The following is a 60,948-nucleotide window of genomic DNA, read 5'->3' as shown; positions in this document are numbered from 1 at the left end:
CTATACACTCATAAAGTATTCTGCAATGTTAAAACAGACTCACAAAGCGAAAGTAGTAGTCAATCCTCGCAGTTTTGGCATTCCCAAAAGCCTCCAGCAGAGGGTTGCCTTGTATGATTTGATCCTCCAGAGATCCCTTTTAGAATAAATCTCTTAGTTGTGTATGTCCACTTTACAGTTTACACAGTACAGTAGTTTTGTAACAGTAAAGGCAATACAGTGGACTTTATACTGTACATCTTATGTTGATGTAACATGATTATGGATGGAAGCTGCATATTTCTTTGTATTTGCAGTCTTCCCTACACCAGATTCAGTGCTGGGAAAAAAATCAAGATTGAACACACAATTCAGATGAATTGATGTACATTTTCAAATTAAGAGGCAGACAACTATTAAAAGAAATTGTACATCCCTGATAAGTATGGACTGGTTTTCACGATCTGTTGAAAGACCTGTTATGTATTCTGAGAAAACTGACCGCCACAATATGATACATCATAAAATGAAGATAATACCGGTTAGCATAAACCGACAGCCATTGTCAGCTTTTTATTTAGTATCCAAAAAGGATCAACAATGAATTGCAACAAATATCCAATACTACGTTTCTGTAAATCCTGCTTTAGGAAAGTACACAGTTACAGAGCTATATGGGCACATTCATTTATTTTTCCATCCTCCCTCTCCACAGTGACCTTGGAACTGTCCAGTCTTTGGATTTTGCCTTTCACATAATCCAGCTTTGGATCTGCCACAAAACAGGCAGTTTTTCTTGCATCTAATGGCTTGACCTGTGTTGTTTTCCTCTCCCACTCAGGCTTGTGAAGATACAGGGCAGCCACCCCAAATACTTCCATGTCAGCATCACTCATTTTCGAATGCTGTGCTGCATGAGACATAATTTATATGCTTAATTTATCTGTTGGTTGTAGATAACACAATAAAACCAAACCTCTGCAGAAATAAGCTATAGTCCTTGATAATGTCCAATAAACAATCAATGACATTAAAATGATTAGGTCCATTCTTACCTGAGTGTATTAAGTTTAGGGAAAATGTATAGTATGATTACAGCAGTCTTCCTAGAACGTACGTATGTATGCTGTCTAATTACTGTCTCAACAGTGTGCCAGATAGATCCAATACTCCCAATAACCAGCTGCCATCACATATTCACTTTCACAGCTTTCATCAGAGATGTGTTTGTTTTTATATTTGCTTGACAGCTTCTCTATTTTTGAATCTAGATCAGATCTGGGTGCAGCTTGACAACTGCTGATGTAAAAAAAGGGCTTTATAGAATACATTTGATTGACTGATTGGATCAAACACCAACTGACAAGCGGACTACCCACACACAGTGGAGGACGGGATCTGGTTAAGGGGTGATGACGCTGTGTCGGGGGGGTCTGCGACACCCTAAGCATAACAGGGTAATTGTAGCTGTTAACAAAAGCAGCAACACGGGTCAACGCAACCAGGTGCACTCAACAACAGAACACCAACGCCAGCATACCCCGTTTAACATTCCTTTACATTAACCAACTCAGCTGACAATCAATGACAATCCATGATCCTGTTCCAAGGCATAAAGACAGAACATGCATCTGTAAAACCTCCAATGAGTGTGCTAAAGTCGTGAGTACAGCTGTCCTTTGTGTCTGTCATCCCTTCACATAGACTGTCACTGCCACACACCCAACCTAATTGGTGTTGATTTAATATCCCACAAATTAATTGGGATGGCTGGCAACAGCTGTGGGTATAATTGGTCATTCGGCAAGCAACAGACACTCTTCCCCGGGCTAGATCAGGCAAGGGCAGGGGCCGCTTCAGACACGTTTTAGTTTATTATGTACGCACACTGCATCGAAGACGGTCAAGGACAAAGCAGGACAGGCTGTGGGAATTTTTTTTCCGAGTACAAAGGAGAAAAGTAAGGAGACAATCCAGGTCAGCTGGTTCAGAGGCAGAGATGCCTGCCTATTGTTGGAATAGGTTCTGGGTGCATCTGCTGGGATTAGAGGGTCGATGAAAAGGCAAAAGGCTAGGCCCAGTGCACCTACAGAGACAGACAGTGGGTGTATCATCAATTCTACAGGGCAACATTATAAATATAAATATATATATAACCATTATTTCAGTAAGCCTAAGGTTTTGGCTATGTTTCTGATTTAATTCTGGACAATTTTTTTCCAGAACTTCTGGTTCCCAGGGGGACAATGTAGTGTTTTGATTTCTAAATGGTCTACTATTCAACCATTTAGATTCTCAATTGAAATGTTCCCTGAAAAAAATGTCTTATATTTTTGCATGTTTTTGAATTTGACATACCTCTGCAGTCTACTTTGCAGTTAAAAAAAAAATCTGAGAAAACCCACAAGACATCATTATCAGAAAATGAATGACCAAACTCACACACACAGTTCCAAAATTGTCATATAATGTGTTAAGTTTCACTTTACAAGCCAACAATGTCTAGAAAGGGGTGCTGTTTTTTCCGTTTTGCATTGGTGAGTTGCTGGGAGGCTGCAGTGTCTGACACTTGAGATTTGTTACGTTTGCAGTAAAACGCATTAAACAATAATTAATAAAAGAAAACCGTAGATCGCAATCAACCTATTGAAGAACCATATTTGAAGGGGATCTAAAAACCATACGGAAAATATGAATGGAAAGAACCGAAAGAGACGCTTGTTCCAGTTGTGCCGCAAGGTTTTATGGGGGATTATGAATCGTACTATATCAGTCAATTACAGCTGGAGAGAAAACAGGGATGGGTCACCCTGGTGTAAACAAAAGTAAAGCAGAGATGTTATTACAAAACAACGCACAAGGCAAAAATAGGAAACCTTTTGGTTAACGGCCCTATAGCCTGATCACTTAGGCATCTTGCCTACGCTCGTTTACACAAACACAACACTTAAAAATCGTACTAGTCAAATATGATAGTGTCAGCGAAAAGGGAATGTTAAATCATAGAACTCTGAATTAAATGCACGCTGAATTCCAAATAAATATTCAAAGTCAGTGATATAACATGGCAGCATTCAGTCCGGCCAGACGCTGCTGACAGTCTTTGAAGAATATGACGAAGGCACACAATAGGTGCTCACAGGCAGTACACATGATCAGTTCTCCTTCATCCATTAGTTGGCCTTCTTGTACTTCCTCATAAGCGAGGCAATAGAAGAGGAGATCTCAGCACTCTTCTTGTTCTGCCCAAAATACTCCTTAAATTGTCCGTCCGGACCTACCAGGTACATGATGATTGTGTGATCAACCTGCAGTCAAGAACAATAGGTTTGATTTAGATTTCTCATTTTAGCTGGGAATTCCTACTTCACCGACAACAGCTGAGTTCTGAGGAAGAACAGGGTCACATGATGGACTCACAATGTAGTCGTTGTCTTCATCCTTGGGTCCCTGGCTGAAGTACACTCTGTAGGCTCGAGAGACCTGGTCAATTTGGGACGTTGTCCCCGTCAGACCAATGAGCTTAGGGGAGAACTCTGGGATTAGATGGTAAAGGTGGTTAGTCACATTGTTGGATCCTTAATTCAACCTTTACTTTAATGCAAAGCTACAGTTCTAAATGGCTTATTGTCTTTCACCTTTCACATATGCCCCCATGGCTTCTGGCGTATCCCTGTCAGGATCAATGGTGATGAGGATAGGGGTCAGGTTTGGAAGAGACTTTATGCTGTCTGGGGAACACGGCAAGAAGCCATTAATCATAGCATATCTTCAGTACAATCCGATTCTAGCTATACAATTGTGACATTTATAATACAAATAACATATTACACAACAAGAGTTTTTTCAAATAAAACAATTCACCTATTTCATTCACCACCTCAATCATTTTCTCGATTTCATCAGGACAGATGTCAGGGCAGTGCGTAAAACCAAAGTAGATCAGGACCCACTGGCCCAAGAAATCCTCACTTTTGCAGGGTTTATTGTTCTGATCTACAAGACAGAACGGACCTCCAAGGGCTGCTTTCCCTATTGACTTAGTCCTCTCTCTTTCAATCACTGTGCACATGTAAATGAAGACAACATAATGTCAAACAGATTTTTACCAACATCTGATGATAGTTTTAACTACGTGTCTAAGCGGAATTCAATACATTCATGGATCATGGATCTTACTGCATTATGATAATTGCACAGGGTGGTGGATGGCCTTACATTCTTCTTTTTCCTTCTTGAAATATTTCATTCCCGCGAGGAACACACCCCCAAACGCAAATGTTATTGCTAATGATTTCCAGGTCACTGGCTGCAGAAGATAAGCAGATGAAGATAGCAAATAAACAAATAATATTTTTATTTTTGATCAACGCGTGCCCAACCCCAGTTGTATTTATGAAATACCATCTATCAGAAACAAACGGAGACAAACCCCTTTCTTTTTATCACCAGAAGGGGGAGGTAAAGACGAGAATGATCTTGAGTCGTGTAAAGACAGCAACCGTGACGTCTTGCACGTAGAAGTCCATCGTAGTTTTGCCTGTGATGAGCATACATAACACAGAAAAACAAGGGTAAAAGGCACAATAATACCTGCCAAGTTGAGACAATATACGTAATCAATTTGAGTCTTGATAGCCATGGGTGACCTACCAGTCGGTGGTCTGTCCGTGGTTCGAGACCGGTGTGTAAAGACGCAGTTCTCACTGGTAAAGCGCGTCTAAAGCTGCATAGTGTGCTAGTGCTCACATGTTGTTTCGAAATCATACAATTTAACAATCGACATTTTAAAGTCTGGTATAATATTAGACTTAAAGACATGATGGTAAGCTAGTTGGTCAAAATATATATGCGGAAGTGTTTGCCCTGAACATATACACAACGTAAACCGTAAGTCGATAAACGCATACAAATGCCTGTTCTTGGATCAGTATTTACACGACGATGCACCTTGACTGAGTGGACAAAAAATAGTAAACTGCCCCTAGTCCTGCCCAATGAGGTTAAGCTCTACCGGGTCCTGCACCACTAACAGGGTTGCTATTGCTGTTATAACCGGAAATGACGCGCCTCGTGTCCATTCTTGTTTTTGGGAGATACTGCCACCTAGCGACTATAAAAGTAATGTAAATTGACTTCTCTCAGCGATAACCAACTCAGCGGTACTAACAGGGTATACTGAGCAGTGAGACCCAGTGTTTAATGGAACGTTTGTGAGAATGTTGGATGCACAGAAATTTCCCCCAAATCCCCAGTTTCTCTTTTCATCCAGTTCAGGTTAATGAGGTCCATAAGGAACCCCGACATTTAGATCCTAACAAATCTGCTGGGCTGGATGACCTGGACCCAGTCTTTTAAAATCTGCCTCTCTTTGCTCTCCCCACTTGTCTATTCAGCCTCTCAATATAATTCCTCTAGAGAGCATATTCACAACTGACAATAACTGTTGTAGGGTGGATTTCTACCCTGCCCTGGCTGGCTAAAGTTTTCAAAAGTCTTGTAAACAAACAGATAACTCACCATTTTTAGTCCCACCATATTTTCTTTGCGGTGCAGTCTGGCTTTAAAGCTAGCCATTGGTGTATCTCAGCCTTTCTGTCTTGTCAATTATCTCAACATAGTCAACAGATTCAGCGACCTCGGAGAGCTACTTAGTCCGGTTTGAAAATGACTTCTCAAACAGTGTATAATGTGTAAAATCTGAGGGCCCGCTGTCAAACCCACTGGCTGTTACTATGGGCTTGATTCTTGGCAGACCTGATTCTCTGTACACATCAATAATGTTAGCTGCTGGAGATTCCCTCATCCTCTTCTATGCAGACAACAGTCTTGTATACATATGACCACTCTGCAGTATAGTTTCATTACAATCTCCAACTAATCTTCAACTCCAGGAAACAAAGTTAGACCACCATAAACCATATAAAGCCATTTCTTTCAATGTAATGTTCTATTGCAAAAAATTTAACAAATAAACAAAATGTCTTATTAAATATTTCTTATTAAATTGCTTTAATTTACTATGATTTCACAAGTGCAATGGGTACAACAGATTTTCAGAAAGATAAAGGTATTATTCCAGTAAAAAAAGAAAATATATCAATTACACATTTCACATTTCAATAGTAATGATTGTTAGAAATACACTATATGGCAAAAAGTATGTGGAAACCCCTAATAATTATTTAGTTCAGGTGTTTCAGCCACACCCACTGTTCACAAATGCATAAACTCCAGCACACAGCCATGAAATCTCCATAGACAAACACTGGCATTACAATGGGTGGTACTGAAAAGTTCAGTGACGTACAAATCCTGATTTACTATCTGGCATGAATTGCTGATTGCTGAATCTGGGTGTGGCTGTGACAGAAGAACATCACTTACTAGAATGCATAGTGCCTACTGTAAAGTTTGGTGGAGGAATGAAAAGGGATGTCCAACAAGCTCATATAGGTGTGATGGTCGGTTGTCAACATACTTTTGGGCAAATAGTGTATCAAAAATACACTGTTGCTTAATCCTACATGTTACTTTTTTTTTTAAAGACATTTGATTTACTGATAGGTGGCAGTTTTATTTACAAAATTAAATTTTATTTACAAATTAAGACTTGGCCTTAACAAACACCAGCAGAAATTCACAGTGGAAAGACTCTTCACTCTAGCAGAGATTTAGCTCCTACATCCTTGGACCATCTTAATGAATGGACATCTATAGTGCAGTTTTACAATGTGTGGGCCAGGTGGTACTCAGTTCCTTGTTAATGTAAAAGTACAGCCAGGTCAAAAAGGGGAAGACTGTGATGGCAACAGCAGCAAACAGTCTGAGAGCGCCAATAGAATCCCTAAAGTTGAAAAGACAGCAGCAGACGTACAGATATGAAGAAGTTCCAATACCATTTTTATGAGGCATTCATCTTGGGGTACGGCCCCAATCTAAGTTAAAAGTCCCTACCGTCCAGACTGGTGACACAGGAGAAGCCAAACGAGAGCCAACATCATACCAGAGAATTCCCTGGGGATTGAGAGAACAAAAGTGTGACAATGGCATATGCAACATCTGAAACAAGACAGTGCTTCAGAAAGTGTTGCATCTAATCGTTTGATGGCATGAACCCCCTCAAAATCCAAGCCAAACATGGTTTGTCATGCTTCAGAGTTGCATGACAAACCTATGAAGGTCTATATGAATATGAATATATGCTATTAAAGTCCATTACGTTGTGGCATACCATGGTGGTAAACTTTTGTGAACATATGCAAGATTTTTGTTCTGGATTAACAAAGATTTACAATGTGGGTAAATTAATTACAACTGCACTGAGACAATATGTGCTGAGAAAATACCTGCCCTCCTCTTGCTGGAAGATATTTGTAATGCGCTCTTTGTACAGAGTCCATCCCAATATGGAAACAACAGCCATTGAAGTAAGCATATGTAGTTTAGAAATTCTCCTCCAAAGCAGTGTTTCTGAAAAACATTTGATTGGGCTCCATTTAAGGATCCATTCAAACATTACTTTTTTTTGTTGCTTTATCCACAAGACGACAGTACATGTATACTAGAAACATTGGTATTTTACACTAATTGTATAGGATAGTCAAAGTAATTAAAGGACCTACCGGTTACATATGGTTTAATCCCAATTAAGACACACAAACATGCTGGAATAGCATAGTAAACCTGGGAAAAAAAGTGGATATGTGATTTATTAATAAAAAACAATGAACATGATTAGAATTGATGAGGGTTAGATGACATCATGTTCGGTCAAAATCATGTTCAGTTCAAATCTAGTTCAGGCGAGGATCATAAAATGTATAACTGATTACATTATAAATATTCCTCAGTGTTTTAGAAATAGTTGCTTGATATATTTCAATATGTGCTTGATGGGGTCCCTCATTTCTGATTCTCTGTACATAGTGTGGTTTCAATCAAACTATGCATAGCTTATACGTTGGATCTCAAAAGTATTTACCCCCATTTTATTGTGTTACAACATGAAATCTAAATGGATTTCATCAGCGGTTTCTGCCAATGATCATTTACAAACATTTAATATGTAGTCTTCTAAATGTTACAGGCAGGATTCTACACAGAGTCCTTTTAATACAATAAGATGTAGCCCCACCTGTTTGACAGACAAAAATATAATACGAAATATATACAAAATATAATACAATATAATTTTTCTTTTAGTCTCCATTTACTATATTTCCATAGTGAATGTTTTGTTGATATCAGGGCTTGAACAGGGTAATATGAGGTAAGACATCGTCATCCCTAGTCCATGGTCATTTTCTCAGTCCATCTACAGTGCTGGGAAAAAGTATTTATCCCCTGTCTGATTTCTGCGTTATTGCACATTTTTACATTGGATTAGGTCAGACATAAGTTGTAGTAATACATGACATGGACAAAAGAATCTGGACAACGATTTGATGAACTCGTTCCAAAATCATGGGCATCAATATGGTCCCGCTTTGCTGCTATAACAACGATTTTACTTCTGGAAAGGCTTCATAGCAGATATTGGAAGAAAGCATTACAGAGGTTGGACCCTGATGTTCCAAATGGTGTTTGATTGGATTGACTAGAATGTCATTATGTATGCTGTAAAGTTAAGCTTTCCCTTCACTAAGGGACACTTACCCGGCCCGTTGGGTTAGCCCGCGCGGCCTACTACTATTTTGCGGTTGATGCTCCTTGGCTTTACACTTCACAATAACAGTACTTTACAATGCAGTCATTTGATGAACTGACTTGGCATTTTCACACAGGGGCATTACATACGTTTTCAAAGCACTGTATTTTGATTTGAAAGATACGACTTACTTCAGATATCCCTCAAAAAACCAATGTAAAACAAACATTTAGTATGATCCTACCATCCATAGTCCGGCATCCGGATCGTTAATCTATGGCAATAAAAGAAAACAATGGATAATCCATGGAATTATTTAAAGTGGCCAATCATTCAGACAGTCATACACATATCCACTCTCACTGCTAAATCAACGAGTAATCAACAAAGCAGAGTATGATTTAACAAAAAAAGAAAAAAAAATGAAATACTTGCCTGCACATAACTGGCTAATGCGAAGAATAATGACATAGATACATTGCAAATTCTCCAAATGATCAGAGAAAAGTTCGTTTTTGTGTACTCAACTTCAGTAAATTTGCCCATGGTCACTGTCACTATACATTCAATTTCGCATCATCAGCAATTCGACGAAAACTTTCTTCTGGACTTTAAACAATGGGGACGTTCGAGTTGAATACTATCAAGACATTAACCAACATTGGTCATTGCTTCCAACGTATGTTGCATCTTGGGTATAACAATTGTCCCATATGTAACTTTATTTTGACTTCGATTACAACACTACACGTTCATAAACGTTGGATGTCGCCATCAATAATTGTTTGGATTTATAATCTAAGTGTAGATGTATCGTTACTTCCTTTATCCCTACTGGGACTAATGTAATATGATCTCGGATTTCCTCGAACCTGATCCACACACATTCAGACCGATTCAGACACACAAATACTAGAGTCGCAGCAGTAACTAGGGGTGTTAACAATTGCGAGTGACAGCTGGTTTACGTTCCCCTGCTCAGGCGTTACATTCATCCACCAACGGTTGCGTGCGTCATTTACTTTTTAATCGAGACTGCTACCCATCCAGACGTCGTCAAATATGCCCAGGCGTCAGCAAACGTCTAAACCGAGGAACGCAGCCTTGGTCAGCTGACTGATTGCTGGTCCCTGGTTGAATGAAATCCACCGAGCTGGCAGTGGGTGGAATGTTGAAGTCTTGACTTTCGCTAGCAAGTAATGGAAACATGGTTACTGGACTGTCAAACACTGTCCAATTTCTTACTCTCTTTTGGTAGTTTGATACAAACCCTGCAGCCCTGTCTCGTGTTCGGTACTGTGTTCTAGGGCGCTCCACATCAACGCGATTTTGAGTTGCTCGAAAAAGTCTGGCCTGCTTGATTATTCTGTCTGGAGAGGGTGAAGTTGCTCTCGGTTTCTGCATTGCAGCCTAGTGCTGCTGATGGAATCCAAACACATAACAATGGCGACTCCCAGCCCCAACAACAGCAACTCAACATCTACCAGCCACAACAGCAATAACGCAGGATCTACAGGTTCACATCACCATCAATCCCAGTCGCAACACATAACAACAATGAGCAGCATGCAGGGTAAGTTAGATACCGTCATATAGCTGTATCTTTTCAGTGAGTGTTGTTTCTGTAACGTACAAAATCAACGTGGCTATGCTAACTAGCTAACATTTATTGGTTAGCAGACGTGCCTTAGTTATGTAAGCTATACATAACTAGTGGCTACTATGCGTTAACGTTATATTGTTAGCCTTCGTTGATGACAAAATCAGGAAACGTCTCAGTTCTGGTAATGTAACTAGCTAACTACCCGAGAGGTCCAGTCTGGAGCGGCTAACCCTGTTCTGTAGCGACTGTAGTTAGTTAACGTCAGTTTCCTACACAACAAAAACGTTGATTTGTAACTAAATATGTAAAGGTTGATATTATTGTTAGAAATAACACATCCCTAACTAGTTAACCAAATACAGCTATAGGTAGGCATAGTGATAGTTGTTAAAAACAGCTACGATACAAAGTGGCATTTCGAGCTAGCCACAGAGAACTTTATTGTTGCTAGTACAGTACTACTGTACTACTATAACTGAAAACAAGGCCTGTCAGTTTTTATTTGTTTTGCATGTAATGTGTTCAGATATTGCTTGTTAGTATTTTAATATTATTAACACCAGGTTGACTCCACCTCATCTTTCGTTAATTTGCAGTTCAGATTGTCACTATAGTTAAGTTTTTTTTTTCGTTTCCATGCTGAAGAAAATAGCTAGTTATACAGCTAGCCAGGCCAGACCTTTAGTATTATCTAACGTTCTAGCACGAAATGCAGATTAGCCAAGTTTTCTTTTTTACATTTAGGATCTCTACGGCAAGGCATCATTCATAATCGTTTAGTTGGGCCGGTGTTGTCAGATGTGGGGTAGAGTTCTCACTCAGTGTGAATCCAACTGGAGTTTTGTTCTGGGGGGTGTTTGGAAGAATTTATTGGGGGCGGTTTGGGACATGCTGTGACAAGTAAAAGTAAAAAAAAATGTATCGCTTGCCAATGCAGCGTGTGTGACTGGCGCACCTTGTTTTGCTCTTGTCCTATAGCTGCAGTAACAGGACTGTACCGCAGTGTTTATTGTACTGCCCGGGGTGCTGAAATTGCTATCTAGTTACCAGCTAATTCATTTACAGTGAAGACAAACAACAACAATTGTGTTACAGAAATCCCTGATTTGTTTAGAATAGGAAAGCATTGGCTTAATATGCGTTACCTGCCATAGTCCTTTCATGTGAGACAGAATATGTTAAAAAAAAACAAGATAACCAGACTTACACTCATAGAGTGTATTAGGTACACCTTTTCTTATCGCAAATAGCCAAACAGCTCATCATGTGTCTCAACTCTATAAACCATGCAGACATGGCCAAAAGCTTTAGTTGTTGTTTAATCAAACATTACAATAGGTAAGATGTTTGATCTAAGTGCCTTTTACTGTCATGTGATGTGATTGTTGGCGCCAGATGTGGTGGTTCCAGCATCCTGGAAACAGCTGACCTTATGGGACAGAAAACATCCAGGGCGCGGCAGTTCTGTGTCCGAAAACGCCTTATTAAGAGAGTTTTTAGAGGAGAATAGACAGAGTTTTTCAAGCTGACAGAAAGGCCACAAATACTCAAACACAATTGGTGTGCTGAAGGGCATCACTGAACACACATGGTGTTGAACCTTGAATTGGATAATGGCAAAGGGGGGTCTTGCCCAATACTAGATAGGTATATGATGGTGTCCAGTGAGTGTATATCATCTCAGCACTAGCCAACATTGGATTACCTAGCCACTCTGTTAATAGTGACAGGAATAGATGCCTGGAAATTGATTCAAGTATATTTAAAAGAGCATTGTATATGCAACATTAGAATGTCAGTCTAATCGTAGCATTACTGTATATAGAATGCCAATTCATTTAGTATGATCTCCTATAACCTGGTAGGCCTAATAAAGGTTAATTTTATATATTATCTTCTAGTGTTACAAACACTACCAGTGATACTTTTTTTGGCCAATTGTCAAACAAGTAGTTCAAAAAGCGTTCATGCTGGCCAACCCCACATGTTTTGCCCTGTCTATTTGTACATATAAACAGTATATTGTGCATCTGTAATTTAAATAATTCATGTATTATTGCTTTATCCAACATTTGATCTTGCATGTTAAGGCTTCCTGTGTCAATTTGAGTACACATAATCAAACACTCCACATGTAAGCACTGTTATAGTACTACAGTACAAATGTTCTTGCAAACATTGCAGTGCACAATTATTTGGACAGTGACACAAGTTTTGTTGTTTTGGCTCTGTACTGTGGGGTTAATGTAATGACTGTCTGCCTTGATTTGAGGGTATCTTCATCCTTATTGGATTAATCATTTAGAAATAACAGCACATTTTATACACAGTTGACCCATTCAAGGGTGGCAAAAGTATTTGGACAATACTTTGTCCAAAGTTTAACAGCTGTCCCTTTTTTTGGCAGGTGTGCTGTTTTGCATCATTAGTGAATGCACAAGAGAACTGTCAATGTCTAGTCTTGAGTTTAAGCTTTGTATTTGGAGTCAGTTGCTGTGGTCTGACATCATGCAGGCCAATGACATGTCAATTTCAGACAGACATAGCCAAAACATTAGGCATGCCCCAATCAACTGTTTGGTACATTAACAAGAAGAAGGAATACACTGGTTAGCTCAGCATTGGCAAACAACCTACTAGATCAAAGAAAACCTCTGCAGTAGATGACTAAAGAATGCTCATCATTATGTAGAAACAAGAAACCAGGCAAGCCTAGTTCAGCCGGCCCGTGATTAGAAGGAATTAATGTTGTTGCTCTGGCTGGATTCGATATGCAGTGTCCTATGTGACAGACTGTGTCTTTAGCCACTACACTATTTAAACAGCAGGTGTTGTTGCACAAATGCATGTTATATGTGTGTAGAGATGTGGTGTCTGTTTACTTCCTGCATTGTCAAACCAATTTGTTGAAACTCCCTACATTACCTATTAACATCCAAACCAACAACAAGTATAAGAGGATTGCAACACTACATTCAATGCATTAAATTAGAAAATTACTGTAGATGGCTAGCTAATAGATTTACATTTAATGAAAATAATGACTCCCGTCACTCCATAGCTGGTTCAAATCCCAATGTCTACATTGTTTGGTTCGTGGCGAGGATCGAATCCCGGTCGACTATGTGGCAGTCTGCGTCGCTAACCCCTACGCTATTTAACAATCTCACTGGCTCGCTCACTCACTCACTCGTTCAGAGACAGGCTCCGCTTACGCGGTCCGGCAAAAACCTACAACAACCCATAAATCAGGATCTCTCTGTAGGAGGTAGGTGTGGATGTTAGCTATTACCATTTGCTGAACAACTGTTTTGCAAACAGTTCTTAGCTAGCCTCAAAAACAAGATGGCCTAAAAAATAACCAAAAAGTGCCCGCGGAGACAGATGAAACAAATATTATGGCAAGAGGCAAGTGTGGAGCAAAAATGAACTGACATACCAACTTAAACAGTGGAGGGGTGTTTTTTTGGTATGTATGTAATTTCTGAGAGCAGCAGTAGGAATTAATATGACATTTACAGAAACATGTTGGCTGCTCAGATACATTTCATCAAAATGTGGCATTTTTATTTAAGATTATGTTAATTTCTAAGTTTTGCTTTTTGTCCTCTAAAATGGTGGGACCACAAAAAGGTCTGTACTTTCTATACAGTTCTTGCTTTATGGATGTAAATACCCTAAAATTAAAGCTAACGGTCTGCATTTGAATCTTTTTATTGTATGTTTTTATTATTTAAATATCCAGTGTTCTGGAGTACATAGCCAAAACAACATAACCTTTATCACTGTCAAAATACTTATATACTGCACTGTATGTTGAGTCAGTGTTTGCTGCCTCTGTACTAACCTTTGTTACATTTCAATATCCTTCACTAAATTTACTGCATTAATGTTCCCAACCATGCCAATGTAAACTGTTGATGGCCTGTGTTGTTTTACACTTCTGTTTATATATGTTACAGATTAAATGTCTTATGGGATGTGACAGTGCCAATTTATTTTTAATTGTTTGTTATAGTGCCATCAGTGTACTATATATGCTCTTATGCAGCATTCAGACAAGTCTTATCAAAATCAGTGGAGGGATATCGTATCTACACTCACCTAAAGGATTATTAGGAACACCTGTTCAATTTCTCATTAATGCAATCATCTAATCAGCCAATCACATGGCAGTTGCTTCAATGAATTTAGGGGTGTGGTCCTGGTCAAGACAATCTCCTGAACTCCAAACTGAATGTCAGAATGGGAAAGAAAGGTGATTTAAGCAATTTTGAGCGTGGCATGGTTGTTGGTGCCAGACGGGCCGGTCTGAGTATTTCACAATCTGCTCAGTTACTGGGATTTTCACGCACAACCATTTCTAGGGTTTACAAAGAATGGTGTGAAAAGGGAAAAACATCCAGTATGCGGCAGTCCTGTGGGCAAAAATGCCTTGTTGATGCTAGAGGTCAGAGGAGAATGGGCTGATTGATTTAAGCTGATAGAAGAGCAACTTTGACTGAAATAACCACTTGTTACAACCGAGGTATGCAGCAAAGCATTTGTAAAGCCACAACACGCACAACCTTGAGGCGGATGGGCTACAACAGCAGAAGACCCCACCGGGTACCACTCATCTCCACTACAAATAGGAAAAAGAGGCTACAATTTGCACGAGCTCACCAAAATTGGACAGTTGAAGACTGGAAGAATGTTGCCTGGTCTGATGAGTCTCAATTTCTGATGAGACATTCAGATGGTAGAGTCAGAATTTGGCGTAAACAGAATGAGAACATGGATCCATCATGCCTTGTTACCACTGTGCAGGCTGGTGGTGGTGGTGTAATGGTGTGGGGGATGTTTTCTTGGCACACTTTAGGGCCAATTGGGCATCGTTTAAATGCCACGGTCTACCTGAGCATTGTTTCTGACCATGTCCATCCCTTTATGACCACCATGTACCCATCCTCTGATGTCTTCTTCCAGCAGGATAATGCACCATGTCACAAAGCTCGAATCATTTCAAATTGGTTTCTTGAACATGACAATGAGTTCACTGTACTGAAATGGCCCACACAGTCACCAGATCTCAACCCAATAGAGCATCTTTGGGATGTGGAGGAACGGGAGCTTTGTGCCCTGGATGTGCATCCCACAAATCTCCATCAACTGCAAGATGCTATCCTATCAATATGGGCCAACATTTCTAAAGAATGCTTTCAGCACCTTGTTGAATCAATGCCATGTAGAATTAAGGCAGTTCTGAAGGCGAAAGGGGGTCAAACGTAGTATTAGTATGGTGTTCCTAATAATCCTTTAGGTGAGTGTAAAGGACAGCGACTGATACATTCCCCTCCCTGATTCCATTGTTGTGGACCAGGAGGAGCACAGTGAAACTTGTTTGAGCATCTTTTACATAGTGAATAAATAATTCGCCACATCCTCCAGAAGAAAGATTTTCCATTTCCATATTATTTTTAATGTTTTTACAAACAGTATGTTTCATTTTAACTTACAGAAGCCAACACTTGCTGGAGATGTCAGAGTGAAACAGGTAGCTACCGTATTACACATTTTATAGAGATGACATTACAGTTACATACATTGTTGATGTAACGTTAGCTTTACCAAAAATGTCATAGCTAGCTACTTAATACCTTTTGTATTTGGTTCTATATATTTTGCATGCCACTTGAAAATGATATTTTACAGTTCATATTTGTTAGTTTTTATGAAAATTCTGTTTGTTTTAGGATTAGTGTAACTACATTATTGTGTTGTTCTTCTTCCCTTTCTATAATGCTACTAACTTCCCATAACCCTTCTGACTTGATGCTGATCGACGGTGAGCTGTCCAAAGAATAGATTCTTCAATTGTTACTGTCTCTCCCCGCCAGCATCATTTTGTGTGTTTCATTGCCTCCTACATATTTAATTTATTTTTCATTTTTAGGTTGCTATTGTTTTATAAGTCTACACCATTATAGTTCCACTGAATCTGCCTAATCTTGGCCATACCAAAGTTCCTGCTGTGTGTGTTTGCATGTTTACGCATTACCCCCAACCCTCATTTTTTTTCTTTGTAGTGGAATGCGCAGCGTACGCATTTACTGGTTCACTGATGCAAGATGAAGTTGTATAATGTTAGTAGTTCACGCAACCATAGTAACTGGTGCCATAATAATCCAAACTAGTCTTGATATGTTTAAACTGACCCAACATAGAATGCCTATGATTAGATTTTGGATGCATGTTAACTTTTTGAATTCTAAGTGTTAACATTGGTTTAAATTAGATTCTCAATTCTAGGCTTTTGTTTTAAACCAGGGGTATGTAATTATTTTCCTGGACTTGTGCAGTTACTGCAGGATTTCATCCCAACTAGGCAGCACACTGAGCTACTTATTCAATTGATTAATTCAGTGATTTTGAAAAATACAGTGGTGGTCCATGTTGGTAAAATAAGTGTCTGTGGCACTCTAGGACCCGTTTTGCTAACCACTTGTTTTAACGACCAACTACAAACCAAAATGATTGCTCAATGGATTTGTGTAATTTCTGAACAATAAATGTTTTTGGTTGCTATTCAAAATGGTAAATCTTTTTGGTAAATTAAGTTATAAGACCAACTTTTAAACTTCAGTTTATCCTAACCTCAAAAATATTAAAATATATATGAACTATACAAATTTTACCAATTTGCATGAATATGAATAAAGTTTGTAACTACCTCTGTACCAACACCGCTAACGTGTTCTGGCTGTTTATCTAGACCAAACCAATTTTCACATGTTCAGGTTGTCCCGAGTTCTATTTGTTTGATTAACTATAACTAAAGTTGCAAAAAAATGCAATAAATACCTCACCACCAGTTACCTCTAACTAAAGACATCTCACCAACATTTAATGTTCAAGCTATCCAGATTATTCATATTTTCATCTACCTATTTGTTTAATAATGATTACTGTAGTTACGATAACACTAAACGTATTCAAATTAGAAAGGCTATATAACTAGCAAGCACACAACATAATCCTTTCCTTCTATAACTATCTTTATGTAGTTAAAGATTTGTAACCCTAAAGTGTGAGACACTATATAACAAGGCTGCTGTGGTTAAGATTTGATAAGAATTCTCATTCTTTAATGAAGTTTGCGTATAGTTTAGGCTTTCTTTAGGCAGAAATTCCAGCCATAATTTCTTGGTCAGTTGGGGATGTTGGAAAAAGTATAGATGTGTTATCAAACAGTAATTAATGGTCCCTTTCTCATTAACAGAAGTCCAGTTGATTTCAGAAGTATTTATAAGTTGTCATTGTGGTGGTGGTTTTGGGAAACCATGCTTTGTGCCCTGCTGTAAACACTTGAGCTGAGAAGCTGCAGTGTAGCAGCATAATTTTAATATTTACAGGTTTCCTTATATATTGGGTTGTTTTTTGTTTAAATCCAATTGAATATTCAACTAACCATGTTAGTAATGAACTCAGAAAGAATTAGCAGAAATAAAGGTGAAATATGAAAAAGAAATGTTCTCTTCTCACCTCTAGGGTTTCAGATAAACCTTTCTGGAGCTCCCCCAAGTAAGCCAAACCTCTTTTGCTACAGTGTCAACAGTTCTCAACCCTTTGTTTCCGCCTGACAGTCTGGTATGGGGGAGTCTGTCCTCTGTTGTTTTCAACTAATCCAAGTGAAAAGTGTTTTGGGCTCTAGTAGGCTTGTGCCGGTATTGCTAGGCTAGTTTGAGGCTAAGCAACATTGATTATCCTGAGTTAGAGGGAAGCTTAAGTTGGCCTTCATTTTAAGATCCCTGGTCATTATAGTTAATAAAAAAAAGAGTCTGTCTTGTTGATTTCACTTTTTGCATTTCTGTAGTTGCCAAAAAACTAATAACTATCCTGTATGTTTCAATTTCACTATTACTCATTACCAAACATATATATATTTTATACAAAATGTTACATAATGTTTATTTTCCAACATGTCCTATCCATTTTCCCATCATCTGTCATCGGCACAAGCCTAGGCCTAAGAGCTTCCATTAGCATTGGTGTAGATTCACACTTTGGGTTTCAACTGGTCCTCACCACTGTTTGGTTTGGCCTAAACCAATGACCACCTAGACACTCCTTATTTTGATGGAAAAATGTTTAGTCCTTCTGCCTGTGTTAATTAATTTAGTGTGTTTTTAATGAACATTGTAATGGAAGCTCTACCTCTAGTTTTAGCACTTTTAGTCAGCTTGCTACTAACAAGTAAAACCAGCTTTTAATGCTTGGGGTTATTTTTCACATTATTTTTAAAACCAATTTGCATTTTGTTTTTCAACACACTTTCTTTTTTTTTTTGGCATGAGCGGCAGTTGCCTGTTGAGACATGGAGAACATTTGAGTGTAATTTTCAACGCTGTGTGCCCTTCTATTGGAATTTGAGTATACAGACGTGTGGTATTTTGGGTGGAGAGAGAACTGAATGCATTCTTCATTTCAAGGTGAACTCAAGAGTTTTTAGCCTCCTCCTTCCCTATGGTAGCCTAGTTTAATTATTACCTACTCCCTTATGAGCAAAACCTACTGAAATGCTATACGTGAATTGTAGATAGGCCTCCATCATAAATGGCCATGGTTTAGGATCTGAGTTACTAGGCCATGGGTTAGAGCAAGTGTCTATTAAGAAGTGATAAACGTATACCATTTCCAAAAATTCACTGTGCAACTTGAATATGCCTTTTAACAAGACCTCCGGGGGATTTATTTTCCTGGGCACTAAGGCTATAGCGTAAACATGGTTTGATGAATAACCTTTGAATATACTTACTCTTGTGGTTTATTTGAAATTGATCCAGACCCCATTTTTTTTGTTGACTACCCCATATAGTTCAGTAGAGGTTCATTTTCAGAAAAGTATCAGCCAAACCTCGGACATCTCTAGAAGAAATCTCTATCTCACAGAAATTGAAGAGGGATTTCTTTGAAAAAGCATGTTTGTACTAATATGCAGGGCTGAGGTCATTCTTCTTACAGGCATTGTCTATAGGTGTGGATTGCATGACAACTGTAAATGCACTTAAATGCTCATGTTTCAGTTGTGTCCCCCCAATGCTTTACTTGTATCTCATTCTGTGGTATGGTATCTGTTGTCATTTTTCATTTGAGTTTGTTTGTGTTATTTGCTGCTCCTTGGCTGTCTCTACTCTTAACATAGATGCCTTGCGCCTACACTGACAGACTCTGCATCCTCCCTATCAGGTAAACGCAAAGCACTGAAGTTAAATTTTGCCAATCCTCCGATCAAACCAACCACCAGATTTACTCTGAATACAGCAGGACCCCCATTTCAGAACCCTCAGATGTAAGTATACCTCCAGAATTTGCCATAAGTGTTATTTTGTGGAGCAAAATATTGAAGTGGAGTTTGCAATTGCCACAATGCAAACTTCTGCATAAAGAAATGTTATCAGAGTTCCTTCAGGTTTAGAGTCTAAGACTGTCACAAGAAGTAACTGTTTGTCCTGTGTCTTTGCTCTTAATTAGGTGATGAGTACAACAATCCTGCTTAAGATATGCTGAATCAAACAGATGCCAACTAATCAGTATAAGTATACATTTATGAAGATGTTGCTCTACTAACAAGGATTGTTTCCCATCTGTGTTCTACCTATTTATGTGGTCAGAGAGAGGCTGCGGACACATAGTATCGAATCGTCAGGGAAGTTGAAGATATCCGCAGGGGGGGATTGTGACTTCACGGCTGAGGACCTCAAGGACCTGGGGGAGATTGGGCGGGGTGCTTATGGCTCCGTCAACAAGATGGTGCACAAGCCCAGCAACCAGATAATGGCTGTCAAGGTGACTTTCCCGCATTGACCACATTGGGAAGGTTTCATACTCCTTACATCCTCTCTCCTCTCTTCTAGAGTCCATCTTAAAACCCTATGCCGCTTGTCCTCTGACCTTTCCCGATCTGTTTAGAAAAAGGGATTGTGAGAGGTCATAAGGAGTTGGCAAATTAGAGCCTTTCATTAACTAAACTACAGGAATTGTGCTAATAAAGTGAAAACGTTGATTATCCTCTGTCCAGTGAATTTGTTAGTTATTGCTATTGTTACTGAGTGATCACCATATTTTCCAAAGTGTAAACCAACCCCCTGGGGACCCAGCATATGCAAATGTGTGTTTCTCATGGTAAACTCCCCAATTATTATTATTATTTTTTTTGCACTATTTAACCATGTAAATATGACTGATTACACATTCTTATTGTCAGCAATACTCTAAGAGAAGTTGGGGTTAACTGCCTTACTCAGAGATTTTCCACCTTGTTGAATGAGGGATTTGAAGTACCAACCTTTCTGTCACTGGTCAGAAGCTTTAACCAATAGGATTGACGTTTGTGTTTCATGTGTCCCACAGAGGATTAGGTCAACAGTTGATGAGAAGGAACAGAAGCAGCTTCTTATGGACCTGGATGTAGTCATGAGGAGTAGTGACTGTCTCTACATAGTCCAGTTTTACGGGGCTCTTTTCAGAGAGGTGCACACATTTTTCTGTCCTTTTTTGTTTTATTGATTGAATTACAGTGCAGTCCATAAGTATTTGGGTAGTGACATATGCTATTTTGGTTTTGGCTACAGTGGATATAAAAAGTCTACACACCCCTGTTAAAATGCCAGGTTCTTGTGATGTAAAAGAATGAGACAAACATTAATCATGTCAGAACTTTTTCCACCTTTAATTTGACCCATAACGTGAACAATCCAATTGAAAAACTAACTGACATTTTTGTGGGGGAAAAAATAAAAATAAAAAACAATAACCTGGTTGCATAAGTGTGCACACCCTTAAACTAATACTTTGTTGAAGCACCTTTTGATTTTTTTACAGCACTCAGTCTTTTTGAGTGCTACAAGTCTATTAGCATGGAACATCTTGACATGGCAATATTTGCCCACTCTTCTTTGCAAAAGAGCTCCAAATTGCGAGGACATCTCCTGTGCACAGCCATCTTCAGATCACCCCACAGATGTTCAATTGGATTCAGGTCTGGGCTCTGACTGGGCCATTCTAAAATTTTAATCTTCTGGTGAAGCCATGCTTTTGTGGATTTTGATGTGTGCTTTGGGTCGTTGTCGTGCTGAAAGGTGAACTTCCTCTTCATCTTCAGCTTTCTAATGGAGGCCTGAAGGTTTTGTGCCAATATTGCCTGGTATTTGGTCAGAATTCCAGCTAAAGAAAAACAGCCCCAAAGCAAGATGCTGCCACCACCATGTTTCACTGTGGGTATGGTGTTCTTTGGGTGATGTGCAGGGTTGTTTTTGTGCCAAACATACTTTTTGGAATTATGGCCAAAAGGTTCAATCTTAGTTTCATAAGACCATAACATATTTTCCCATTTGTTTTTGGGGGACTTGAAGTTTGTTTTTGCAAACTTCAGCTGGGTTTGAATGTTTTTCTTTGTAAGAAAAGGCTTCCGTCTTGCCACCCTACCCCTTAGCCCATTCATATGAAGAATGCGGGAGATTGTCACATGTAGCACACAGCCAGTACTTGCCAGAAATTCCTGCAGTTCCTTTGATGTTGCTGTAGGCCTCTTGAAAGCCTCCCTGACCAGTTTTCTTGTCTTTTCATCAGTTTTAGAGGGACGTCCGGTTCTTGGTAATGTCTCTGTTGTGCAATATTTTCTCCACTTGATGTTGGCTGTCTTCACTGTGTTCCATGGTGTATCTAATGCTTCTCCTGACTGATTTTGTTCAACAATGAGATCCCTCTGATGCTTTGGAAGCTCTCTGCGGACCATGGCTTTTGCTCTGAGATGCAACTAAGAAAATGTCAGGAAAATCCTACTAGAACAGCTGAACTTTATTTGTGATTAATCAGAGTCACTTTAAATGATGGCAGGTGTGTAATGACTTCTATTTAACATGAGTTTGAATGTGATTGGTAAATTGTGAACACAGCCATATCCCCAGTTATAAGAGGGTGTGCACACTTATGCAACCAGGTTATTGTACGTTTTTTTGTTTTGTTTTTTTTCCTCTAAGGTTTCAGTTTGTTTTTCAAATGAATTGTTCACATTATTGGTCACTTTAAAAGTGGAGAAAGATCTGACATGATTTATCTTTGTCTCATTCTTTTACATCACAAGAACCTGCCATTTTAACAGGGGTGTGTAGACTAAGAATTTTGAGTGCAGCTTGTGTTTTAGAGCTTTACATATTTACATCAATAAACTGTTTACCTTATAGGATCTATATTCCTTTTTATAAATGGCTCCAATTTTAGGGGAACAAAAGTAATGGGACAAATTAACATGGTCTTTAAGTCATCATAGTTGTTACTTGTTTGCAAATTCTTTATATAATCGCTGACAGCCTGAAGTCTGCCACCCATTAATATCACCAGATGTTGGGTATCTTCCTCTGATTTGTTTCTGGGAATATTTTGTGTTCAGTCTTGTCGTTAGCAAGAGAAACACATTCTTAAGAAAACCCTGTCAAGAACATTCCGCTTTTGGGCCCTGAAAAACACAATTTTTGATTTTGCAGTATATTTAGGGTCATTGTCCTGTTGTAAGATGAAGTGCCCACCAATTAATTTTTATGTATTTGGTTGAATCTGAGCATACAAGATGTTTCTGAACACTTCAGCATTTGTTGTACTGCTGCTGTCAGCAGTTACATCATCAATGAATGCAAGTGGCAAGTGAGCCAATTCCAGTGGCAGACATACATGCCCAAAACATAACACTTCCTGCACATTATTTCACAGATATGTTTGTATTGCAATTTCTTTTTTTCCACCACACTTTCCTCTTGCCATCACTCTGGTTCATGTAAATGTTTGTTTAATCTGTCCACACTACCTTTTTCAGCAGGCTCTTTCTGGTGTTTTTAAGCCATCCAGTTTTTGGAGCTAGTGTTTTTATTTTACCTTGCAGCCCATTCTATGTAATTTGGCTGGTGAAAATAAGGGCTGACATCCACACCTACCTCCTTGACATCTCCTGATCTGTCGGGCTGCTCTTTTATTGTTTCAGTGATTTGTTTCAGTGATTTGTTCTTAATGTATCTGTTGATTTTGGCACACAGAATAATTTTTTTTGTATGTCTCTGATCAATTTATTCTGTTTTATCTGCATCATGTTGGCCAGCTTGACTTTCATTGACACTTTTCCATGCGTTGTCAGCCACACCCAATTGACTACAAAAGCAAAGCCTCAAGACTAGACATTGACTAATGATGCAAACAAACTCACCAGCCTAATAAGAGACTGTGGTGAAGCCATTTGTCCAAATACTTTTGATATCGTTAAATGTACAAAACATTTATTTCTAAATGGTTCATCAGATATGGATGAAAAATACCCTCAGTGATGGATTACAGAGCTAAAACATGCATCACTGTAAGAATGCATATGGACTGCAATGTATATATCCATTTAATTAATGTTATGTTTCTGTGTTGTTGACAGTAAACATGTGAATATTTCTTTTTTTTTCTCAGGGGGACTGTTGGATATGTATGGAACTTATGTCTACCTCATTTGACAAATTTTACAAGTATGTGTATTGTGCATTAGATGAGGTGATTCCAGAGGAAATCTTAGGCAAAGTAACATTAGCTGTAAGTTTTAAAGCGTTTTCCCCTTTGCACTATTACTTCATTTGATTTGAAGTTAATATTTCTATGTAATAGTTGTTATACTATGTGTCTTTTATTACAGACTGTGAAAGCACTTAACCACTTAAAAGAATACTTGAAAATAATTCACAGAGGTAGGTCTTCAGGATGAAGTCTTGTTCTTTATTACATCCGTTCAGACGTGTACAGTTCAACCTAACAAAAGGTAGCACTTCCTTTTATACAGGACTAGCCCAGCTACTGACAGTCAACTGTATTTTTTTTTCACCACTCAGACATCAAGCCATCCAACATCCTCCTGGACAGGAATGGCAACATTAAGCTTTGTGATTTTGGCATCAGCGGCCAGCTGGTGGACTCTATTGCCAAAACCAGAGATGCTGGATGCAGACCCTACATGGCAGTAAGTGTGTTATAGGGATTTTGGTGCAGTGTTTCATAATGGGGAATCCCCAAACGATGAATAACTAAATGACTGCTAGGGTACATTTGACACCATTCAATACATATATGGCGTTCAGTTGTTTTGGTATTTTGAGTGACCATCTATTGGCACAGATGGTCAGTTATAAGGCGATATTACTGTGTTTATTATTGTTGTAAGCGGTTCACTGCTTATTTTGTTGTTCCTATTCTGGGCTAGCTGCAGAGTAACCTCATACTGTGTGTGTGACATGCACTGTAGTTGAAGTAGTCCAAACTGTTGGCAGTACCGTGGAATGAGCTCACTGTGTCATCATCACTGGGTTTATTTTCTGCGCGGAAGCAGGGGTCTCGTTGAAATGAGAAGCCCCTCTAGTTTCCAGTCTAAATTTGGTATTTCCTTATCAGGAAGCAGGACACACCTCTACCACCCGGCCACCGGAAGGCCAAGGATGAGCTGTGTGGTTTCATAAATGTCAGAATAAAGCAGTGTAACACAGGGCTGGTATCCAAGTTACATTACTTCATACTTCAGTTTCCATTACAAAAATGTCAGCTATTACAGATTTGATTAAGCAGTATTTCTGTCTGTGCCTGGTCCAGTCATTAAAGAGTAAATGTGATTCACTTCAAAAGAAAATGTTGGTCTACTCTACAATTAAGTGAAGCTACATTTCAAGGTCAGGTGCTGAAAATGAAGCTTCAAGGTCCTTGTGCATAAGATTGATTTAAAGGTTTTACTGATGAGCTTCCCCAATGAGTGCCCAAGCAGGAATTAGTATTCACTGTTTTGCTCAAGGACCAAACTCTAGATATTCTCCTTTGTCGGGTCTGGGATTCAATCTACCTACAGTAGTTATTGGTATGTGCTGACATATGCTCATTCAACAGTACCTTTTTACCGTAGGCCCAGTGTTTATCTTAAGTAAATATTTCTGATATTCTAATTAGGAAGTACTTTGGCGAACTGAAAGCAAACACACATCAAAATTATATTTGTAATTGATTGGAAAAATGTAGGTCAGTAAATCTGCGCTAATGTTGTTGTCATTTTAGCCGATAATGAGTAATAAATCCAGACCTCTTAACAGTCTTGGCAGTTCTGATTTAGTTCCATAGCCACTGTTCTTTAAAATGCTGCAATCACAGCAGTCTGTCCCCCTTGTGTGGGTGCCTGATATCTTATTCAGATGCATAAATGAACTAATGGCTGGTAGTAGTTCCTTTGGAGTCACTGCATTGTCATGTCTTATTTATGACTAAAGTAAAGACATAAAAGATGAAACGCTGGGTTATGATAGGTCAATAGAACCCATCCTAGGTTTATGTTCTAAACTGGTTTTTACTAGATATAACAATAAATGTAGTTAATAAAGCTCTCATAAAATTTGAACTGTGAAGCATTCATTCAATCACATTTATTTACAATTTGGTACGAACTAAAATATAAATACTCAAAATAAACTGCAAATGCCTGTATAGTAACAATCTGTATGCAGTTTTTGTGTGACTATCATGTGGCATCAGATACTAACATTTAGAAACTTCAATGTTGTAATATATATCGGGACTGGACTGTTTATACTGTACACGCTTGTGTGTTACATGTTTCAGTTTTCATTAATGACGCGTTTTCTGTTCTACAAATGTTAGCACTTAACTGCCCTTTCATGATACCATCACTATAATGTATTGTAATATGTTTTCCGTCTCTCCTCCACAGCCTGAGAGAATAGACCCTGGTGCCTCCAGACAGGGATATGATGTCCGTTCAGACGTATGGAGTTTGGGGATCACACTGGTGGGTCCACAACCCCCTTTTCCTTGTGGTCTTTAAATGTAAACCGTAACTGTCTAGGGCTGATGTGTTTTATGCTCAGGCAATGCATCATAGCTCTATGAATTCTAGTGTAGATATATTTCTCCATGCCCGTGTTTTCAAAACAATTTTAAAAAGACACTTGGGGCTTTGTTATTGGTATAATTACAGATCTAATATTCAGAAAGCTATTAGAAGATGCACTGAATGTTAAAACTACAACACATTGTCCCGTAAGTGTTTTTGTAACAATCTCTTTTTGTGTTTTTGAAATCCATTTGTAACTGTGGACTCGGCATGATGTCTTTGTGTTTGCAGTACGAGTTGGCGACCGGACGGTTTCCCTACCCCAAGTGGAACAGTGTGTTTGACCAGCTGACACAGGTGGTGAAGGGAGACCCCCCACAGCTATCCAGCTCAGAAGACAGGCAGTTCTCCCCCAAATTCATCAACTTTGTCAATCTGTGGTAAAGAAAATACATGCTTCTCTTGACCTGTGTTGATGGTATTTCTAAAATGGAGTTCAAAGCTGATGTTGAAGTATTGAACATCATGTCTGAGAAATGGTTTTAATGTAAATTATGGCATTCTTTTAAATAGTTCAAGAATTATAAATGTTCATGAATTAATAAAAAATGCAATGATGGTCTAATGAAGTGGCCGTTATTCACATCACCAAGCAGTGCCCAAGAAATGACCACTAATTGTTTGATGCCATTATGCTGTCCAAATCCAAACCAACACGGATGTCTGTAGTGGCTCTGATTTGTTCTTTTAAATCCCCCTTGTCGACATATCATGTGTCTCGAAGAAAAGTTTGTTCAGTGTTTTAGTGATTTTTATTGTCTTTCCTCTCTTTAGCCTTACAAAGGATGAGTCAAAAAGGCCAAAGTACAAAGAGCTTCTGGTAAGTATTAAATGTAGACCTGTACTTATCACCTAGAACTGCCAATGTTATTTAATACCATTCCATTTCTGTCTCTTCAATGCAGAAACATCCTTTCATATTGATGTATGAGGAGCGCTTGGTGGAGGTGGCTAGTTACGTCTGCAGAATCCTGGATCAGATGCCTACCTCTCCTAGCTCCCCTATGTATGTTGACTGACTCGAAGGAAGAACGGCAGCCTGGAACAAAAACACAAAACAAGCGTGTAAAGAGTTGCTTTATCACATGCGGCAGTGTTAAAATCAAGAAAAATAAATGTACACACAAATTGCCACGTAATAGGACTGGTGTTCATTTCTGTCACGTCTGTACATTATCAACATTCACTCACGTCTATCGGTCTCTCTTATACACAAATATGCTTACAGTACATGTAAGTATACTAGCAAGTTAATGAATATACCATGGTCTTGGTTCACCTTGATGTGAGACCTCATCTTTAATGTGGATACAGTAAAGTGATTTAAAATTCTGGAAATGTATTTATAGTGTTAAATCACTTGTGTAATATATGATTTTGCAGATACTTTAATCAACATACTGGAATCATGCTCTTTGTGAATCGTCCCACCTCTTTCATGTATGTGACTTTAAGAATTGTGTTTGGTATCTTAAGGAACCGTGCTTCTTAGGGTGTAAAGCAATGTAAAAGGTATCTGCATTGATGGACCGGATGATGTGGCCTCCATCCAATGTTGTGTGGCTGCTCCCTTAACTGTGCAATGGACTGTGCTGATATACAAAATAAAACATAGAGAGAAATAATTTTGCTTCAAAAGAGATTTAGTTATTCTGCATGTATGTGAGCTCAGGTAAATCAGTTCTGGTGTAGAAAGGCAAGCGTCCACAAAAACGCACACTTGCTCTCTCAGCCATGACATATATGCAACTATAGACATTTATATCAGTGCAACGCTTCTTAAAATGTCAGTATGTATGGTGCTGTTGACCTGTAATTAGTGAAAGCCATTTTGAATCCCTGTATATAGCCACGCATTTGTCTGTAATGAAATGGCCTACTGTACCAACTTCTCTGCTCACAGCGGGATGTCGCCACCGTTCTGATGCATCTCTTGATGATTTCAACGGATATGCCAGTATTTGTAATGCATGGCACTTGAACTGCGTTCATACCAATTGACAATATGCACAGAATGTAGTGGTAGTTCACGTGGTCTCTACGATCACGAGGTGTCTTCCATTAAAAAATACTGGCACAGTATAAACCATTTATTTATTAAATCGGCTGGATATAACATTAGATGTTAGTAGTTTTACAGTGGGGTATTACAGAGTATGTTGCGGGCAGAATGTGTAAAGTATTTAATGATTACTATGATATTAAAATGATCTTATGAAATATAAGGGTGAGGATTTTATTTTAATGATGCATTAATCATTTTTGTATTGTATCTTCTTAGTGAAAATATGAGTGTACATTTTGAACTCATGCTGTGTCACAAAAATATAAAACATGTTCAGGGATTTTCTTTATTGATCTACATGAAGAGTAACGCAGGTACGTGACAATAGAGCGTTTTGAAAGACGAGAACACGGGTCCTTGTTTTCTCTTGTTGAAATCCATGAATGTCTATTCCTCAAGGTCAGAATACTGAATGCACATCAGGGAAGGGGATGGTTTGTCTCAATAGCACAATAAATGGGAAGGTGAATATCTCAAGGTTTTCATAGCAAATAGTGCATTCAGTAATTATTAGGACCCATTGTGAAGATCAGAAAAGGCTGCGAAAAAAAATGCATTGATCAGTTTTAAATTCAACATATGAAATACATTATACTTTATGGGAAATAGTTAAAATAAACTATAAGATTATTGAAACCCCATGCCAAAACAACACAGAATTTTCTTTCATCTTTGATGAAGTGAGAAAGCAGCAATAGAATTAAACTTTGCATCTCTCCATATTTTTGGAGTCCTTGGTCCTGGCTTATGGACTCATCTTCAGCTCACCCTGCAAATATTCAACAGGGTTTAGGTCAGGGTACTGTGATTTTGTAGTCATTAAGAAATGTTTGTGTGGATCTGGTGGTCTGGATCTGTATCAGTGTTCTGCAGGGAGGTCCAACAACAACACAGTTTTAGCCTCCAACTGGGTTCCCAGGGCCTTTGGAAGCCAAAGAGCCCCACAACATCACATGTCCACCACTTCACAATGGGCAAATGTAATTATTCATTTTCCAGGCAGATTCATCCCAGCTCTAGTTGATTTAAACGTATAATTATTGCCCTAATAGTAAAGATTGGTATTTTATTCAGATGTGTTCTGATTCTGATCTTTTGCTCAATTATTTGCAAACTAGTTAATCTGATGGTCAAAAGGCCAGTGTGCATCCAGACTTAATGAAAACAGTCTTACTTGGTGTTATTAGAGTCGACTTTTTATGTCCAGAAGTAAAGTAACACACGATAAAACGTGTCAACCTCTCGTTTGACATATTGACAAAAGTGATACCATTCAAACGCCCCTATTAATTTCCCAATTGTGAACCGCCAGGTTTTCACTATCTGTAGATTCTCTGGTCAGCGTTTTAGTTGCCCTCCACAATTGATCTGGTTGGTTTACGAAATCACTGAATACACCAATGACGGGGAGTGTTAAGAATACGTCATCATTCGACGCCGGACGAAACAGTTCACTGTCAAGCATTGCGCTGTTTAGTGAATGGTTTACTGTATGTTTATATTTCAATGACATGTGCTGATAGGTAAAATTATGCTTTCATAACTTTTGATGATGATTGTGGAAAGGTGAGCTGTATTTTACGACGCACAGAAGTAGCTGGCCTTGAATGTTAAGATAGTATGAATAAAGTGTATCTACCCTGTAAATCCACTGCATGGGTAGTTGTGAGACACAATTGTACTGGTCTCTTACGAAACTTCTCATGCATTGAGCATCTTTTTACCCGGACTATTTTCCAGTTTCCGCGAAAAATGTCTACGAACCCAACAGGTAGACAAATTCCTGGATCAAAGAAATCTAGAGCACCTAAAGAAACACTACGGCACGTGAAGTCTAGAGAACAGAGGAAACGTGCAGTGGATGTGCATGGACCAGCAATTGTCTATGCGCAGGTCGTAGGGGCCGGGACCCGAGATAATGGACCGTCTCTTTATGTCTTTTCTGAGTTCAATAGGTAAATCTCCCAGAGAACATTCATGTCTGAAAGTTTCATGCAACGTTGATAAATATATTTGTATATTGAATATGTAGGTAGGCAATTGTCTGCAGAATGTTGGTTTACTAATTTTCTTCTCTGGCAGGTACCTATTCAACTGTGGTGAGGGTACACAGAGACTTATGCAAGAGCACAAGTAAGTTAAGTTGTTTCCAGGTAATGTTACTCTAAAATCTTCTTTCCCTCACAGCTTAGTAAATGTCAACAATGTTCCTCTTTGCAGGTTGAAAGCTGCTCGGTTGGACAATATTTTCATCACTAGAATGAGCTGGGATAATGTTGGTGGTCTATCAGGTAAGTTCTTTGTTATTGTGTCTTGTGTGTTATCAAGTTGGTAATATGTCAACCTGGAAACAGATGTGCGTGGATATAGGATGACCCATAACATCATAGATCCACCACCATTATTAAAAGTAGATAATGCTAACCTGCTTCTGGGGTACATCGAGGAAGAGGTCTATTTCCATTTCATCTGGCCTTTCATCTGGTTCCAGTCCAAGAAATTACCAAATTTCTATACCCAAGTGAAAAAGTGGAGGGCCACAACACAGTTCCTTTAGACTTTATGTATTAAAACCAAAAAATTATATATATATAATGCAGATTGAATTTCAGGGTTTTAATGGTTTTGATGACTTTCTTTTGAGATTTCTTTAACTTATTGAAAGTTAAATATTTTATTATTGTGTGTTTCTAAATGTTTCTACAGTGAAATATAGTTCATGACCTCATTACCTTTTTTTTTCCTTTTGATCAAGGATGTTGCTCATTTTGGAGTTTGTTGTTGACCATATTTTACTTAACAATGTGCAGTATTCCAGTATTTTTGGCCACTTGTAAATGAAGCAATGTCATGCCAAAACACTGCTGCCCCCTGGCTTATAGCAGAAGTAAAACAGGAATATCACCTTACAACAAAACAAAGATCCCAAGCACATAGACAAGTCAATCAGGAAATTGATTGCTAAAACAGTGATCCATGTCCTGAAATGGCCCTGAGCCGGGACCTAAATCTTTTGGAAAATCTGTGAACTGACTTAAGGGGATGTACTCGGGAGATCCCCTCAATTTGACTGAGCTTGAACTGTCCTGCAAAGAAGGGAATAATGCAATTGCTAAATCCTGTTGGGCTTGATTGATAGAGAGCTTTACAAACAGACTTACTGCTGTAATGCAAGCAAAAAGTGGTTCCACAAAGTATCCGTTGTGAGGTGGAGCACTTTTGCAACCAAGACATTAACAGTCTTTTTATTATAATTTTTCACAGACACTATCCATTTGCTTTTCACTTAAATATTTTTGGGCCACAATATCTTATTAAATGTGAATAAGGTCTGGCATGATTTCTATTGATTTTAGCCTTTAGATAAACAAAAGATGCATTTTCAACATGTTCAGTGTGTCAAGTTTTGATATCCACTGTATCACAAGTAATTTTTTCAAAAGCATCTTAAAATGTGATAGTGTGTTATCGCTCCTACACTAGCCAGTTTTGGCTATGATGCGTTACAACACAATTTACAGATTTCACAGGCGGGCCACTTAGAAGATAAATCATGGTGAGTTTCCTGGCTTGTGCAGTTTGGCATTAGTCACATAAGACGTGTTGTGCTTACTTAAAAGTAACAGCCCACCACATTACCCCAGATATGGGATGGGAGATGGGATGGGGATGTAGCCTGCTGTGCTAATGACACATTTCCTGTATAGGGACTGAAGGAGCCAGTATCATGGTGCGTTGGTAACCAAATTGGCTGTGTGAATTAACCACATACGATTGGGAAAAATCCACTTGAACTGCCGTCTCTTAATTACTTTTGGGAAACTTGTCAGTCATCCTGATAACTGCATTATGATCTCAGATGTCACCTACTGAGCTAATGACCCGAATTACATCATTATTTGGGAGTTAAATGCAACAACAATAATTACTTTTAACATGCTGTCTATTGTTTTTTTTTTACTCTATAATTAGTTGGCAAGTGTGATAGCTGCACTTTTAATTAATGGTGAATGCAGCATGTTGGCCATTAGTCAACAAGAATTTCTCAGCAAATTCAAAGTACTTGGTACGTGCAAGTTCACAACTGTTACATTCACAGCTCTTCATCGCGGTTCCTACTGTTACAGTCTCCCGCATGGTAATCAATGCAAGTGGACACTGAGGTATAACATTTCTGTCAGCAGACCGCGCAAGGAACAAATCATCCAAACCTGACTGTGATTCATAAAGGGTAATAGGTATTGAATTGTGGGTTTGATGAATTGTTACACTCCTACGTTTGGATGATGTATCTGCATGTGGGGGTGGTAAACAGCCTAGTGGTAAACGCTTTGAGGCAGTCACGTGGACAGATGAGGTGGATCTCTGCTGTGGTGCCCTCAAATGTGAATGCAGCTCTGAAAAAAAATTCTGAGGACACTGCACCTTTTTCTTTCCTTTCCAAAAAAGTTGGAAAGGAAGTTTTTGAGTGAGCAACAGAAGGGTTAAAATGAAGAGACCATTGCGAATTGAACACTTCTGTTCCTCACTCAAAACTTTCCTTTTCATCTTTTTTGGAAAGGAAAGAAAAAGGTGCAGTGGTATCCTAATTCTTTCCAGAGCTGTGTATCATCAGATGTGATACTGTGTTCTCTTTCTTGTTTAGGCATGATATTGACACTGAAAGACACCGGAGTCCCTGAGGTTGTTCTCTCTGGGCCACCACAACTAGTGAGTGGACTTTGGGATATTGTATGTAATGTCAGCTGTGTTTGTGGTTTCATGTTCAAACCTGGCTTTTTTGGTGACGCTTTTTCTTGGAATAGGAGAAATATGTCAATGCCATCAGGGTATTCTCTGGACCACTGGAAGAAATCAAGCTAGCTGTTCGACCATGCACTACTCAGACACAATACACAGATGACACAATGACCGTTACTCAAATACCAATACGTGGTAAGAACTAAACCTATTGCAAACGTCTTAAAACCTGAAATATATTATTCTATGATGGATATATTAATTAATAATTGTGTTCTAACCCCCGATTGTCCCACTCTAGCTGATCTCAAAGGAGAGACACCCAAGAGCTCCCCTAACTCCGGAAAGAGCAGCCCCTCCAGAAGTCCTCAGAACAAAGAGCTGCGGATGTCTGCGGACACTGAGGACACCAGCACAGACAGCAGGAGGGGGAGAGAAACCAGCCCAGGTAAGACTAGGTAGAAGTTGGCTCTGGATGTCCTTAAAGAGGGTACGGTATAGTCTAGTTGGAAAATACTGTCACTTATAAAAACCTGTCACGTATTGTGCATGGGGAGAGCTGAGAACCAGGTTGGAGAAAATATTTCTTACTGACAACCAGCTAGATAGTGTTAGATACAAATCATTAATGCTGCATAGGCTGCAAAAATGGTCTGCAGTGGTAAGGGCCGGGCGACGCCTGGATTTAAACATGGCCGGAAACGGCCTGTCAAAACATTGTCGATAGGCAATGTTATCATGTTTGTGTTTTAATCCGTGGAATTGTATATGTCAGAGGGCTGGCTGTCTGTCTGTCTGAGGGCTGTCTGTCTGTCTGAGGGCTGTCTGTCTGTCTGAGGGCTGTCTGTCTGTCTGAGGGCTGTCTGTCTGTCTGAGGGCTGTCTGTCTGTCTGAGGGCTGTCTGTCTGTCTGAGGGCTGTCTGTCTGTCTGAGGGGTGTATTTGCAGGAATAACACCATGTATTAGCACACATTCATTAACCTTAAAAAAGCCAGAAATAGTAGAAATGCCTTCAATAAAATGATATACCCTGCTTCTTTAATACAACATCTGAGACTATTTAAACAGGAATAGAGCTTCTTCTGTCAAGTCTTGCACTATGGAATTATTCAGATCGCTTAGACAGGCTATTGTATTCTTCTGTAGTCTGTACATAAATTATATAAGCTTACCTTATGAAAACAACGAGGACCTAAGAATAGTAGCCTTACAACTTATTTTGGTAATTCATATGTGAACTATTTGGGACATCTCCCTTTAGTCTACTTTCCGACTGTTTGACTCAGTGTCATAAAATGCTGTGCACTAAATCATAAATGAGATGGAGAGGAAAATAAAACATGTTTTTTTAAACAATGGTATGCAACGGAAAAATGCTTCCATTGCCTGTTTGGCAGTTTGTTCAGTTTCAGGTCGAGTGTGAAGGTGAGCCAGTAGACCTGGACAAAGTCACTTGCAGGATTTGTTTTCTAGATGTAAACTACTTAATTAGAGCGTCATCCTTTTGTCTCAAGTTACTTTGATGGCCAAACCACCAACATTTCATTTAGGATGCACTATTTGGGTATTCAATCAATATAGAGAATGCATAAATAGCATCTTTTTTTGTATGATATATTGGTAACACTCATTATAAAAATCTTGTTAGCTCTTGCAAATAAAGTTGTTTGTGAGACCACCCTGGTGCAGGGGAACGTATGCGCCTAACCGGTATTCAAGGACATTAATCAAACCTTCAACTATCTAACAAATAGTGTATTCAAGTTGAACTTCTCGTGGTAACGTTTACTGCAACTGTAATGTGTTTTGTTTTAGGTTTCATTAAGCGAGCACTGATTTCTGACAGCACTTTAAACATTCCAGTGCCCAAATTCTGCCTTGCAATTATTCAGCAACTCTTTCTCTCATTATTATACTTAGCTAAAACTAATTTCGACATGCTGGTAAACATGTCCTTCATAGTAAGGGAATAGGCCATATTGTATGTTAGCATGCTTGTCGCTTACAATGCCTATGCTATATACTATGTGAGCTTCAACTCGTGGTCTGGGGATTGGGCGGAGGAGCAGGTGACATGGGAGAACTTGGGAACACCAGACTGGCCACGACGTTCTAATTAAGTCACAGAATCTGCTCCTTCTTTTCAAGGTTGAGCTTGAGGTGGTGGGGTGGCCTCCAAACAGAGACTAACTCTAGCCATCTTTAAGGCAGGGGTTGACTCCTATGCAGCAGATTGGGGAGAGAAGAGGGTAGACGAGTATTAGGGGAGGGAGAAGGAAAATGACCGCCTTCCCCAGGCGGGACATGACCGTCTGGGTAGGGGTTGAGTTGTTTGGGTCGGAGGAGAGAGAAAACAAGGCTAGTAGGGATCAGATACCTGGATTGGGGGGTGCAGTGTGATTAGTCTGCCATCAGCATCTAGTCAAGACATGGTCAATATGACCAACCGCATGTTGGACAATACATATGACAAGAATGTCAAGATTAAACGAGCAAGTGATATTGACCGTGTGGAATTCAAACGAGGTCATAGACTGGTGATCAAAAGGGAAAAGATTGAACCTGCTCTGAAGAAATGTATAGCTCCATGCCATCACCACCTCGACCAAGTGCTTCGGAATTATGGGGAAAACAACATGGATGAAGAGAGAGCAGCTGGATTGGAAGTATAAACACGAGTCAATGGAACACGAGTACAAGATGAGATCTGAAGACAATAATAAGACAACAGTAATAATAACAACGTTAAACCCAAGAGAGATACACAGATGAGAGAGCGGTGTGGAGCTTTCCCTATTTACTTCCTTCAATCAACTCTGCAGAACTGACTTTATTTCAGCAACAGTATTGCTTCCCACAGAATAAGACTTTTGCTTATCGCTGCCAGTAAAGGAAGAACTGAGGAGGTTTTAGAACAAATGGTGACTGACTAGATGATGTGAAACCAATCTCCTTCTGATACAGGCATTGTTTGCCAGGACATAAATATATTGACTTGCCCCTGAAACCTAGTTAATCTTTTAAGAATCAGCAAGTAGCAAGTTATTCTCAGTGAGCTGTTCTAAGGTCCATTGCAATAGACAATTGGGAAGATATACCTCACTTTAGGCAGATGGGCCTAACTAGCAAAAGACAGTACTTTAGAACAATAAATCAAGACAAAAATATACTCTTAACTACTTGGTATAGCAGGAGTCCTCTATTTAGAGGTAAAAGCTCATAGAACTGATTTGCTGTCTTGTGATGGTCAGTCAGGAGGGGAGAAATCCTCAACTTCAAAACATCCACGGCGAAGAAGCTACCCTTACTGTCACTACTCATTACTGCTTGTTGGTACTGAAATGCAAAGGCTCAATAAGAAACCCCAGCACCACTAATTCATTTCTTCTAAATATTCAGATTTCATAGAAAATGCGTATGTAGCAAAGGGATCAGTGAGCATTTATCCATGCAGATTGTCTACAGAGCCTTTTGAGTGATTGGTCCTTATTTGTTGTCTCTTCTTTTCAGGTCACCCCACAGGATTTCTATTGGGCTTAGGTCAGGGGACTGGAAGGGCCATTGCTAAAGATTGATTCATAGTCTTTGTTTGGTGTTTTTTTTTTTTTTTTTTTACCACGGGTGCCAGGAATTCTGGGGGGCACTATAAATTAAGGTTGAATGGGTCACCACTTAGGTTTTTGTACCTGTTTGGTGGAGGAACTGTAACCAACAATATTGTTGAAAGGTATATGCTGCAAAATAAGTGGGTGTTTCATTTCCTGAACCGTATATGTGGAAACAGTCATTACCATGTTGAAGGATGCTGAGCTCCAAAGAGCAGTGTTTCTCACACTGCATTTTCATCTTAGGTGGAAAAAGGGAAGTAACAAGAGATCCGGCTTTGATTGTGGCATTTGTTTGTAAGGTAAGAAACACAATCTCAGTGTCTCAGTAAATATTCTTCCATCCACAGTTCAAGGACAGTCGCGCCTTATTCAAAAAAGTCTGGATAGCTGTGATGATAAAAGGAAGTGTCTTTGTTGTGGTGTCCTCCCACTAGGACTTTTTAAGTAACGAGCCAAAAGACAAAAACATGCTTTACTGTCCCAGTTATTACTGACGTCACTGTAGGTCATGTTTAATTGAAATCTGAAAGATGGGAAGTTTTTTAAGGCAGATATTTATCTTGAATATGCACTATGTAATCAGTCAATTATTTTAATTCGGAACAAGCCTGCTCAATGGAAACACCACTGGTGGAAACCTTTAAATATTTTCTTTGCAGGAAAATATATAAGCAATTAGATGGAAACCTTAAAAGTGACAAACTTTGGAAGAATTTTAGTTTCAGGTGTTTGTTTTTTTTATGTCACATGTAATCTTTGACTTGCAGCTTCATCCAAAGAAGGGAAATTTCTTGGTTGCTCAAGCAAAAGAACTTGGATTACCAGTGTGAGTTGATTTTTCATTTTAAATGCAATTGTGCCTGTTCAACAAACCTAAGGCGATAATGATCCTTTTTATCATGTACTTGCTCAACAGTGGGACTGCAGCAATAGGTCGACTCATTGCTGCTCTAAAGGATGGGAAAAGTGTGACTTACGAAGGAAGAGAGGTACTTCAAATACATATACATAATACTGTACATATATGTTATCCCTAGTTTTAACCCCTAGTTATGTTTACAGTACCAGTCAAACGTTTGGACACCTACTCTTTATTTCTTTATTTTCATAATTTTATATAATGGTGAAGACATAAAAACTATGGAGTAACACATGGAATCATGTAGTAACCAAAAATGTGTTAGAACAAATCTAAATACATTTTTATTTTAGATTCTTTAAAGTAGCTACCCTTGACCTTGATGACAGCTTTGAACTCTCTTGGCATTCTCTCAAGTGGATTCATGTTACTGGTAACTCTCTTGGCATTCTCTCAAGCAGATTCCTGAGGTAGTCAATTGGAGTGCTTTTCCAACAGTCTTGGAGTTCCTATATATGCTGAGAACTTGTTGGCGGCTTTTCCTTCACTCTGCGGTCCAACTCATCTCAAACCATCTCAGTTGAGTTGAGATATGTGATTCTGGAGGCCAGGTCATCTGATGTAGCTCCATCACTCTCGTTCTTGGTGAAATAGACCTTACACAACCCGGTGTGTTTTGTGTCACTGTCCTGTTGAAAAACAAATAAAGGTCCCAATAAGCACAAACCAGATGGGATGGCGTATTGTGCAGAATGCTGTGGTAGCCATGTTGTTGAGTATGCCTTCAATTCTAAATAAATCACAGACAGTGTCTCCACACCTCACCCCTCCACCATGCTTTACCATGGGAAGCAACATTCAAAGATCATTCACCCGCTTTGCATCTCACAAAGACAAATCTCAAATTCAGACAAACCAAAGCACAGATTTCCCACCGGGTTAATTTTGGTCCTTATTGGTGTTCCTTAGTAGTGTTTTCTTTGTAGCAATTTTACCATGAATGCCTGATTCACGCAGTTTCCTCTGATCATTGAACTCTGTGTAGCATTCATTTGTACTGCATTCTGAAGAACAGTTGGATTTCTGAGGCTGGTGAATCTAATGAACTTTTGCAGCAGAGGTAACTCTGGGTCTTCTTTTTCTTTGTTTATTTATTTGAATGACTGACCTTCATGTCTGAATGATGGACTGGTTGTTTTTCTTGGCTTATTTCACCTTTTCTTGACATAATATTGACTGGCAACAGGGCAGACATCATGATGGTCTTCCAACCCTATACCTTGTCACAACACAACGACCTTGTCAAACCCATTAAGAAGGAAAGATATTTCCACAAATTAACTTTGAACAAGGCACACCTGTTAATTGAAATGCATTCCAGGTGACTACCTCGTGAAGCTGTTTGAGAGACTGCAAATGAGAGTGCAAAGCTGTTATCAAGACAAAGGGTGGCTTGCTTTGAAAAATCTACAATATGAAATGCATTTTGAATCTGTTTAACACTTTTGGTTGCTACGTGATTCTATAACCTGTTATTTCATCGTTTTTGTCTGTTTTCACTGTTTATTCTACAAGGTGGAAAATGGTAAAACTAAAGCAATACACTTGAATGAGTATGTGTTTCCAAAGTTTTGGCTTGTACTGTTAATGTTTAATTCCTTTTCAGTGAACACTCTGTATGACATAATGGTGGAATTACATCTTCATGCACTCTAAATGTACACCAAAGTAGATGAAAATTGTGTAGACAATTGACTGTTAAAGTCTGTTTATTTAACTTGCGTGTTAGTCGTCACAGCACCGGCACTCTGGTTATTTCAGAAAGGCTCCGTAGAAACCCTTTGTGGTCCCTTACTGAATTACGCTAACTGAGACATTAAACCAATGATATTCAGCTTCTATTTCAAACGTTAACTTCCACTTCGCACGAGTGTGTCAATGATCTTTCTTTGTCTTTTTGGCAAACTTTTCATTCTGTTGTCTGACGACGTTAATATGGTTTACCGACAGATCCGTCCTGAGGAGGTGTGCACGCCCACTGATCCAGGACCAGCCTTTATTGTGGTCGAGTGTCCCTCGGAGGAGTTTGTCCAACCAGTCTGCAACAATCAGCAGCTCAGCAGGTAATGGCCTGAGCTGTTGTCCAACTGTGTCATAGGCTGCTTTTGCTTCATGTGTCATTATTCCCCAGTCTTTCTTATTAATTGTAGTCGTTTGCTTAAGCAACGTATTAATACATTTGAGTCCTGTGTCTCATCTGCAGATACCAGGCTGGAGGAACAGAAGACCCTGCTGCCTTAGTTGTCCACATGACCCCAGAAAGGGTTCTGAAAAACGACGAATACAAGCAATGGATGGAAAGGTGTTATGTTGGGCCCAACAGACCTTGCTGTTGTGTAAAACGACCAGATTCTGCTGGTGTCTTATTGTTTCTTTTTGATGTGATCTCGCTAATGTTAACAAGTGTCTTTTTTTGGTTTTAGATTTCCGTCAACCACTGAGCACCTGATCCTGAATGAACAAGTGTGTACCGTTCACAACGTCAGGAGCCACAAGATTCAGACTCAGCTCAGTTTGATTCATCCAGAGATATTTCCGGAGCTGAAGCACTACAAAACAAAGGTAATTTGTGAGTGTTGGGAGTTAGGTTCCTGTTGTACGCTGCCGCTGCTGCCCAGAGATAAGTTTTAAAGGGAAGCCTTGCTTTGTATTGTGCTTATTTCTACTCTTGGTTTTTGTAAAGCTGATGACTGTCTTTGATCTTCTCTAGGAAACCCAGGCTACCATGCATATCCCAAATGTCAGGGCTGAGTGTCTGTTGAAGTTCCAACTAAGACCCAAGATTGAATGGCAAGGTGAGTCTGTTTGCAGAGTGCAATGTCATCTTTTTGTTTTGTGGTCCTTCATGTCCCCATTTATCAGAAAACACTTGTAGTCTGCTTTGTCAAAAAAAAACCAAAAACATTTCACATGGCTTTTTTTCCCTTCATTTTTTCTTGCCTTGTAGATGCCGAAACAATCAAAAACTAAAATGAGAGAGTAGTCCTTTCCCTTTCAGTAGTATTTGATTAGTTGTGTTTGCTGTTCTGTTTCCTATTCATCAGGGATGCCATCCCCTCATGTGACATTGAGGAGTTTGTGAAAGAGGCTGCCGAAGCCCCTAACTTTCTTCAGGAAGTGGAGAAGTGCAAGCATTTCTGTGCGACTGATGCTGCAGTGCTATCAGGTGAGCCCTCTTCTGATACATGTCACGCTAGCAGGTCAGAAGGAAATGCTGGACTGCTCCTTTCAACAAGGCACAATCAATTCATTTTTAGTCTGAATTGAATGAGCCCCAAGGTTTCGCACACATTAAATTGACCAAACACATACGAGCTGGAAAAATAACAGAATTTAGCACCATATCGTTCTTTTTCTAATAGAGAATCATTGATTTACATCTTACATTTTCGTGCCGTGGGAACGGTATGTGGTTTACAATAAGTTTATTTTTCTTGCAGGACGGGCAGAAAAATACCCAGAGGTGGTTTTCTTAGGGACTGGATCTGCTCTTCCTATGAAGATCAGGAACGTCAGTGGTACCTTGGTCAATATCAGGTAATAACCCCAAGTATATGTTTGCCCCAATGCGCGAGAGGGTGGGTATAAATGTCGGTTTGTTTCAATATCCTATCTCCTTCAGTTCCACTCAGTCAGTGCTGCTGGACTGTGGAGAGGGCACCTTTGGCCAGCTTTGCAGACATTATGGGGACGGTGTAGATGAGACTCTTGCAAAGATCTCAACTGTCTTCATCTCTCACATGCATGCGGACCATCACACAGTAAGGATTATTTTCCGTTGCTATATGTTTTTTTAACGGGAATTTTGGCATAAATGATGAATATGTTTGTGAATGTTTTTCAGGGATTGTTGAGTTTGCTGTTTCAGAGGGAGCGAGCCATGGTCAGTGAAGTGTTTCCCTTTTTAAGATTTAAAGATGCCTGTTTAATTTATTCAAAATGGAACGCTTGAATTAAGATGTTTGTCTCTTTGACTTTCAGACAGCGCTTGGGAAAGCTTTCAGCCCGACTTATCTGGTGGCCCCTGTCCAGATAATGACTTGGCTCAACCAGTACCACGACCACTGCGAGGAGATTCTCAGCCATGTCAAGTATGTTAGAAAATGATTGCCCTTTAATATTTTAAAGAGATTTCTTTCATTGACATTTTATCAACTATAGCAAGAGAAATGTGAATACGTTTGTTTCAAATAAGAAATTACCAAGTTAATCTAGCTAACTGTTACAGCTAGAAACACGATCAATCCCCATGTTCTGATAATGCTAACAATCAGTATGGTTAAGAAAATAGTTTAAAAACCTTTAAATACTATTTTAAAACCTTCAGCTATTTAAATCTGCATGCATTTACATACACCAAATGGGATTCAAATGCCAACCAAAGAAACACAGTGGTAAACATTTCAGATGGTGGCCTACAGCTTTTTAACGATTTTACATAACATCACTACAATATTCACAACATTAGAACTAGTTAAACTGTACATCCACTTCATGGGATTCAATGTAAAGTCCAAGTGGTAAACATTTCATTGCATTTTAGTCATTTAGATTACACTCTTATCCAGAGCAATTTATATTAGCAATTTGGATTAAGAGCCTTGCTCAAGGGCAAAATGACAGATTTTCACTGTCATTTTAAATTGTACTTATTTATTGCCGGACCGCGTAAGCTGAGCCGGCCTAGAAGAGCAAATGTCTCTTACTGAGTGAGTGAGTGCCTGACTGACTACTGACTGACTTACCTATTTAAATAGCTTAGTGGTCAGAGATGCAGACTGTCACAAAGTCGACTGTGGTTCGATCCTCGCCATGGACCAAACAAAATAGGTATTGGGATTTGTTCAGGATAGTCTAAAACTTCGCTGGCTACAAGCTTCAGTAGCTACATTATAGTAAGCCTAAAGTAAAACTGTTTATGGTTATTTTGCGATGGACGAACTGCATCGACAACGAACATAATGCTCTCAATTTTGATGTACATAGCATAGTTCACATAGCATAGTGGCTCGTTATTCAACGGTCATTGTTTTTATTATAGGTACTGTATAGCTATTAGCTAGCCATCTACAGTGATCTCATTCTAATTTAACGTGTTGAGTGTAGTGTAGCGATCCAGTTATACCTGTTTTGGGTTTGGATGTCAGCTAATAACTCGTTTTGAGAACAGTGGAGTTTCGACTACTGCTAAAGTAAACAGACACCACATCTCTACCCATGTATCACGTGCAGCACTATCCTCTGTTTAAATTGTGTAGTGGTTAAAGACAGTCTGCCACAAAGAAAACCGCGGATCAAATCCATCCAGGGACAGCAACATTCATGCCTTCTAATCCCGGGCCGGCTTGCCTGGTTCCGTTTCTTGTTACAAACATAAAACCACAAATGTGTTCAAATCATTATGAATTATTGCCATGTATATGCATGCATAATGGGTTAACATAGACCTTCTGTACATTTCCTTGGAAATAATAAACGACAGGAAAAGGCGTAGCCGATGTAGTTTCATTTTCAAAACGAAGTGCTTTGTCTCTCATTTATGTCTTCTTTACTATTTTTTAGCATTGTCCCTAGCAAAGTCTTGTGCGAGGGGGCCGAGTTGCCCAAGTCAAATACCACATCCGTCATCCAAGCACTGCTGAAGAAATCCGATTTAGGAAAGGTATGTGGAGTCTTTAACAGGCTGCTTGGTACAGTATGACTTGCATTCTTCTTAGCATGACCAGCTGTTTATTGTGCGGTTATCATCATCCAGTCTGAAATACATAATGTGTTTGTTTGCTAGTTCCAGACCTGTCCAGTGCGTCACTGTAAGAATGCCTACGCCTGCAGCATCACTCACCAGTCTGGCTGGCAGCTGGTCTTCTCTGGGGACACCATGCCCTGCGACGCCCTTGCAAACATGGGTCAGTACCACACATTCTAGGCAATCGTGTTTGGGGACCCAGAGGACATCTCTCTTACATGCCAGAATTTTGAACCCAGGGGGCATCCTGTGACCTGTATTCAGTTGCTGTTGGTGTGGTACAGATGTAAATCAGCGGTAATTCTTTGGTGGCCTGTTTAATCTGAACACCTTATTCATGCCGCATGCTCCACTAGCTGTATGGTATAATTCCTTGTATTTCTTAATGCTATCGATTGGTTCCAAAGCTTGCTATGAATCACAAGGTCTCCCTAATAGTTCCTCTGGGATCCCACTTCATTGACTCGTTTTAAATTGCTCAACTGGATGTGATCCAAGTGAAGCCTCCCAGAGAGCCACAGCCGAGGTGTATCCCAGGCCTGTTCATTATGGATGGCCGGGTACAAACGGGATCCGGGTGCTGGTTTATTATACGGAGCTGCGTGATTGATTTCCTATGGGAGAGGAAAAGAGTCTGGGAGTGCTCCTCCATGCACCAGTCTTGTGATTCATGTTTGTCATTGTGTTTTCAAAGGGAAAAACGCGACGTTACTTATTCATGAAGCCACGTTGGAAGACGGATTGGAGGATGAGGCTGTGGAGAAGAGACACAGGTAGGTAGACGGATCTTCTTGTGCCTCTCCTCAGCGGTGCCTTTGGTTTTTCCATTAGGAAAGTATTTCCATTAGCTTTCCCAGTGTGAATGTGGAAATATGACGTGCATTCAAGGAGGTAAACTAAAATAGGCAAGTGCCCTTTTTCAACTGCCAATGAAGCTCAATGAGCTCTTGAGAAGCCAGTCATTTTTAGAGGGCAATGTAAGTAGCTGCATTCTTCCCCCAAAATTGTCATTGATTTTTGGAACACAATAATGGGCGCTTCTGCCTTCAAGCTGGAATTTTTGTGACTTCGGTAAAAAAAAAAGAAGAAGCTGGCCTTGAAAATGACTCAAAAGAATGAATCCCTTTTGAGAAAGTCAATGAGCTGAACTATTGAACTTAGCTAAAACCTGTGCATCTTACTATGGGGGTTAAGTCTAGGAATTACTGTCAGAATAGTAGCATCATGCTTCTCTGCTTGCCTCCCAAAATGACAGTACCACCTCCCAGGCCATCGGTATTGGAATGAAGATGAATGCGGAGTTCATCATGCTGAACCACTTCAGCCAGCGCTATGCCAAGATTCCCCTCTTCAGTGAGGACTTCAACGACAGGGTGGGAATATCTTTTGACCACATGCGGGTGAGTGTTTAAGAATGTTTTACCTCAGTCTGCTTGCCCTGCCCTCCTGAAAGATACCTCTGAACTGTGTAACTTTAAAAATTATTTGGGCCGGCATTGCCTACAGCTCAAAAAAGTGCACAATTCTGCCCCTAGTCTTGGACACAGTGGGTTGGACAACTTTATTTTAAATCTCCCGTTATAGAGGCTTTTTCAGCTGCCTTGGTATGTCGAACGACCCCCCTCTGTCTAAATAATAGTCTGTTTTCCAACAGCGCTTGTGATCCGTCTTCCCTATATCTCCTCAGATCCGGTTTGGAGACTTCAAAATCCTCCCTAGACTCATTCCACCCCTCAAATCCCTGTTTGCAGAGGAGATCGGAGAAATGGAGGAGAGGAGAGAGAAGAGGGAGCTAAGACAGATGAAAGGAGTTAGTCCTGAAAGCATGGAGGAACAGAGCACCCTCAATGCGGTCGAGTTGGGCAAAGGTTCCAAACGAGTGCCAGAGGAACCGACCCCTGATGTGGGAAGCAAGAGACTCAAAGCTAACTAATACCCCTTCCAAAGAATTAGATTAGTGGAAATTATATTACTGTTATTTTACTGGGACAAATCTGTTTGCTTTCTGAAAATGAATTTCATGAGAGGCTTGCATGATAAATTCTCTGTAAAATAATAATTTCTTTTTTCATTTGACCGGAGTGGCTTTGTTTGCATGGAAATAAAGAGTCTACTTCTCAGGTAATTTCCATTGCTGTGTATATGTACATGCTATTAGCATATGCAAGTCTTTTGATTTTGCATTTAACAATAAAGTTAAGTTGATCTCCACAGAATTGGCCTGAAGTGTCTTGTTTTAAATGTTTTACTGTAGATACAGACATGGAATCATACTGACATTTTTACAAAATTAAGGGAAAAGAAGTAACCGAAAATGGAACCCCACCCCTTGTGTATGACCACATCCACGTTCATTTTTGTTGGTCATTTGTGTGTACTTAAATGAATTCATTTAAAAAAAAAAAAAATGATGTCTGAGATATTGCCTGTTGGAACTACAAAGGCACGGACCGACAGTCCCTACTGAATTTCATAGTAAGGGGAAAGTTATGCTTGATGAGTATACACCTGAGAGAGATAGATGTCCCCATAGATGAAGATGAAATCAACAATAATTAGAAAAATATAACCAACAAGACCAGATGTGATGCACCAGATTCTGGAGAATTCCGACCAATGCTTCTTACTTTAATTCCCATAGAGCGAGGAAACTACTGCACTTGTTTGAATAGGCTTAGAATGAATCTGCCTTCAGAAATTGCATTCAAACAAATTCTCTTGTCGACGATTAGTATTACATTGGATTGCACTGTCTTTGATGTTAAACCAGATGAACAGATGTGTTATTTCCTTTTTTGAAGGACTGATAGAAAATATGTGCTATTGTTGTAGTCCTGAAACATGAAAAATTAAGCAATTCTGTATATGTCAGTTGGGTAATGATATCCATCAATAACAGTCCTCTGATCTTTCCATCAGACAAGAAGCCCTAACATGCTGTGCCAGCTTCCTGCTTTCTCTGTGTGGGAACTGTTTTGGTCGAAAATGTATTGCAGACATCAGAATGATGTCAGGACAGCTGAAATACCAATCAATGTGGCTAGTGCAACTTTAATGACAGGTGGAGTTTGCAGCTGCTGGTTGGATCCCTGATTGCCTGTACATCATGTACAAAGAGTAATGGACAGCTGAATCCCTTATTACAGCTTCTTCTATATATCATGTTGTGTGTAGATTTCTCTCAGGATTAATGTTTTGCCTTCAGTTAATGCATCAACTAGGAGGAAATTGAATGTTCTCTTACGGTTTTCTGTTAGACTACACAAATATGGGTGGATTGAATTCACTCCTCTTGGACTTCACATTTTGTTGGGTCACAAGGAGTCTTTGAAATAGATTTGACTCGCTTATGTGATTATTTTGTATATTTGTAATGTTCTCATCGCAGTTGTTTAGATATTGTTGTGGTCACTACAATGTGGTTGGTCCATCCTCAGTTTTTTCCAGAGGTGTAAAGAGTTAAAATACACTGCTCTGTTCACCATTTGGGAAGTTCCTAATTCAGATTTAAATGACCAGGTCAAGGGACTTTATAACCACCGGTAACCTTAATTCTAATGTTTCACTAGCCCTTGTTATTTAATTGTTGACTGGTTCGTTAGGAACTCCCTTTACCTGGTCATTTAGTTCTTTGTTAAAAACTTCCCTAAACTAGCAGGTCAGGAACCTGAGCAGTTTCTTTCCTGTCCTGCAGCTCAGTTTTAAAAAACTATCTTTAATGTGTTAGGGTGGAACCAGTATGACATTGTTGACTGGTCCTGTACTTGGATTTGTGGCCCAAACATAAATTTTCAACGTAAGTGTCCTACGTTACCTTGGAAGATGACGTGACGATTTCCATTTTCACTTATTTACATAAAATAAATGCAAATCTGGCATCGAAGCCAAAACTCTAAATGTAAAATTTCCCCCAAAAAAACGTATGTGTCAAAATGATTGACAGGCTTGTTTTCAGTACTGTGTGCAACCTCTCCTTGCAAGTTGAACAGCACTGAGCCATTTCCTATATTTTTTATTGAGTTAGAAAACATTGGAAAGGATCTAAGTCCATTCCTTCATACGGACTTTTTCCAAATCCTTAAAATCCTGCCCTCTTCAATTCAGTTTTTCATTGGGATTAATTTCAAAAGACTGAAATGACAATTTCAAATTTAAATTTCTGTGGTCAGTTAACCATTTCTTTTTTAATTTGAAATGTGCTTGCAGTCATTGTTTTTTTGGAAGATCAACTTGTGGCCAAATTACAGCCTCCTGGTATTGAAATGCCAGTTTAAAACTGGGGTGTGTAAATGCAGACAGAAAGTACAATGATTTTTCTCAATGGTATCTTACTTTTATGGCCATATACTTCACTGCCCAGGCAGCACAGTTATGATGTTCCTTATTTTGACCAATCAGCTCAGAAAAACCTCTGATGTAATTCACATGTCAGAGTAAAAAACAACAGTAGGAGTTTTGTGTTTCAGTGTAATTATTGTGAACATCTAGTATCCTAACGTACTTTAAAACTGTAGATACCCCAAATTACTGAATTGAAGTGTGATGACGGTATAAATAATGATAGCATACAAGAAACACATTTGATTAATTCATGTGACTTGGGAATTCTCTTCAGAGCTTGTAGGTGTAAGTAAGTGTTTTAATTCAAACTGGTCAAAAACAGTTCAGCATTACTAATCCACCACCCAATCGGTGGTTGTTGATCACGTTACAATAATCATCTTACTGTAATATGAATGATCATGTGTTTTTATCATAATGTTTTATTGATCCTAAAATGCATTCCCAAAATGTTTTATTACATTTTACTTCTATGGTTTACCTCACTTTCCTGGCATTGCTTTGAGATTATCGGCATTTGGTGTCATGGTTTCAAATACACTTTCTGGGAGTAAGAACTTGGTCAATATCTGTGTGATATCATTTCTATTGAGCAAATTTTTAAGTATTGGTTTTCTGAGCTTAAGACTTGAAACACATTGACCATCTTCTCTCATAATATGACTGGTTACAACAGTTTTGAGTGGATATGAGCATTCCTAATCTGTGTTTCTCCAAGCAAAATGATCTGGGCAAACCTGTATGTTTAAAAAAACAATACCACTTGCAAGTCATTGCAGTTTAATGTCTGCTCTAATTCTGTAGTGACATTTGTGAAAGAAGTGGTGTGTAGTCATTATTTCCATTTACCACTTGAGGGAGTGGTAGCCATGAACATTTACCAGACACGAACACGAACCAGACAAGGTAATAGCACATATAAGATCAGGAAATTAATCTAAGAGAGTGGCCAATTGCAGCTAATTGCACAATATTAAAATAGTTTTGCTCTGATGCCCTATGAATAGTGGACATGATTCAGTGGTGGGCCTGAATAGCTATCGTAAGGCTTCCAGAAAGTAACTTAGCAATGTGAGTATATCTCTATATACGTAGACGACAGATTTTGCTAAATACCATGCAGATCCTGTTTGATGGATTGATATGGACAGCTGTGCTCAAAGGTTTGCATACCCTTTGAGAATTGGCAATATATGTAACATTTTTAAAGAAAACATGAGTGAGCAGGCAAAACACATGTCATATTTCTTATGGGATTCACATTCAACTGTAGGTCATAACAGAATGGCACAATCATAAAACAAAACATGGCAACAAAGAAAAACATTAACTGACCCCTGTTCAAAAGTCTGCATACCCTTAGTTCTTAATACTGTGTATTGCCCCCTTTAGCACCATTGTCTTTTTGCAGGTGGTATAGCTTCCCATTCGTCTTGGCAAAATGCAAAGTCTTTGGTCATCTTGCATGAACTGCATGTTTGAGATCTCCCTAGAGTGGCTTGATGATATTAATGTCAGGAGACTGTGATGGCCATTCCAGAACCTTTTTCTGCTGTAACCACTGGAGGGTCAACTTGGCCTTGTGCTTAAGGTCATTATCATGCTGGAAAGTCCAAGAGCGTCCCATGCACAGCTTTCGTGCAGAATGCAAATTGTCTGCCAATATTTTCTGATATCATCTTGCCATCAATTTTCACAAGATTTCCCATGCCTTTAGAGCTCACACACCCCAAAATATCAGTGAGCCACCACCATGCTTCACTGTGGGGATGGTATTCTGTTCACTATAGACCTTGTTGACTCCTCTCCAAACATAGTGCTTATGGTTGTGACCATAAAGCTTTATTTTGGTCTGGTCACTCCATATCACAGTGTGCCAGAAGCTGTGAAGCATGTCAATGTGTTGTCGGGCATATTGTAACCAAGCTTTTATGTGGCATTGGTACAGTAAAGGCTTCTTTCTGACAACTCGACCATGCAGCTCATTTTTCAAGTATTATCGTATGCTCCTTGAAACAACCACAACGTCTTTTTCCAGAGCAGCCTGTATTTCTCCTGAGGTTACCTGTGGGTTTTTCTTTGTATCCTGAACAATTCTTCTGGCAGTTTTGGCTGAAATCTTTCTTGGTCTACCTGACCTTGGCTTGGAATCAAGAGATCCCCAATTTTTATACACAGACACGAAGTACAACTTAAAAAGCCACAGGTGTGGGAATTAACCTTTAATTGCCATTTTCACCTGTGTGTGTCTGTAGCAAGGCCAAATATTCAAGGGTGTGCAAAACTTTTGATCAGGGCCATTTGGGTGTTTTCTGTTATCATTATGATTTAAAAAGTAGCCAAACAACTATGTGATAATAAATGGCTTCATATGATTGCTATCCTTAAATATTTTTTTTTTTTGCATGATCAAATTTTCAAAATCAATGCCAACATTTCTGACGGGGTCTGCAAACTAATGAGCACAACTGTATGCACATTTTTCCACTTTTGATTATATTCATGTTTTTTTAATTTATTGTAATTTTATGTCGTGTTTTTATGGGAAACATTTTATCTCAGTGAACAGATAAATAGCAATAAACAATTTTCCCAGGTGGCCAACAACATTAGACAGTATTGTATACTCCAAGCTTTCCTCATAGGCATTCCCACTAAGCCATTTTGCATTTTTCCAACCAAGAGTCACGTGGGTCAACCTGGTGTGAAGGCACACCAACTCACTTGACAACTTCAGTTAGCTTTGCAGGTGCTCGAGCCGCCTGGAGGAGTTGCTAAAACGCGATGCTGGCAAGGTTTCATTGCCTGTGGCAATTGCCCCAGCCACTCATCAGTTATGGGCACAGTCAAAGCTTGACTCTGCACACAGCCACAGTTTAGTGTGTCTGTATGCTACCCAAGTGAGGCTTAGCATGGTCTGGACAGACAGAGAACTTAAACGTCAGTTTTTGGATTACTATGGCTTACTGAAGCCTCCTTGTCTCTGTGCAAGATGTCATGTCAGAGAGACTAAATCTAACCCTGGCTTTCCTGATTTGCTACTTCATTGAGAAATGTGTAGTTGCTATTACTGGTCTGGAAGACAGTGCCTTGGGAAAGTATTCAGCACCTTTCACTTTCTGTACAGATTGTTGTGTTATAGTGTTAATTGTGTTAATTTATAATAGATTTTTGGTTTGGCATGAATCTATACACACTATCGCATAATGATAAAGCAAAAACACATTTGTGCCAAGTTTTTGAAAATGAAAAACTGAAATATCTCATGTACAGATTGTAAATTAAGTTTGTAACACAGCCAAATGTGGAAAAAGTGAAGGGGGTTTCAATAATTTCCTGGGAAGTATTTACAATACCCTGGGAATCTGGATCATTCTCCTCCCAATACATTTTAACCAGGTTTTCCTTCTGCATTTTCTGAAAAGTAACATAAAATGCAAAGTTGTATTTGTGTGTCATAAGAAGATTCCCTCCTTTGATAGATAAGACAGATGCTTCCCAATGGAATGTTAAATGTGCGATTTTCTTCTGGGCCTGACGGGCTCAATGGACAGGTGATAAACCTATTTTCTGGAGTGTAAAGCAGTTTGATGAAAACACACAGCTTCCATGCCTGGAGTTCGTTAAGGTCCATTCCAGTGACAGTGGCCCAATCTTTCTGAGGGCAGCTAAATGACAAGCAGTCCTACAACTGTTGTTGTGACTAGAATCTGAATCCTTGATTATCAGCCAGACAGTGGCAGTAAGGCAGTGCTGTATCTGTAGTCAACATTCACATTCTTTGTACATATATTTTGAACACAGAGTATGAAGCTTTTTTTTTTTTACATTTCAACAGCCATTTGCTAGTCCGGCTCTTACTATCTGGCTGAATAAGTATTTACTTACTTTACAGTAACTAGTTCCCAAGTGGGCCAATTTGGCTTTGGTATTGACTCTCACAACAAAAGTAGCTTTGGCTACAGATAGAAGCATTTGCTAGTTGATTGTTCGGAAGGTGCGCAGTGGCTGCCTTTCTGTTTCATATGGTTAGGTTATTTGCAGATATGGGTTAGGCCCTCAAGGTATACTTTATAAATTAATACCACCTCTGCATTTACTGTCTTTTGTCTGAAGAATTTATCCATCCAAAACGGCTATAGGTAAAATGGGATTTCATTAAAATATAACATTGTCATACAGGGGAGCTGCTTCATTCATGTTTGTCATAATTTATTTGGTCCAGGAGGGGTGGTGGTAGACGTGAACAGAATAGGGCAGGGGGTCGGCCTCCATTCAGATACACCTCTGCAGATGTGAATGTCTCCATAGTCCAAAGTCAATTATGCAGTCTGCTCTGCTCTCTTCACATTTTCTGCATGGTTGCTGATTCGAAGAGGAGGCCTATTCTTCTCCAGAAGGAATCAAAGTGTGAGCTAATCTGAAAAGACTTCTGTGAAATGCGATGGCTGAAGAGGGACTGGGACTTTGAGCTTCACCAATTGGAGGTTCTGATCCTGGCCAACTGGTGCCAGCTCACCTGGACAGGTTGGTAATTGTGGGTAGACTGCCATCACTGACCACTCATCTGAGGCCTCCGCATTACTGTCACTCATCCGTCACTTCACATCAAGCTCTTCATCCCCACCACTCATCCTCCAACATCCATCTCTTATTCGCCTGTGGAAGACAACCTGAATCCATTTGAAACAATTCCTGTGGGAGAGTCAGTCTTTAAAACGTAACAGATCTTTTGAATTGTTCATACTACATAAAGACAAGAGAAAGCCAAGTGTATAGAATGTGTCTTTGCACTAAAGATCACATTAATATTCGACCTGGCAAGGACAGGGTCATGCTGTCTTCCTCGGGAGATCTGGTATTTATTAACAGAGTCTCAGGGAGAAACTTCAGGAGATTTCAACAACAATTCGGTTTATCTGGCCTTCCATTTGAATAAAGATTGTCCCAACAGATCCATAAGAAACAGGATGCTCTTACATTCACCAGCGAAGGCCCAACAAAAATTACCTGCTGCACAAAATGCAAGGCACATCAAATTGGAAAGGTGGAACAGGATCAGGGATGTGCTGGCTTGACAAAGTTTGAGACTTAGTGAGTACATTTGCATTGAATGATTGACTGCTGTAGGGAATTTAAGTGGATGGACTGTAACATTGATTTCTCATTCAAATCCAAGACTGTTTGGGTTATATGATGAAACAATGGCCAGCAGCCAACAATAAGGGGAAAATGGCAAACTATTTAATGTTACATGGAATGTAACCCCATTGACAATTATGGTTGGTAGGATATAGGATCCATGTATGCAAGTATGTAAATGGTATTCCAAACAATTCAATAAAAGCATGCCTGTTTATTAAATCCTTTGCCAAAAAAACGTTATTATTTGTTTTAATTTTGAGATTTGGTGCAGGACCATATTGTGCAAGATTTGTGTGACTGAATTATCTCTCTTTCCTTCACTCTAGCTTTTGCTCTCCCTCACTACCAGCATTGTTTTGAAATTCAAAGATCTTGCAAAGGGACCTAAGACTTTTTTTTGCAAATCCTTAGCTTTTAACCAAAAACCCTGTGCATTGAGTGGAAAGCTTTTAATGCTGTTCTGACGTTGGTTTGCTTTCTCAGCATTTGAATGATCCCTAAAGCAGCAGCATTTCACTCTGTCCCTAATGACACTGATACCAGTTCATGCTTTGTGAATAACCACTGTACAGCATGAATGATAGAATATTTTCAAAATGTCCTTATAAACAATTTGACTTTCAAAAGTAAAATGGCTCCATTTTAACAAGTCAGTCGAGTTTTACATAAAAATTTTAATGTCACTTTTTATAGCATGCTGTTGCATGAGCCACAAAGCAGAAGAAAGGATTTTCTAAGTTTTTGTTGTATTTGCACATTTGTATAACTTTAACACTGATGAACCCCCACTTTCCAACCCCCATTAGAAATGCTACGAACATGTATTCTTAAATATCCCATCACTATGTGGAACAAATACAATTTTATTTCTCACATGTTTTGTTAGCAACAGGTGTTGAAAGACAGGCAAATGTTTACTTATGGGCAATAAATATATAGACAATGCCTTTCTTAACAAAGGATACATATAAATTATATGAACTACAGTAACTTTGCTGTAATTACCGGGAGAACCAATTCCAGGTCATTGTACGGGGGTACTGGTACTGGTCTCTCAGGTTAATCTGCATGGAAAGGGGGAGTAGAGGATAGGTAAAAAACATCAGCAGTGTAAGTGATGAGTGTGAGTGTATGCAGCCTTGGAAAAACATGTTTACAATGTATATATACACCGATCAGCCATAACATTATGACCACTGACAGGTGAAGTGAATAACACTGATGGTCTCGTAATCATGGCACCTGTCAGTGTGTGGGATATATTAGCCAGCAAGTGAACAATCTGTCCTCAAAGTTGATGTGTTAGAAGCAGGAAAACTGGGCAAGTGTAAGGATCTGAGGGACTTTGACAAGGGCCAAATTGTGATGGCTAGACAATTGGGTCAGAGCATCTCCAAAACTGCAGCCCTTGTGGGGTGTTCCTGGTCTGCAGTGGTCAGTGCCTATCAAAAGTGGTCCAAGGAAGGAAAAGCAGTGAACCGGCGACAGGGTCATGGGTGGCCAAGGCTCATCGATGCCGGTGGGGAGTGAAGGCTGGCCCGTGTGGTCAGATCCAACAGACAAGCTACTGTAACTCAAATTGCTGAAAATGTTAATGCTGGTATTGATAGAAAGGTGTCAGAACACACAGTGCATTGCAGTTTGTTGTGTATGGGGCTGCGTAGCCGCAGGCCAGTCAGGGTGCCCATGCTGACCCCTGTACTGCCGAAAGCGCCTACAATGGGCACGTGAGCATCAGAACTGGACCATGGAGCAGTGGAAGAAGGTAGCCTGGTCTGATGAATCACGTTTTCTTTTACATCAGGTGGATGGCCGCGTGTGTCACTTACCTGGAGAACACATGGCACCAGGATGCACTATGGGAAGAAGGCAAGCCGGCGAAGGCAGTCTGATGCTTTGGGCAATGTTCTGCTGGGAAACCTTGGGTCCTGCCATTCATGTGGATGTTACTTTGACACGTACCACCAACCTGAACATTGTTGCAGACCATGTGCACCCTCTCATCGCAACGGTATTCCCTGATGGCATTGGCCTCTTTCAGCAGGATAATGCACCCCGCCACAAAGCAAAAATGGTTCTGTAATGGTTTAAGGAACACAACAAGTTCAAGATGTTGACTTGGCCTCCAGATTCCCCAAAACTCAATCCAATCATGCATCTGTGGGATGTGCTGGACAAACAGGTCTAATCCATGGAGGCCCCACCTCGCAACTGACAGGACTTGGTGCCAGACACCACAGCACACCTTTAAAGGTTTAGTGGAGTCCAGGCCTCGATCGGTCAGGGCTGTTTTGGTGGCAAATGGGGGACCTACACAGTATTAGGCAGGTGGTTATAATGTAACGGCTGATCAGTGTAAATGTGTGGAGTGTGTGTGTTTGTGTGTGTGTGAGCAGAATTTAGTGTGTGTGTGCATATATTGCAGTCTGAGGAGATCAAGAAAGACAGAAGCAAGGTAAGAAATAAGTGAGGTAAGAAAGACAGAAAAATTCATATGTGATATATAGGTGATATATATTGTTCTGTGACTGTTGGTGAAGAATAAATAAAAGTTATCAGTTTTCTATTGCAACTTAGCGACTCACAGCCATTTTCCAAAATCCCATTTTACCTATAGCCGTTTGGTAACGTGGGCTCTATCCTGATGGTGACGTGGGCTCTATCCCGACAGTGACGTGTGCTCTATCCCAACGGTGACATGGGCTCTATCCCGACGGTGACGTGTGTTCTATCCCGACGGTGACGTGGACTCTATCCCGATGGTGACATGGGCTCCATCCCGATGGTGATGTGGGCTCTATCCCAATGGTGACGTGGGCTCTATCCCGATGGTGACCTGGGCTCTCTCCCGATGGTGACGTGGGCTCTATGATGGGGGGTTGGGTGGGTGGTCTGTGTGAAGCAATTTATGGATTATCATACAAATGTTGTATGATAATCCATAATTGCAAAGGTTAAACTCTACTCCCCCAAAAATAATAGAATTCAAATAAGAGTGTTGAACTAAATTTGAATGTTCAACTATTCTTTAGATAAACTCCCTATAACTTTCTTAGTTTTCTCACCTAAGATCAACTTGTCTTTTAATAAAAAATGTTGCCCAACAAGCAGTTGTTGAAGCATCTTTGCTCTTTATGTGAAAGCGTTTGCTGATACAAATTTTTTCACTGAAAAAGCCTGAATTTGGCCTGCCTGTGCGAAGTAGGAGAGATGGATAATCAGGAGTTAAAAAGTGTAATGCATAAATATGCCTTGTGAATATTGTAGCAACCCTCATGTGGGAGGCTTGTGGAACAGTTATAGGGGGAATTGCACTGGTGCAGGAAAGTCAGACCTTGGGAAGCAGAGACAGATAACCCTGCCTCCGCTCTGGGTCTACCTTATTGTTTTGGGCAGCCCTATCATATATATTTTAGCCTGTATTTGTAGGGCATTAAATCAGCTTGCTGTTTCAACCTGAGCTACCATCCCCTCATTCTTTAGCAAATTAGTTAGCTAAGGAATGTACCCGCTAATCCCACACTGGTGCACCGATGTAGGATTAGCCAAACCTCCCTCCCCCTCACACTCTCTAACTTATTGGAGCGAACACAACTTGACAGATACAATCAAGACAAGAAACAATTATAATCACTTCCATACCTAACTCATTCTGACACGGCGGAGAATTAATCATCAGATGAAGTTTAATTCATCACAAGAAAAGAAGTCTGAGGACTTCCAAAGTCATAATTTCTCAATTTACCCCACCCACATGAAAGGTGAACCAAAACAAACAAGATGGCGTCCCACTTTCCTTTATCATGACAGGTAGTCATATTAAAGTAAGCAGGCCACTAGAGTTAGCCAAGCTAAAGTTGACTCCAGCCAAAGGCGTTATCATTAACCATTTAGCCCCTATATAGAATTTTAGCCATGCTAATGCTACCAGGCGGTCTGAGGATTTAGTGACCTCACACTGCCCTGGCCTGTTGGATGACCCCCTACCTTTGAAACGGACCAAATGCTTCAACAGCTAAACTGTTGTTGGAAACGACAAGGCTTGTGGGGTGCTCCCAGTCAGCAGTGGAGAGTACCTAGCGACAGTGGTCTAAGGAGGGACAAACCACAAACCGGCGTCACAACACACAATGCATCGCACCCTGCTGCGTATGGGGCTGCAGCCCTAGACCATTCAGAGTGCCCATGATGAACCCTGTCCATCAAAAGTGAGATGACATGCCAGTGGAGGGAGTGTGATGCCCTGGGCAATGTTCTGCTGGGAAACCCTGGGTCCGTGCATTCATGTGGACGTTTATTTGACACATGCCACCCATCTAAACATTGTTGCAGACTAGGTACACCCCTTCATGGCAATGGTATTCCCTGATGGCAATGGCCTCTTTTGGCAACTGCCAGACTGGACACATTTTTGGGAATGTTTGATGAACATGATAAAGAGTTCAAGGTGTTGCCCTGGCCTGCAAATTACCCAGATCTCAATCCCATTGAGCATTTGTGGGATGTGCTGGACCTGTTTGGCGGTTGGTCACTGTTTGGTGGCACACGGACCAACAGCATGTTAGGCTAGATTTCATAATATTTTGGTTCATCAGTGTAGAACACACTGTGCGTTCTTTACAGTCTAATGGTTCTTTGGATACCTTTAATTGTAAAACCCGTTTCAGTTTTTTTTGCTGAATTCTTTTGAGACTAGATTCTTTTTGAGGACAAGATATGTGGCAACACAGCGGTTGTTCAGCACTTCTCAATGTTAAACCTATGATTTGGTGTCCCTCCGGGATCTCTGCTGACTTCATCACATCAACAGGCAATCTTCTTGTGACATCTTCATTTCATATTCAATGCTGCATGCTAAGTAGTATGTTGTTGTACTCCTGGTGATTCAGTGTTTCAGACAAACACACACTTTGCTGTGTAGCTTCACCATATTTCTTGGCATCTCTTCTCATTGGCCAATTCACTACCCAGCCAAGGGCAGACTAGAGTGGATAAAGTCTATCACCTTCACTGTTTAATAACTGCTATGGATCCATAGCCGTGTGTATTATTTCCTGACAGCAGACAAACTCTGCATCGATATATGGGAGATGTACTTTTCCAAGATTGGACCATTTCACAACCTCCTTCTGCACTGTCTATATCTTCACCAAAATGTCACTATGGGAAAAAACTTACAAGACCATCTTAATGTAGTCTTTCACCTTGAAAGTCACACACTTCCAGATATGAAACGTAGTTGCGTACACCCTTCTCCCTCGACCATGGTTTGATATTTCACTCTTCTGCATGCAACATTTAGCTGTCTCCTCAGTGCTTCAATTAAAATGTCTGGACATTATCTGGAAGGCATTTTTAGGAAGACATTATCTGGAAGGCTTTTTTAGGAAGACCTTATCTGGAAGGCATTTTAGGAAGACATTATCTGGAAGGGATTTTCAGGCTTGACTACTTTTTTTTAAAGGAGAGTCTTGTGCTTTTTCTTCTCCAACTGGAGTGACAGTTGAGGCAAATCTCCTTCCTCTTTGTGTCTGTAGACATTTTCTCTCCTTATCTTTCAGCAGCTATTATCCTGTATGTCTCAAATAAAAGTCAGTAAACCTAGTTGTTCTTCCCCCTCATTCTTAAAAATCATCTCTCTTCTGCAGAAGCTTTGAGATGAAATCTTGCATGTTTGTTGGATTATCAATTTCATCCATGTCCTCAATTATTTTCTCAACATTCATTCAGAAAGAGCATGTATGTGTGTAATGCTTTCCCATCTTCATTAATGATCTAAGGTCATTTCAATGTTTTTTCCATGCAGGCACTGGCTACCTTCAGCTCATCCCCTTAATGCTGCTGAAGTAGCTTCCTGGCCTGGTAACCTCCAGCGGTTCTTATGTCTTAACTTTTCTCTTGTTTATATTTTGAGTGCAGATTACACAGTGGGGATACTCTAAATTCTTCCTTCATTTGGAAATCGCATCCCTTCCTATTTAATGTAATTGTATTTAAACACTGCTACTGTGTGCTGCAATAGTGGTCTCTGTTAACACTTGCTCTATTCCTGCATTGAACAGGGCTTTTAGCTGGGCATCTTAATGTTCAATATCTTGCTTCTTCTTAAGGGATGCTGCCTTACTTATTTTATTTAATACAGTTTGACATAAAAATATTTGACCGATTTTCTAATTGACCATTTCAGAATGAAACGTTTACAAAGAAACCAGGCACCTCTCATCACCTTACCAAAACCATGATTACGCATGGTGGTGGCTGCTTAATGTTGTGAGAAAGCTTTTCAGAGGCAAGGACTGGGGGGACTACTCACGATTGAGGGAAAGATGAATGATGCAACATACAAACAGATCCTTGATAAAACAGGCTCCAGAGAGCTCAGGGAGTAAGACTGGTATGAAGGTTCACCATCCAACAGGAAAAATACCTTATGCACCCAGCCAATACAACACAGTTGTGGCTTCAGGAAAGCTCTGTCAATGTTCATTGGCCCAGCCAGATCCTGGACCTGAACCAGATCAAACATCTCTGGAGTGCTGAAAATGGAAAGTGTTATCCATCCAAATTGACAGCCTGAGAGAATGGTTTGCCAAGAATGGTCTGCCCAGCTTGTACCTTCATACTCACGAAGAATCAGAGCTGTAATCACTGCCAAAGGTGCTTCCACCAAGTGCGACGGGGTCTGAATACTGATGAATCCTTATGCAATATTTCTGTTTAAATTTTTTTTATATATTTGCTAACATTTCTAAAAACCTATTTTTGGTTTGTTATTATGAGTTATTGTGTCTAGATTGATGCAGTAAAAAATTACGTAATACATTTTTAAATAAGTGTCAGGTCCTGACTGTAGAGAGGCCTCTGGCCATCTCTGTGGGTGTCTAGGGTTCATCTCTGTGCTTTTGTTTCAGGAGTCCCCAATTAGAGTCAGCTGCCCTGCATTGCCTCTAATTAGGAATCCTATTTAAGTTGCTGTTTCCTTTCATCAATTATTGAATATTATTTGTCCTTAGACACTGTTGGTTTGTGTGTTACTTGTGTTATTCAAGTTGGTTTGGATTAAAACATACCTCTTTGAGGGGTCTCTGTGCCTACTGCACCTACTTCCTTCCCTAAACACTGTTACAGAATAACCAACCATAAAATGAAAATAGCATGTTTGAGGTGTTGCTGGGGGTGTGCCTAGCGGGATCCCAGCCTAGCGGGGTTGTTCCAGTCCTTTTTGGTTTTGTCATGTTCTTATTTGGTCCTCCCTTCCTGTCTTTCCTCCCAGACTCAGTTCATCAGTTTGATCAATCTCCCCTGTGTTTGTACTCACCTGTGTCCTGTTTCCTCGTTCACCTGTCTATTTAGTTCAGTCTTTTCCTCCATGTCCCTTTCGATTACTGTTTGTCCTTTGACACTGTCGGTTTGTACGTTACTTACCTCGTTCCCTTTTACTTCTGTGCCTCCTGCACCTACTTCCTACCCAACACAACCATTACAATAAGGCTGTAATGTAACAGTGAGGAAGAAGGGAAGGGGTCTGAATACTTTCCAAATGGACTAGATATATTATGTTAGTACATTCTTACTTAATTTTTCATCATATTTTCTATATATTAATTTTACATGTTGGGGAAACATGCCCGTTGGTAAGCATTTCACTGTTATTCCACATCTTTTGTTAACAAAGAACCTGACAAATACATTTTGACTTGAAACAGGTGTCTACCAGCCCTCCCTTCAGCACTCTCAAGGATTCCCAATTACCGCAGGTGGTCCGGTGCTACAGATCTCATTGTGTCAGATCTCAGCTGACTTGCCTTTCACTTTCACATCCTGACTACCTTTTTTTAATTTCCCCCGTGGGCTCCCATGTATCCCTGACGCATGCGTTGGCCTCTGAGGCCATTTAACCAGACACCGCTTTCCTTATTCTTGTCTTCACAAGACAAGAGGAAAAAGTCATACTTTATTAAGGTCTCACTCACACCTGAAAGTTCTTTGTCTTGTTAACCACCCAAGAATTGTTTCAGTTTTTAACTGAAATAACATAATCATGTAGTGTGATTACTTCACATTACTATGTGCCACACAAATATGGAGAATGCACTTTGGCCAAAAGGAACACTTGAGTAAATGAGGGATATGCTCCTATACTCATTTGGAAAAATATGTTATCCCTATATAGACCTGCCTACTGCCTGACAGACTGCTCAGT

The 60,948-nt window shown here is 39.7% G+C and overlaps 4 protein-coding genes across 13 annotated transcripts; 2 read left to right on the top strand and 2 right to left on the bottom strand.

The window, feature by feature from the left end:
• Positions 1 to 1,834: 1,834 nt before the first annotated feature.
• Positions 1,835 to 5,025, bottom strand: LOC105022940 (protein SCO1 homolog, mitochondrial). Its single transcript, XM_010891723.4, has 7 exons — positions 4,633 to 5,025; positions 4,412 to 4,519; positions 4,198 to 4,288; positions 3,844 to 4,041; positions 3,618 to 3,710; positions 3,400 to 3,515; positions 1,835 to 3,287 (listed from the first exon to the last, which is right to left on the bottom strand). Exons 1-7 carry the CDS (start codon positions 4,798 to 4,800, stop codon positions 3,153 to 3,155), a joined length of 909 nt encoding a protein of 302 aa, XP_010890025.1. The 5' UTR covers positions 4,801 to 5,025; the 3' UTR covers positions 1,835 to 3,152.
• Positions 5,026 to 5,967: 942 nt separating this feature from the next.
• tmem220 (transmembrane protein 220) lies at positions 5,968 to 9,536 on the bottom strand. 2 transcript variants are annotated; one of them, XM_010891722.3, is made up of 6 exons: positions 9,065 to 9,536; positions 8,874 to 8,903; positions 7,605 to 7,665; positions 7,329 to 7,452; positions 6,937 to 6,996; positions 5,968 to 6,826 (listed from the first exon to the last, which is right to left on the bottom strand). In XM_010891722.3, the coding sequence occupies exons 1-6, from the start codon at positions 9,173 to 9,175 to the stop codon at positions 6,694 to 6,696; spliced, it is 519 nt and encodes a 172-aa protein (XP_010890024.1). In that variant the 5' UTR covers positions 9,176 to 9,536; the 3' UTR covers positions 5,968 to 6,693. The 2 variants fall into 2 exon arrangements, with proteins under 2 accessions (XP_010890024.1, XP_019906713.1); XM_020051154.2 differs by lacking the exon at positions 8,874 to 8,903.
• Positions 9,537 to 9,739: 203 nt separating this feature from the next.
• map2k4a (mitogen-activated protein kinase kinase 4a) lies at positions 9,740 to 27,806 on the top strand. Of its 6 annotated transcripts, none has more exons than XM_020051153.2 (13): positions 9,740 to 10,202; positions 15,733 to 15,768; positions 17,771 to 17,795; positions 19,417 to 19,563; positions 19,886 to 20,060; positions 20,625 to 20,744; positions 23,715 to 23,834; positions 23,935 to 23,986; positions 24,128 to 24,255; positions 25,999 to 26,076; positions 26,413 to 26,561; positions 26,956 to 27,001; positions 27,087 to 27,806. In XM_020051153.2, exons 1-13 carry the CDS (start codon positions 10,052 to 10,054, stop codon positions 27,198 to 27,200), a joined length of 1,341 nt encoding a protein of 446 aa, XP_019906712.1. In that variant the 5' UTR covers positions 9,740 to 10,051; the 3' UTR covers positions 27,201 to 27,806. The 6 variants fall into 6 exon arrangements, with proteins under 6 accessions (XP_019906712.1, XP_010890018.1, XP_010890021.1 ...); XM_010891716.4 differs by having other exon boundaries at positions 17,763 to 17,795; positions 19,461 to 19,563; XM_010891719.4 differs by lacking the exon at positions 15,733 to 15,768 and having other exon boundaries at positions 17,763 to 17,795; positions 19,461 to 19,563.
• Positions 27,807 to 29,677: 1,871 nt separating this feature from the next.
• Positions 29,678 to 45,475, top strand: elac2 (elaC ribonuclease Z 2). Of its 4 annotated transcripts, none has more exons than XM_034295651.1 (25): positions 29,678 to 29,769; positions 29,987 to 30,201; positions 30,329 to 30,379; positions 30,467 to 30,537; positions 32,892 to 32,956; positions 33,052 to 33,181; positions 33,288 to 33,434; positions 36,497 to 36,526; positions 36,838 to 36,893; positions 37,362 to 37,420; positions 37,511 to 37,583; positions 39,464 to 39,576; positions 39,717 to 39,815; positions 39,937 to 40,075; positions 40,224 to 40,307; positions 40,556 to 40,679; positions 40,954 to 41,050; positions 41,136 to 41,274; positions 41,358 to 41,396; positions 41,495 to 41,604; positions 43,076 to 43,175; positions 43,299 to 43,419; positions 43,954 to 44,032; positions 44,515 to 44,659; positions 44,947 to 45,475. In XM_034295651.1, the coding sequence occupies exons 2-25, from the start codon at positions 29,999 to 30,001 to the stop codon at positions 45,190 to 45,192; spliced, it is 2,520 nt and encodes an 839-aa protein (XP_034151542.1). In that variant the 5' UTR covers positions 29,678 to 29,769; positions 29,987 to 29,998; the 3' UTR covers positions 45,193 to 45,475. The 4 variants fall into 4 exon arrangements, with proteins under 4 accessions (XP_034151542.1, XP_034151541.1, XP_034151539.1 ...); XM_034295650.1 differs by having other exon boundaries at positions 29,678 to 29,812; XM_034295648.1 differs by having other exon boundaries at positions 29,678 to 30,201.
• The last annotated feature ends 15,473 nt before the right edge of the window (positions 45,476 to 60,948 follow it).

This window comes from Esox lucius, chromosome 11, assembly GCF_011004845.1.
Source record: "Esox lucius isolate fEsoLuc1 chromosome 11, fEsoLuc1.pri, whole genome shotgun sequence".
Taxonomy (NCBI): domain Eukaryota; kingdom Metazoa; phylum Chordata; class Actinopteri; order Esociformes; family Esocidae; genus Esox; species Esox lucius.
This window is presented reverse-complemented; position numbering and strand designations above follow the sequence as displayed.

Excerpts from the sequence above, each read along its gene's own strand:
- LOC105022940 (XM_010891723.4), bottom strand. The coding sequence starts at position 4,800 with ATGTCTTTAAGTCTAATATTATACCAGACTTTAAAATGTCGATTGTTA. Across the intron at positions 4,520-4,632 it reads CACGGACAGACCACCGACTG|GCAAAACTACGATGGACTTC; the intron begins GTAGGTCACCCA and ends TGCTCATCACAG. Across the intron at positions 4,042-4,197 it reads CAAGAAGGAAAAAGAAGAAT|TGATTGAAAGAGAGAGGACT; the intron begins GTAAGGCCATCC and ends ACATGTGCACAG.
- tmem220 (XM_010891722.3), bottom strand. The coding sequence starts at position 9,175 with ATGGGCAAATTTACTGAAGTTGAGTACACAAAAACGAACTTTTCTCTG. Across the intron at positions 8,904-9,064 it reads CATTAGCCAGTTATGTGCAG|ATTAACGATCCGGATGCCGG; the intron begins GCAAGTATTTCA and ends TTATTGCCATAG. Across the intron at positions 6,827-6,936 it reads CTGTGTCACCAGTCTGGACG|GGATTCTATTGGCGCTCTCA; the intron begins GTAGGGACTTTT and ends TTTCAACTTTAG.
- map2k4a (XM_020051153.2), top strand. The coding sequence starts at position 10,052 with ATGGAATCCAAACACATAACAATGGCGACTCCCAGCCCCAACAACAGC. Across the intron at positions 20,061-20,624 it reads ACCAGATAATGGCTGTCAAG|AGGATTAGGTCAACAGTTGA; the intron begins GTGACTTTCCCG and ends TGTGTCCCACAG. Across the intron at positions 23,835-23,934 it reads TAGGCAAAGTAACATTAGCT|ACTGTGAAAGCACTTAACCA; the intron begins GTAAGTTTTAAA and ends CTTTTATTACAG.
- elac2 (XM_034295648.1), top strand. The coding sequence starts at position 29,867 with ATGAATAAAGTGTATCTACCCTGTAAATCCACTGCATGGGTAGTTGTG. Across the intron at positions 30,202-30,328 it reads GTCTTTTCTGAGTTCAATAG|GTACCTATTCAACTGTGGTG; the intron begins GTAAATCTCCCA and ends CTTCTCTGGCAG. Across the intron at positions 39,577-39,716 it reads AACAATCAGCAGCTCAGCAG|ATACCAGGCTGGAGGAACAG; the intron begins GTAATGGCCTGA and ends TCTCATCTGCAG.